This window comes from Protopterus annectens, chromosome 5.part1, assembly GCF_019279795.1.
Source record: "Protopterus annectens isolate FY-2018-M chromosome 5.part1, PAN1.0, whole genome shotgun sequence".
In the NCBI taxonomy this organism is placed as follows: Eukaryota; Metazoa; Chordata; order Ceratodontiformes; family Protopteridae; genus Protopterus; species Protopterus annectens.
The window spans coordinates 1,139,518-1,211,606 of record NC_056736.1 but is presented as its reverse complement, the minus strand read 5'-3'; positions in this window follow the sequence as shown (position 1 = coordinate 1,211,606).

The following is a 72,089-nucleotide window of genomic DNA, read 5'->3' as shown; positions in this document are numbered from 1 at the left end:
TAACACCTTCAAATACCAGTACATATGCTGTACATTTCTAATAGCTACAGATATATACACACTACTGTTCTAACTACAGTTTCCTATATGATAACTATTTCAACTTGGTGATAGGACTGTTACTGCAACATCAATATACATTTTATTGTTCTTCATACACATTCATATCTAGCTTTGTTCAGCTACATCATCCTGTTACATTTGCTTTATATAGCTGCAGACAAGTGTGGATGTTTGGTATATCAGACAATCATCCTATCTGCATATTGCAGACTGAGAGCAACATATCCAGATTTTGGTATACACATTCCAGATGCAGCAACACTTTGAACAGATTCCGCTGTTTGGTTTTGATTCTCACATGCATTTCATTCTGTCTTGACTGCAGTGTACTTTATTCAGGGGTTATTACTACTGTATTGCTGGATTCATGACACTTTCTCGCACTCTCTCACTTGCTTTCATTTTACTATTCAGGATGGTACTTACTTCTAGGCTTTATTGACATGTTTTACCTGTAGTTATTACAATCCTTTCCAGCAGTCTCACTTCTGTCATGTTTCAGTATTTAAACAGGGATATATTTCACACATGTGATTTCATCAACTTCTGCAGCTATACTTTTCAGCCTGCTGCAGGTTGTGTACTATTTTCTTACAGGTGGGGCATTTTTATTTCAGAATTTATGTCAGACATTTTCATTTTTCTGTTTGACTTACAGGCTGCAACACACTTTTGTAATCAAGCAATACTTGCAGACACTTTCACACTGTTACTTGCACATTTTATTCCTTAGTGACTACACTACACTCTTTTGCTGACTGTCATACTTTTATATTTCTTTACAGTTACTGGTAGTGGATTACTGACCTGCCTGGTGGCGCAACCGCACCAGCCTATCGTCATAGGCTCTGCGGTGCGCAGAACAGACACCTGCAGCTGTACTATAAATGAAGTAATATTGGAATAAACATCTCCATAATATCAGCTAGTTTAATTTCTTACATACATAATTCAATGTAACTTACTCAGTAGTGGGGCATTGGGCATTTGCCAGGCCTCCTGGATCCAAAGGTTCAGTTGGTCCTGCTTGCATCTCTTCAGGTTCGCATGGTGGTGATGAACCTGCTCACCAGTCCTTGGAATCCCTGTGGCACTGGTGAGATCTTGAGCCAACCGGTCCCATGCCTCAGCCCTGTATGCTCCCCAGAGGACCTGGCCGTGCATGAGTTGGGCCTCATGATTGTGGACTAGGAGCCAGACCATGTACCTGGACTCCTCAATGCCCCACCTCTGTGCTCGAAAGCAACTACCCTCTCCTACACCTGTCATTCTGCCTGCAGTTCAGTTCTACAATCGTTTATGCTGTGTATTCCCACCTATGGGGTTTATATAGTCCATTTTCCCCCCACATATCTGTGATTGGCCATTTTGGAATTGTATCAACTTCAGTAAACCTGCATTGTCATGCTCCAGTTTGCATTCATTCCTATATATTAGCTATTATTGTATTTATAGATACTGCTGTCATGGCTTAGTGGTTTGGTACCTTGACTATGGTGTATAGTATCCTGGGTTTGAACGTGATCACTACTTTTTATTTTTTATGACTGTCTAGACATGCTGAGGGGTGTGTCTGTGTAAAGGCAATTTTGATACGGCTTGCTCAACGTTGCCCATCGGTTACCTTGTTTGCACGGTGCGCAGCTCCGCGCAAACAGGGTACGCTGGTTTAAGCCTCATTTGGCTATCAGCACGCATATTACGCTCAGCTCAGTTAGGGGCACATAGCTTTAGCGTGTTAAACCACTGCTCAGCTATGGGCACTCATTTTGCACCAGTTAAACCACTGCTCACCTACGGGCAGATGCACTCACCCTGTTAAACTGTAGCTCAGCTATGGGCACATCTGGCATTTTTTATTGTTTTGTTACCTCACATTTCTTCAATATAAATGGGTTATTTCATTACATTTTACATAAAATGTGATTTTGTATGTACATATTTGTCAGGGACTTGTTTCGTGCTTATTTTGCTAAAAAATAAAAATTGGTGTTGTGGGGGCTCAAACCATGAATGCCTGCTTTCCAGCCAACATCTCTACTGCTATGCTATTGCTTCTTCGCTTACTTTGCATATTTAGTTCTTATATGCTTTCCCACTGACTGCTAACTGTAGCTGCGCTATGGGCACGCCCGCGCAAACGAGCGCACTCACGGTTAAACATCTTTACAATTTAAAAAAAATTATGAGATGTTCATTTGTACATTTTATGTTCGTAGTCTGTGGGGGCATGTGTTGTGTTGTGTTTATTCACATTTCCATGGACTCTGTCGTGGGTGTTTACTTTGGGCACTTTTCCTCTTCTGGGGGTGTGTCCGCTTACAGGGCTCGGCCTACGGACACGCCCCCTACTGTCTTACACGGACCGTGTTAGCCTTAGGTGTGATTCAGCATGCTCTCATGAATATGCAGAGCATGCTGACATCACTCCGTTTAACTGCAGCCTCCATGTATGAGTTATAACTCTTACACGGAGGCTTCGTGAATCCTGCCCAATATAAGAAGAACTAATCAATATCAGGAACATTTTGGCAAACATAGAAAAAACTTTTGCAATATCAGGGAAGCTTAGACAATCTCAGTAAAGCTTAGACAATATCAGAATAGTGTAGATCATTGTAGAAACCAGTATTTTTACAAGCAGAGTATTAATTATATGCAAGTGCAAAAATAAAATAAAATCATCATCTTCTTTCAGCTGTTCCCGTTAGGGGTCACCACAGCAGATCACCTGTTTCCATTTCTTCCTGTCCTCTGCATCTTGCTCTGTCACACCAACCACCTGCATGTCCTCTCTCACCACATCCATAAACCTTATCTTAGGCCTTCCTCTTTTCCTATTACCTGGTAGCTTCATCCATAGCATCTTTTTCCCAATATACTCAGCATCCCTCCTCAGCACATGTCCAAACCAACATAGTCTTGCCTCTCTGGCTTTGTCTCCAAACCTTCCAACCTGGGCTGACCCTCTAATATACTTATTCCTAATCCTGTCCATCCCTGTCACACCCAGTGCAAATCTTAACATATTTAACTCTGCCACATCCAGCTCAAACTCCTGCCTTTTTGTCAGTGCCACTTTCTCCAACCCATATAACATAGCTGGTGTCACTACCCTCTTGTAGACCTTCCCTTTCACTCTTACAGGTACTCGTCTGTCACAAATCACTCCTGACACTCTTCTCCACCCACTTAATAAAATAAAATAATGCAGTAAATGCAGCACACTTCTTTGATAATGTAATGTAATAAATTAAAGATGGTGCAAAAAATACTTATATTCATTTATTTGACCAAGAATGGATTCAGATGCAAGCCAAATCACTCCAAATCTTCTCTGCCATCCATGCCACACAGGGAAGCTCTGGATAATTGAACACAGATTTACACAGACATGAGACTTTTATATCAGCAGAGAAAAAGAACTTCTAAACAGACAAGCCCTGGGACCAATCAGATAAGCACATGGTAAGCTTCCCACCAGCAGTTCCTGGCTCATATTGGTTGCAACAGCCATTTTCTATCACAAAAGAGCAGAATAAAATTGTCCTAATATAAAATTACTGATTTAGAGTCTAAGTGTAAAAAAATGCTAAACAATATAAGCAGAAATAAAGCACCATCAGGAAAACTATGAACACAGAAAAATGTTTGCAATATCAGGGATGCTTAGGCAGTCTCAGTAAAGCTTAGGCAACATCAGAGCAGTGTAGGTCAATGCAGAAACCAGTATTTTTACAAGCAGAGTGTTGATTATATGCAGGTGCAGAAAAAATACAGCATGCAATAAATGCAACACAGTTCCTTGAGAATGCAATGTAATATATTAAAGGAAGTGAAAGGTAATACTTAACATTTGTTTCTTTGACCAAGGATTGATTCAGATGCAAGCCATATCTCTCTAAATCTCTGATGCCCATGCCAAACACAGATGCACTCTGGATAATTGCACAATTTCAATGAGATAGAAATTCTGAGCAGTAACAAGTGATAAACTTTCAATAACTAAATATATCTTTAATACTTTGACATTTGATAGTAACAATTACTGCTTCATGTTCAGATCTGAAGTACTTCAAAAGTGTGTCTTTGTGGGGGCAGAGCCTAGATGGCCAACTGATAGCAGCATATTTTTAGAGCTCGTAAAACAATCCTGAAAACAGGAAAAAAATAATTTCTTCGAATAGAATCAGCAAAACTTTATCAAGGAACTTCAGAACTACAACCCTGTCAAATTTCAAGAAACTCTGTTGAGTTTTTCCTGTCAAAATATATTGGAGATCTTTACAAATGTATGGAAATGGCCAGCTCAAAGAACTCTCACACAGAAACTACTTTGAAGAAGAGATCCAACTGATGTCTTCCACACTACATGAACTGTCCTTAAAAATGGGTAGATTTACAGATAATTTGGAAAACCTCAAGGAAAATTGTCAAAAACAAACTGATGTCCTAAAGGAAATACTACAGCAACAACAAAATAAAATCCTTCACATGGAGACTTCACTGAATGGCATAGATGGGAGACTGAAGAAAGAGGAAAATCAGACTGAATTCTTACTACATCAAAATAACTGGCTAATCAATAAAATGGATGATCTGGAGAACAGGGAAAGGAGAACAAACATAAGAATCACTGGTCTTCCAGAAAAAAAATGAAGAAGAGGACATCATTACCTTTCTAAACTCCTGGTTACCTGAAGTACTTGATTTAAACAAGGGACTATCAAATGGAATAGAGAGAGCTCACAGAGCCATAGGAAAACCTGTTCCCACTTTATCTAAAGCATGTCCAAGATCAATTGTGGTAAAATTCCTGTCTTTCCTGGATAAAGAACTTATACTAAAATCAGCCTAGAGAAAAAGTCCCATAACATATAAACAAAGTCAGATTAGATTTGACAATGACTATTCTGCAAGAGTACTAGAATTAAAGAACAAAACAAGGCCATTGGTGAAACTCCTCAAACAAAATAAAATAAAAGCGCAAATGGTCTACCCTGCTAAAATCAGAATTTTCTATTCAAATGACATTAGAACTTTAATAACTTCAAAGAAGCATCTTCTTTTATCAAAAAAAATATCATCACAATTCCTGAAGAAATGGACTGGTCTATAACAACCAATTTGAAAAGATCCCCAGAGAAAAACACTTGGTCTGATATAAGGAAAAAGAAACAAAGAACTAAGCCATACACACTTTCAAATCTTTCAAAGATTCAACAAAGGTGTGAACTTCTGGATCTTACAACAAAAAGTATGTATTTTATCTTATTTCATTGTCCATAATATATTGTGATATTCTTGCATTTCATTGATCTATTTACAAGATTACTTAACACAAGCTCAGTCTCTACATCTATTAATGAAAGGTGTTTTTTGAAATCAAAATGAAAACTAGAGCATTAGTTCCATAACAAAAAGAAAATAAAAAGTTTAAATGTCACTTTGCAGTTTACTCAGTAATAAATGAATGGTACACAAATTGACTGCTTCTGCATAATTATTTTTATTAACCAGTATACTGGCTAACACACTTGCTTGCAGGGTGACAGTAATCAGAAATTATTTAAACATAAATAGCTTTGTTGGCTTTTTGTCTTTAACACAATATAACTTCATTTATAATAGTTAGAAACAATGGCTTCCATACTTTAAAATATAAACAAACAGTTTTGTATCAGTTTAAATAGATTTCCATTACAGCACATTGACAATTTTCTGTCGGACAACGAAAAAAGGCCAAACTGAAGTAAAATGATGCAAGCAGGCTACAGGAACACTCCAACACACACTTTATTCCAATAAAGTAAGCACTTCCATTGGAGAAAATACTCCAACTACTTCAGACTAAAAATACATGAAACACTGCATTGTATTTAAATACATACTGTTAGACCAGGCAGCCAATGTAAATAAATGCAGTGTTTCATGTATTTTTAGTATGAAGAAGTTGGAGTATTTTCTTCAACGAAAGTGCTTACTTTATTGGAATAAAGTGTGTGTTGGAGTGTTCCTGTAGCCTGCTTGCATCATTTTACTTCAATTTTCTGTCTGAAATATTCTCATGCATTCTTAAGCATCTCTTTTCAAAAAAAAAAAAAAAAAACCTTAACTTGAACATCTTTCATATACTTGACTTCAAAGTACTTTACTTAGAACATGCTGCCTAGTGGCTAATGTGAGGTCTACATGGTGAATTGAAAGGGAAAAAAAGGGGAAAAGAGAAAAAAAAAGAAACAAAACAAAACAGTTTTAGTTTTAATTAAATGCTGGCTGCCTACATTGCATCTTCGCTAAATACTCATTTGAGTCACAAATGTCAGGGGCTGTGAATTATGATGTGGTCCTTTTTTTTTTGATTATCTGCACTTTCCTGGTTAGGATATATTGGAAACTAGATTGTATTGTTATATAAGTAGCTAGCAAACCACCTAAAGACATGGGAAAGCATACTAATGCATTTATGCACCTTTTCCTTCCTAATAGTACTTCCTTGTTAGATGAGAAGAAATTAAGGTGGCATCTGTTGGCAACAGAAGTACACAGTTAGACGGATACAAATAATGGCAATAGTGAATCATAAAACTAGCTTCAGAAGCTAGTATTTTTTTAAAGAATATCTTACCATTACTGCGCATCCCCATAAATGGAAAATGTGAATGGAAAACGTAACCTTTCCATAACACTCCTTTAATGTATTCTCCTGTATCTTATGAGCTGTAATGTGGGCACTTTGATTGCATTTTGTTTGCAAGACCAAAAAAAAAAAAAAAATACAAAAAAAATCTACAGAGCTGTAGAAGATAAAATTGAAATAGATTGTTCTTTGTAATACTGTTTATATGTTATTAAACATACAAAAGTAATATAACATAAACAAACATAGGACTTTTTTTCCACAGAAACAGACTAAGTAAATGTTATTAGGACAAGGCAGAATACCAGTTCACTCAAATGCTGTACACTAGTATCCTCACAACGGATGAGATTTGTCCATATGTGTATGCAGCTTTCTACAGGTTTAATGTTCAAATTTGAACAGGTAGAAGGAAATTGAAGTTAAGTAATACATAATCCATTGTATTTGACCTATATGGAAATGGAGGCTAATAAATTTAATTTTTTTATTATAAGGAATTTTATGGTTTATCTATTAAAAAAAGAGGGAGGAGAGAGAGATTATATAACTTAATGCTATATCACGAGTATTTTTATAAAACAGATTTATTTGATCCATGTGGGCATAAATGTATATAGAAATCACATAAACATAAGAAATAAGAATGAATGTCTGTACACTAATAGATAACATACTGATGTGCTAGATTCTATTGCTTAATGTTTATGAAGTTTGATTGGATAACTGGTTATGTCCATAATTAGAACAATACATCAAGAACTAACCCAAAGTACACTGAGAAGAAATGCATATATGCATAAGACTACCATTTCTTGTACATGGTTTCACTGGTTAAAAGACAGCATGCAACGTATACAGAAAGTTGTCTAGAAATTGTCTAGCACACTGTTGATTAATTGTATTCATTATAAGAAATTTAAAGATTTAAAAGGGAAGTGTGTCTCTCTCTTACAATTTATAAACTAACAAATTTCTGATATATTGTACTGAATGATATTGTCTGAACAATGTACTACTGCAGATGTTTTTTTTTAAATTAAGATACATGGTCAAAGCTATGCTAGGCACATTGAAGCTGCTAAAAACTCTGAGGAACCTGGGGTGTTCATGATATGGAGACTTTCACGAATATAAATGTATACTTATAAATATGAATTTTATCCTAACCACAGATTGTTAAAAGAAGACTCTTTCATTAAAACTATTACTGAATTAATTAGTAAGAAACCTATAGTTCCCTAAGAAAAGAGGAATGTACTTACAAATTAATATAAAAACCATGATACTGTGTATTCTGTTCATATTTAACTTGGTAATAGAGAGACAACTAGATACATAAAAACTGAGGCTCAGATAGAGATCAGCCCTCTTTTAATAACCAAATATTTTTTTAATAAAGTAAAAATTGACATGATCATATTACTATTATGTCAAACTAAATTTGACTCATGTTTGATCTGTAGCTAACTTACAACTACAGATTCACTTTGATTCACTTTGATTCATAGTTTTATTATGCATAATTCATTAGAAAATGGAAATAGAAAACAAGAACTACAAACGAAGGAATTAAACTGCATATTCACATATTGTTTGATTCACTTTTGTGTTATTTAAAACTTCATACTAGTCCATTATTGTATTGTTAATAATAACAAATGAATTCCTTCACTTTGTCTATGCTTGATTGATATTATTTTATATATTAGAAATGACAAATTTTCACACACAAGATGCAAAAAATACCTGATAAATGACTTTCAGATAACCTCATAGAGTTGTTACACTTGTACATATCACAACATTTGTTAAGATATGGTTAGGGTTTCTTCTTACGAATGTTTAATTTTTCATAAAAAGATTGTTATATGCTGAAAAGAAAGCCTAATCTAAATTTAAACTGTATTACAAAGGTAATAGTTCATGTTAAATACTATTTTAGAAAATACATAATTATATATGTATATATATAATTTCTATACTTTGTGTGCATTTAACTTTAAATTAAAAAAAAAAAAAAATATATATATATATATATATATATATATATATATATATATATATATATATATTTATATAAAATTGATTTTTTTAATTTGATTTTAACAAATATCCAGTTGAAAAAAAAAAAGATAAATTGGAGCTCAAACGGGGCAATTTCTTTTTATTTTTACTTCTTGGAAGTCAATCTGATGGATTTCTTTTCATCTATTGGATTGGAAGTGTATATCACTTTATGTATATCAGAAGGCTTATCAAAATGTTTGTTTACTTGTTATTATTCATCTAATCTTGCAATTTTCATTTTTTTCTTTTTTTAATTGACCTGAACTAAGTTATAATTTATGTTTTTTATCTAAAAATGACAATCTGATCACAGTGAGCAATATCAACAGAGAAGTTACACAACCTATATATTATAAGGCATTGCAAATATATTTTATAACACAGATACAATATAAAGGTAATTAATAGGAATGGACTTGACTATACTATCCTTAAACACCAATGGTTTAAATAATCCAAGGAAAAGATCAAACTTATTAAGATACATGAAATTAAACAAAGCACAAATGGTATTCCTTTAAGAAACCCACTTTAAAACAAATAACACTTACATATGGAACCCTAATGAATACATACTTTTATTTCAATCTATCTTCATATAAGAAAAAGACTGGGGGAGCTTTAATTTTATGGAAAAAATGTCACCATGCCTCAAATCATTTATAAATATGAAGACAATGAAGGACTTCTGGCTATTGTAATAGTAAAATACAACAACAGAGTTTGGACATTAGTAAATGTATACTGGTTTCCAGGTATTGCGGTTGGGACAGTTAGAAAACAGTTAGACCTAATTACTAGAGTCTATAAGGGAAATCTGATATTAGGAGGGAACTACAACTGCATTTTAGACTATTTAGAGACCACTAACAAAAGAAGCTTACATATTAATTCTACAGAGAAAGCTCTTAAAAAATGTTGTGAAAGCTTAAATCAAATTGACACATACAGATATAAAGAGAATAACTCATTATTATTTTCTCATCAAAATCATAGATTCAGTACCCAAACAAGAATTGATAAAATATTCATATCTCAAGGACTAAACTCAAAAATAACAAATTTCTCCATAGTTCCATGCCCCTTCTCAGATCATAACTCATTAATCCTTAAAATGCATGCAGATTATAAGAAGTTAATCTTTATGACTAGAATTGCAGTCTATATCACAAAATTAAAACAATTTAAACCTTAGCTAGATTCAGAAATACAACTCTTCTTAGATATAAATTATACTACTGAAACAAATATAATAAACATATAGGATACTTGAAAGGTTATTTAAATGGAAAAATCCTTTCATGGTACAAAAACAAAACAAAGGAATGAGAACCAGAATTACACAACATCCAAAACAAATCACAGAACTCAATATTAATGAATCTATTAACAAAAAAAAAAAAAGATGTAATGAAATTCTAACTCACAAAACTAATCTAGCAGTAGAAAAATTCAAACTTAACTCCTATGCTGTATCACCAAACATATGCACAATTTAGCAGTTAGAATTAAAAGACAATCTATTGAAAACAATATCACAAATATCATACATGAAGGGAAAACAAAAAACAAAAAAAGTTTCAGATATAAGTGACATATTAGATGCCTTTAAATACCACTTCACTGATCATTACAATGATAACTCACATCAACCTATTCTTTCAAACTTGGAGCTAAATATAGCAAAAGTAAAAGCAATACCAGAAAATTTAAAATTGGATATTCAAAAACAAATATCTTTAAAAGAAATCACTGAAAAAAATAAGGAAAGCAAAAGTAATAAGGCACTGGGAACTGATGGAATAATTAATGAGCTATATAAGATATTTCTATCTTCAGTAATATCATTATTACATAAAACTTTAAATGAAATTCAGTCACAAAACACAATACCACCCTCATGGAGGTACTCCCTAATTACACCCAACAAAAAAGAAAATACAGATCCTTTACAATGTAATTCTTATAGGCCAATTTCATTACTTAACAATGATTATAAAATATTAATGTCAATATTAGTTAGTAGAATTAAAAAAATCACTGAGACATATTATAAATGAGGACCAAACAAGATCCATATATAACAGACACATACATGACAATATACAGAGAATATTAACACTTATTGATTTCTTAAACAGAGATAACCAGAAGCCCTTATAATAGCATTGGACATAAAAAAAGCCTTTGACACTTTTAGATGGGACTATCTTTTTAAGGCTTTAGAATTATTTGAATTCCCCCAATTTCATTACATTAATAAAAAAATATATATATAAGGACAACCTTGCATATGTAAAACTTGGGCCATTGACTTCAGAAGCCACTGAAATAATTAAAGGCACAACACAAAGCTGTCCGATGTCACCTATTCTATTTGCATTGGCAATTGAATTGTTCACATCATTAATACATAACAATCCCAAAATAATAGGTATATGTATATGGTCAACAATTGAAAAATTATGTTATTTGCTGAAGATGTTCTACTCACATTATCTGTTTCAGAGAAATCTTTACAAGAACTAGATGAGATAGTAGAAAGATTCTGTCTTATTTCTGGACTCTCTTTTAATAAAACACAATCTAATTACATGTGTTTAAATAAAAAGAGGGATTTCCCATCAAACACAAACCACATAATAGGTAAACAAGTTATCACAATAAAATATCTAGGAGTAACACTAAGTGATACTATGGAATCGACATTAGCCATAAGCTATAACAATATATCAAATAATATAAAAATGATAATAGCAAAATGGAATAAAATGTATTTGAAATTTGAAGACAGACTGCAAATAATAAAAATGATATTACTTCCAAAAATAAATTACATTGCACATGCTATCCCTATAATACCAAACAAAAAAAATTTAAAAGAAGTAAATAAAATCCTATTAAATTTCCTCTGGTTTCCAAAAAGAAATAGGATAGCTTACACACATCACATCAGATCTTGGGAAATGGGTGGAATCAGCTTTCCCGATATAGAAACATACATAAAAGCTTCCATCTTCAGAACTATTATTAATTGGATAGACCCTAATTACTCCTCAACGTGGAAAACTTTGCATACTGTTATTTTCCTAAATGAAAACAAAATAACTAAAAATCTTATGTTAAATAAAATAGGCTGTGGCATATATTAATAGTCACTGTTCAATATAATATAACAACATAAACTAATCCAAACTACATAAATAACATTTACAATTTATTTAGAAGATTTATATATACCAACACAGACATAAAGATTTGGATGATCTTATTAATACCCTTTAGTTCTACAAAAAACTGTTTTAACAAAATTCGTAAAGATACTCTAACTGGGAGAAGAAAAACTTTACTTGCTGGCAACACTGTATAAAGAATCAAGAAGTACAAGACATTCAACTAATCCAAGATATATTTGATATATCAAAGGCAGTTTGGTTGGTACTTCAAAGCATATTATCACATGCTCAAGATCTAAACAGAAAAAACATTAATTCTTCCTATAAGACTAGTCCTAACCTTATAAGTCTTATGTATGAAGTTATATACAACAACTATATTTGGACAAATCTAATCATAAAAATATACAAAATTTTGATAAACTATAAAACTAGCCCAAATTTACGATATTGGAATTTCATAACAAGAGGATATCAAAACAATCTATCAATTGAAAGTCAATCTAATCTTCTGTTTTCTATTAATTTAACATTCAACTTACAAGTGTGGAAAGTTTATACCTAGAAATATATTCATAGGGCATTTATCACTGCTGATAAATTAGCCAAATTCAACTCTCTCGATAACATCATTTGTTGGAGATGCTCTTTAACATGTAAAGCAGACTGGACACATGTTTTTTATGATTGTATTAATAGTACAAATTTTTGGGAAGAAATCACAAAATTTCTCCAAGCTATCTTCACAGATTATTTTGTTTTAACTAAATCTCTAGTTTTTCTGAATGTTAATGACACTACTGAAATGAAAAAAAAAAGACTTATGCCTACTTTGGTCCATACTAGCTCTGGCAAGAAAATGTATAACAAGGGGTCTATATGACTTGGTCGACAGTTCATATGATCGACTGTTTATTTGGTCGACAGTTCATTTGATTCACCCCCCTAACTATATATATCAACTCCAGGGTCACACAACATTGGAGAAGGGGGCAAATGCTTGTCGATCAAATGAACTGTCGACCAAATAAACAGTCGATCATATGAACTGTCGACCAAGTCATATAGACCCATAACAAGAAAGTGAAAGTCATCACAAGAACCCAATCTGGAAGAATTCTTGAGATTGATGGAGGAAGCAGCATTACTAAAAATCAAGGTGAAAAAAGTGAGGATTTTCCCTAAAACTTGGAATAACAATCCTTGGGTAAAAATTTTTGCTCTTATTGAGACACAAAAAATGAACTCAAATTGACTTAATGTGTAACTTTTACATTTTATTGATTGAATATTACATTTTTTCTCTTTCTTTTCTTACTACACTGCTACTTGTTCAGGTCAACTGTACATAGTGTATAGAAAGGGATATACCATTTGTTCAGATTTATGACTGTAATGCTAAATATTATTATACATAGAAAATAATAAAAAAATTGAGAAAAAAGTGTGTCTTTGTAATACTGCATTTTCTTTATTATGACTGAATAACTGTATACACTTCTGTAATGAAATTCCATAAACTTTCTGCAATTATTTACTTTTAGCTCCAGTTTTTTTTCAACACATCACAACTACTCCATTTTGTGCCACGACTGAGTAACTATATGAATTGCCTTAATGGAATTTCATAACCCTCAATAAATCTGTGTTTACTAACCACATACATTAGCTGTAAGTATGACAGAAATCTGTGGTTAAATAATTATTTAATTTCATTTTATTTTTATTTTACTTCTAGGTTTTAATTTCCTTCAGACCATTTAACCAGTCTTAAGGGACAGGAAGATGGGACTGGGAAACCATCTTGCCTCTACTGATATATCTCATGGATACCTCATACTCTTCTGTAGCTGTTACAATATGAGAAAGTAAGACAAAAATGTATGGGTTAGTCTGTGTGTGTGTGTGTGTGTGTGTGTGTGTGTGTGTGTGTGTGTGTGTGTGTGTGTGTGTGTGTGTGTGTCCGTGCGTGCGTGTGTGTGTGTGTGTGTGTGTGTGTGTGTGTGTGCGTCCGTGCGTGCGTGTGTGTGTGTGTGTGTGTGTGTGTGTGTGTGTGTATGTGTGCATCTCTACATACATATATTATCTATCTAAATGTATTTATTTGCATATCTCTCTCTCTCTCTTTCCATATTTCTAGCCTTCACGAATATTGTTCTTTCACACCTGTCGATCATCTGCTTTGTGGAGCAGAGTGTGTTGACCAAATAGATGTTGACATTCGGCAGTTTTCACCAAAGTTACCATTCCCACATGTCTATATATCAATCAATGTAGTACCTTAATACTGAAGGAAAGTAGTCCTTACTGTAGAACTCTGGCTTCATCAGCTGCACATCTTAACCAGAACACAGCATGCTGACCCCGCTACCTCTGCAGGTCATCATTCCTGCACCTGCACTGTTGTTCATAGTGGTAGACACCCATCAATATAGGGAGATGATCCTCCAACTCCTTCTAGATGCCAGTCTTTTTCTATGTGACACAAATAATAGCATACAAACTTTATCAGATATAATGCATTAAACAAGTGAAGGAGAATTTTAGCTTTCGTCTGTGTCCAGCTGGGGACATAAATCCGGGATTTAGTAGATGCATCTTATCTCTGCCAAGTTCAGATGAGAGTGAATTGGTAAGTATGAAACTAACACTACTTGAGTATGGCCCATACCCTCTAGGGTGTAACATCACTCAGTCTTTCCCATCATACATTGTGTGCGCTCCCACTGAGAGCAGAAAAAGACAGGCATTCCCAGACTATGTCCACATGCACCTGCCTTGCATCATTAAGCTGAGTCTCAAACATTATGCATGCAGATGCATAAGCACTTTGCAGATCACACATAGTGGAAGGAACTGAACTACACCAATAAAAGCACTTACATATGTACAGTTTGATGCAATTCATAGGTCTAAGCATGGCAATGCCTACTTTGCATAAATACTTCTTAAACTGGACCAGAATTACCATAACTGAAGGAGTAAATAACTAAGGAATTACTTCTCATTCAGTTTGCCCTACCCTTCTATCCAAACTTCATAGACCTACATTTTTTGTGTACATAGGTGTAAACATAACATAGGTGACACATTATAAGACAGAGAACACTAAAAAAGTAGAGAAAGTCATTTGAGCAGAGGAAAAAAGTAAAACTGTCATGTAATACTTGACTCTGTTCTGTTTTTATTTCCTTCATGAAATGCATGCTACAGAACTAACTGCACTCTAATAGGATAGGAATCTGTAATTATTTGAAAACCTGTTTTTGTTGGTGAAATGGTCAGTTCTGATGAAAAAATACATATATTTGTGGTTAGACTACTAATGTGTGGAAACAAAGCAGTCAGAGAGATCTAAGGTATTTAATCAGGTTTAGGCTGACATAAATGCTATAGGGGAAAGGAACCACACCTTTGCACAGTGCAGGAAAAGAGCTAATGGCATGGTGGACCATGCAAGGGCAAAGGTCAGGTAGAATGCAATTGCCCATACCAGTACTGGTGGTGGGCCTTCTACTGTCTAACATTTAATAACACCTGACGAGGAGGACCGACTTTGATGCATAGGAGGCTGGAGCAGAAATCATTCAAGGTGCTGTTGGCATCAGTACTTTCATTCACCTCTAACAACAACATACAGTCAGTGCAGAAGGTTAGAATCGGGCTGGCATCGCTAATTTGCACTTTAATGCAATTCATAGATCTAAGCATGACGATGCCTGCTTTGTATAAAAACTTCTTAAACTGGACTAGAATTTTGTGAACCTTCTTACAGTTCACCATTTAGAAAGTTCACATTAAATACAAAGATTTCAAAAAGGCACAGTTAAGTTAAAATTACTGAAAACAGGCAGTTATCAGTGGGTTTCAGAGTGACATCTTCAAGGATTAGGCTATGAATTACTGATAAGGCAGGACATCTTGCAACAGTATTGTAGTTCTAGCTGCCATTGTTTTCTTGAAGTATAAAGTGTCATATTCTATGCTGTCTTCATTACCTTAAAATGTATAAAGTTGGTTACTGCAGATACTACTCTCTGTTGATGGACATGCTCAGGACCAAAGTGCAGGCTACATTACAATGACTGAAGGAATAAATTAGTGATGAATATATACATTCGTAAATGTTTCCTCATCAGGTACTCCATCAGTTTCAACTGTAACACTACTTCTGTAGACAATGCATGATAACAGTGGGCAGCATACTTTTATTACAAACTCGTATATATGCCACAGGTCACATTAGCAACATCATTACACATTTCTGAACAGAATCAATAGTGGAAAAAAAAATCACATAATGTGCTGCAGTACAACAGTTTGATGCTGACAGCAGTATGGCTGTCAACAGTGATGGCATTACTCTCATTCTCATGACACAGTTTCAGGAGTGTGGCACATAATCACAAAGTGTACTGCCAGGCCACTCTACTGTACAGCAGGTCGATAACAAAACTGGCAGTGACACAAGCTCGCACACACGCTTAGCATAATGAGGAAACAACATTACAACAAGGGAGGAAACACACTGTAGCTCATTACCTGTTTCTCGTGCATAGCATTAACCCCTTGATGAAGACAGAACCCTTTCTGAAGTAGCAGTACCCACTGTTTTGCTTGTATAGAGAGATGTTAGGCAAAGATATATTTCACAGTTAGATACAGAGAGACACAAGGTCTTGTCTGCACAGAAGCAGATGTGTTATAGTTCAGGCCCAGGCTGCCGCCTCTGAGAGTCAGGTACAGATGTTTAGATTGCTTCATGTAATTAGTGAGAAAATGTATTATTTATTATTGTATTTACCAGGAAAGTCTGACTTGGAACAAAGCCAATTTTCAGCAGCAGCCTGGGGAGAAACGCTCTAGATGTATGTCTTTGTAACATGGGAGGAAACCAGAGCACCCAGAGGAAACCCTCATAAATACAGGGAGGACATGCACACTCCACACAGAGGGCACCCCAGCCAAAAATTGAACCAAAAAAACTCTTGTGAGGTGCCAATGCAACCGCTGCACCACTGCACAGTCCACAAAATTCACCAGTACAAGCATACAAATATTTGAAGCACAAACAATAATGCCATTCTAGCCTGCCAATATAACAAAACAGTTGTTCCCATAATAAGTGTCCAGGCTGTTCTTAAAAGTATCAAAACTAATGCTTGCTTTAATGTAATTTGGTAGTCTGTTCCATTCATCAGCTACACTTTCAGAGAACCAATTAGTGCACTTTTCATTCCTATAGAATTTTCTACAGTATTTAGGTTGTCTGATGATTCTCTACTACTTTTTGATAACCCCAAACATTCCCAGAGGTAGTTGTCTCTAAATGCCCTATTCACCTGAATAAGGTCTCCACTTAAGTATCTATATGAGACACTGTACAAGTTCAGAAATTTTAGTCTTTCAGAATAACTTAAATTTTCACACCCATGGATGCCTTTGGTATATTTACACTGTACTCTTTACAGTTTGCACGTCTTTTTTTTTTTATATAAAGTTTCCATATTATTATTCCACACTCAAGTCTGGGTATAATGTAGCTAACAAACAATGACTTCATCATTTAGACTTTATAAATCTTTTAATACACCCTGTAATTCTATAACTATCATTAATCCATCAGTTGATATGATTAAAAAATAGTAAATGTTCAAAACTGAGGAATAACTAGCCTTCAAAGCAATAACCAATAATCAAAAATAAAGTCCAAGGCTTTAGGAAGTACCCCACTGAAACGAAAGGCAATAAAAACACTCTTTATTTTCCCCAGTTTCACACAGAAGACATTAACGTTCACAATGGCACATACGTTTTCATCTGTAAAAAGACTTCATCAGATAAGCTTCCTGTGTTCCCTCCCTCAATTTATCCAAGCAGCAATTAAAAAGCTACCAATAAAATGCTTGGAGTGAAAAACAAAGATTGCTAGTTGCTTAGTACTGCTGTTTAAAACCTTGTTCTCACACTGAAACAATAGCCAAAACCACTTTTTTAAAAACTTACTTATACATTAAAATATTGACAAATAAAACTATCAGTAAAAACATTGAAAAGTGCATTATGACCATAGAATGTTTGTATGTATAAAAGATGTTTAAATATATGTACAAGAATACATAAAAATATACATATTTAATTTTATAATAAAATGTCTCCCTCAAGTGGTTAAAATAGAAAGTGCACCCTTAATTCCAAAAATTGAGGAAAAGTTGTGTAGGCTCACATTAGTGTGATAATCTTTCCAGAACGATTCTAAAGTATGGTAAAAGCACACCGGGAAATTATTAAAAACTATAAAAATAGGAAGATAGGAACAAAGGTGGGTCTATAGTTTAGCAGCCCTTAGTTTTAACAATGGGGCAAAAGAAATATTCTCATTTAAACCAGGGGCTTTAGCAGCATCCAAGGTCACCTGCCAAAACAGCTCACGATATTAAAGCCTGGGTTCCCATGGACCCCCCCTCTAGCAATGGGAAGAACAGTCTCAAGAACAAAGAAAGAAAAACTTGCATGTTCACACCTTTAACTATGTTTATACAAACCATTCTTATCATTCCTTGTCCTAATGTCATACAAATGCTTGTAAGTATCCCCGGGATTCATGAAGCTCGGCGCAAGGCCGGTGTAAGGCCTGCGCCGGCGGTGCAGTGAATAGTCGGCATAGTAGCGCCATATGCATAGTAATGAGAGCGCGCCGCAACCACAGACACGTGCGTAGTGTACGTGAGCGAGCCCAAGTAGGATGCGTCCGGAGGCGTGGCTAAGCTGGCAGGCAATGAGCAACCTAATGTGCTGACTGCCACGGTCCGCCCATAATAGTAATGGCAGCAGCCAGGGCCCGTGCAGAATGAAACGCACGTAGAGTATGCAACATAGTACCCGTCCCAACAAAACGGAGAAGCAAATACAACCCACGAAGCCCTAAGTGTACCCGTCCAAGGAACAAAGGATACGCCAGAACACCGTGTTTGTCCCGCAATGCACCGCCAGTGGGCATACCCAGAGAAGGTGTACGCAGCATGTCAGCGCAGCACCGACATAGGAGTAGCGACTAAGGTTACCACCTGTCCCACTTTGCGAGGGGCAGTCCCTCCATGGGCAGTTGTGTTCCAATAAAAAAATTAAAACGGCAAATGTGCTAAGATTGTAGGACATAATGATATCCCGTATTTAATGTAATGGTTGCATGAAATGGTTATTTCCGTAACTGAAATACCTAAATGTCACAAGAAACAGAATAAGCAACCAAACTGCTACAACAATAAGCTTTTATTTAGGCAAACAAGTGAAGTTCTATGCTATATAGTGACCGTGGGTATGTGTCGGCCTGTAAAATCTGATGTGAGTCCCGAAAATGTCCCACCTTGGCCACTGGAAAAGGTGGCAACCCCAGTAGCGACATGGGCATGGTCACCAGGGTTACCAGCTGTCCCACTTTGCTATGGACAGTCCCTCATTGGACAGTTGTGTCCCGCCAAAACTCGAAAAATGGCAAATGACCTGAGATTTCCTGCCAAAAATATTCCCGCAATATACCTGTAATAGTAGCATAAAACATATATTTTGTATATGAAACACATACATGGCATAAGAAACTGAATAAGGAACCCAAATGCTAACAGAATAAGCGTATATTATGGCAAACAAGTGAAGTTCTGTCAACTCCACTTGCTGTGGGTATGTGTTGTCCTGCAAAATCCGATGTTTCCACAAAAGATGTCCCACTATGGGCATTGGAAAAGGTGTCAACCATAATGGTCACAAGCAGTAGTGAGAGTACACAGCCGGGTAGCTGTGTCGACATAACAACAGGAAGGAACCAAGATACCCTAAACACAGGCAAACATGTGCATAGCAACATGTCCCACACCCAGCAACGTGTTTGTCGATACACAGGACGGCGATGTCTAAGTGTAATATCCAGAAGCAGAACCCATGCATGCAGATGTAATACACAATAGCCCCATTGTAGCATGTAAGTCCCACCCATGTACGCCTGTGCACCCAAACCAGCTAGCATCCTTGTGCAGCTACACACCTACACACAATGGGCATACCTGAAATGTGGTAAGAAGTATTGTGTTAGGCAGTGCTACGCGGGCAAATATGTACCCCACATGTCACCAACCCACCTCAGGTACAGATATGGAAATGGCTGCATGTGAATGTGTCTGCAGAATGTGTACATCCCGCATGTGGTATGTACCCGCCCAAACCATATAGGTTTGCACACGCCACGGTGCACATAACTGTACACATGTGGACAAGTCGGGTTGTTGAACCACCGCATCGATGATTAGCTATGCAGAGAAGTCAAACACATATAGCGGAACATGTGCCTACCAAACAGGACGTCCTAACAGGGTGCCACAGGCACAGAAGGGGAAGGTGGGACATCACATGTGGAGAGTAGCATTCCCGGACGGCCAAATACACACGGTCAAGGTAAAGGACGGAACAACATGCATATGGCCGGATGGATGTTGTTAGAAAAATATATATAGAAACACATATGAAGTGCCAGTTTAGAAGCAAAATACTATATAATGCATTGAATTGTACCGTATAATATGGCAGTAGAAATGATCATGCATGTAATTGGTGAAGCGTAGCTGCAGTGTGATCGAACTCTGACCCTGGCAGTAACCAGTACAGCAGGCCCATGTCTCTCAGCATTAATTATCTGCTGGGTTACAGAAAAATAAATGTATGTACATGCATAACATCCTCCCTTCCCTGAGGAGGATGGTTTTGTGAGCTCTATCGAAGATAGAGTACAACTCCTTACCAGAGAGACAAAGGAACGATTAAGAAATGAACTGACTATTGTATCGAACAGTCCAGGGTCCTTGAAACACCTACAATCACAGAAGGACACTGTAATTGACCAGGTGCCTTGCAAGGCTGTGTTATTCTCATGGGAAAACATTTTAAAAGCATGACCGCAGCACCCACGTATGTATAGAACATTGCGGACCATAGTGATGGAAATGCCCTGTGACCGACCACGTCAGTAAGGTGGGCAAAAGCTGATTGTAAACACTATATAAAGAAATTGCTTACTGTATAGAGTCAGACAAAACTCTCATACTTGGACTGTATATTATTTTGCCTACCTGTGTACACTACTAAAACGCTAGAACCTAAGCTTCCTGTGTTATTGACTGTCACTTAGAAAAGCCTACTGATTTCTACAGTCTGGTTTTAACAACTTATTTGACATTGTGGTCTTTCTTAGCCGGAATTCCCTTGGTAAGCTACAGGTCAGAGTGCATGGGTGGTTAGACATCTGCGCAGGAGAATTTGCCTAAATGGTTCTTCTTGAGTGAAAAGACCTCCGACTGAATTGTTGTGTGTAAAGAGGCTGTCCACTGTCTGATCTGTGGCTGAAAAGCGGAAAACTGGATCCCAAGAAGAAAACGTGCAGTCATAAACAGGAGGCTCAGGTAAGGAGGGTTTGCCTCTTTGTCTCTATTGTAGATCAGGGACCAGACTACATTGTGTTTCTGTTAACAGTTGTGATAGCAGGTCAAGACCAATCCAAGTAGTTTTAAATCTGGACATAGATCAGGGGAACACAGAGTAGAGTAAATAGTCATTGTAGACACTACAGTGGATACAGGGAAGGAGATACCACGTGGTACGAGAGAAGGGTTACGAACAGTCGTGTAGAGGATATGGGAGATTAGTGCACAAACAGATCATGTGATCCGCTTGACGGGTGACGGAAGTATATGCAATTGCAGAGAGCACATAATGTGAGATATTCTGCAAAATGGGGTAATAAATATGACATTGATGGTATATTAGACAAAATATCGTTACTGAAACATTGGAATCACTGAAAATGTGATGCAGATGTTCTAGGGTAACCACCTGTCCCACTTTGTGAGGGACAGTCCCTCTTGGCCAGTTGTGTCCTGCAAACAAACTGAACAAATGGCAAATGTCCTGATATCTTAGGACAAAGATTTCTCAGATATCTTCTTAAATGGTAGCATAAAACAGTAATTTTGTATCTGAAACACCAAAATATCATAATAAACAGAATAAGCAACTCAAATGCTACAAGAATAGGTTGCTCTCCTGGCAAAAAGTGAATTGCTGTCCTTAGTACTGGCCGTGGGTATGTTTTGCCCTGCCAAATTACACGTTCCTAACACTAATGTCCCACTTTCTGCATTTGAAAAGGTGGCAACCCTAAGATGTGCAGGCGAAAAACAGCGACAATTGGGTATCCGCAAGCACATAGGTGGATTGAGGTAGTGAACCAAGGGAACAGAACACTAGAAATGCGAAAGCATCATACGTACACAAAGAAGATAATAATACAGTAGTAGCGACAGACCCCCCCACCCCCCTACCACCTCCGATACCACATCCAGGATATGAAGCGGGAGGGCAGGCTAGTCCCCCACGCTATCCTGTGGCAACAGAGGTATCACAACGACCAAATGTAAGAGAAGCTATTGAAACCACATCCCTAACTCAGAACATACCTAGGGACACTCAAGTAAGAAGACAGTCACTAGAACAGAGTGAGGATATCTGTCAATTAATTGAAGTACCGAACCCTCATGCAGGACAGGAAGGCCAGGACCCAACTCCTTTAGTGTATAGACCGTGGACACCAGAAGATATCTGTAAAGTCACAGAGGGAATTCCCATCTACAAAGTAATCACTATTCACCATGCAATACCCCTGTATCTTCTGATAGAAAAGCAAAGGGGGAATGGCGGATGGTACAGGATTTACAAGCTGTAAATCATGTAATAATACCTAGGGTACCGATGGTGCCAGACCCACACACTATATTGAATGCTATGAACCCGCCACAGAAGTATCTTACCGTGGTACATATAAGCTATGCTTCCCTCTCAATACCTATACATCCAGATAGTCCGTATTGTTTTGCATGTACATTCAGGGTAACAGATACAGCCATACCCGCTATCGCAGGGATACTGTGAAAGTACAACGATATTCGCACAGGAGATGGCTAGCAACATTCCGTGTTTACTCCACCCGGGCCAGTCAAGTTCTACTTTATGTGGATGATATTCTGCTTGCGGCCCCTACCCAGCAGCAATGTAGGGAAGATACAATAGCATTATTGAAATATTCAGCAGAACAGGGACATAAATTAAGCAAGCATAAATTGCAACTACAGAGAATACAGGTCAAGTACCTGGGATATGTGGTATCCAAGGAGGGTAGAACATTACATGACGATAGGAAGGCAGCAATTTCACAAGCACCCAAGCCAACTACCAAGAAGGGAATGATGTCCTTCCTGGGCCGACTAACATTTGTCAAAGCTGGTTACCAAACAATGCTTTGGAATCTGCTCTATTGTCTGCTTTAATCTTTAATACACCTATGGCAGCACAACATATACTACACTGGATTCCAGTAGCAGAAACAGCTTTCTGCAGACTAAAACGATTGATAGCTTCAACATCTGTATTAGGTCTCCAGAATAATCATAACAGATGTTGCCAGACTGTAGATTGTAAGCAGGGATATATGACGCCAGACTTGATGCAACAGCATGGAAGTAAGCAACGCCCATAGCTTACTACTCATCGCAGTTGGACACTGTGGCATGGTCAGTGCCACATTGTGTACAGGCAGTTGTTGCAGCACCCATGGCAGTACAGGCCTCGGCCTTAATGTTATTATTCCACCCTCTCACTGTGAGAGTGTCTCATGCAGTTGCGATCATTCTGCTGCAAGAGAAAATAGCATTCCTGACCCGTGCTAGACATCTGTCTTGTTTGACCATACCCCTGAGTCAACCTCATATGGTGATTGAACGCTGTACAACATTAAACCTATCAACGTCACGTCCGACACCTGTGTATGGCACACCACACAGTTGCCTATATGAAATGGAGGAAATAACTCCACACAGACAGGATATCACTGATATACTCTTAGATGATGCAGAGGTGACAGTTTATGTGTACGGATCATGTAGAAAGAGTCCTACAGGAAAGAATCAAGTAGGTTATGCAGTAGTTATTGATAATGAGATTGTAGAAGCCCAACCCCTGCAGCATAAGGTGTCTGCTCAAGCAGCAGAATCGATAGCTTTAACACGTGCTTGTACTCTAGCGAAAAACTGATGTGTGGACATTTATACCGATAGTCAGTATGTTGTCTGTACAGTGCATGTTTATGAGCAGCAGTGGAAGAATAGGGAATGATAACATCCACCGGTAAACCGATCAATCATGCAATTGATCTTGAATGCATTAGATTCCATTCAGTTACCCACTAAAGTAGCTAATTGTAAATGTGCAGCTCATACAAAGCAACAGGATAACAGTAGGAAAGGTAAGGCACGAGCCGATGCAGCTGCAAAACAAGCAGCCTCACAGTTGGAAAGTGTCTATTTGAATGAGGAATGACAATCCTCAGACATTCTAGATGTAGAAATGTTACAAACAATGCAAACATCAACTACGAAAGCAGAAAAGCAGACGTGGGTATGACGAGGAGCAATCCTTGAAGACGGACTGTACATATCCACAGTGAGAAAGCCAATATTAACGCCTAATGTATTCAGATATAGTGGCTGTGTTGAGCCATGGGTAGAGCCATGTCTCAACAGGGGGGATGGTACAGTTGGTTAACAGAATATCCCTAACATACGGAATTAGGAACCACATACAAACATCATGAGCAGCGTGTCATATTTGCAGTAAACATCATGCACAGGGAGCATTTAAACCGAAGGGAGTGGGTTTACCTACACCACCATAACCGTATTTGTATGGAGTTTATACAGCTGAATAAATGTGAAGGGAAGAAATACTGTTTAGTGATTATAGATATATTATCAAAATGGGTAGAAGCATTCCCAACCAGGAATCCTGATGCAGCAGCAGTGGCAAAGGTCCCAGTAAAATAAAGTATCCCTAGATCTGGCATACTGTAAAGAAGCTACAGTGACAATAGAACACATTTTGTGAACCAGACAATCCAGCAACCTGGGGATTATTTGGCATTTCCATGAATATAAATTGCATGTACAACCCACAGTCAGCATGACTGGTGGCGCGTACAATGGGATCCCGAGAAATAAGTTGAGGAGGTTGGTGGGTGACACCCAGACGAGTTGCATTTGCTGTCTACCTCTAGCATTGCTGAGCATGACAACAGTTCCAAATGTAAAGTGTTTGACCCCTTCAAGTAGTATTTGGAATGGCATATCATGTGCCAGAGTGGAAAGCTGTCATGCCTGCAGAGCTGGAGGTCGATGGCTCATTAGCAGGTGACATGAGAGGATTGTTAACCAATAACACTGTTTTGCAGTTAAAGTCTTTACAGATAAAGAGCAAGCGAAGCCGGACGATAGCTGACTCCAGTATCCTGTGTGTATTTCACTGTTATCCAAATAAGATAATTTCCGAGTCCAACGTGTGAAGGTCTGTACCAGGTACTGTTGGCAACGCCTACTGCAGTAAAGTTTGTGGAGAGGTCGCCCTGGGTTCACCTCACATTTTTCAAACCGTAAAGGATATCAAGTCTGATTTACATCTTGTAGCTGATATACCATAGAGACTGAATCACCCGGCCAGACTGTATAACAATACAAAGCAACCCCAAAGACATTTGGTTTACTGTCCTACTGATCATACACCTATTAACCATGTTTGTGTTGACTTTACATTTGCTGGGACCTTACCTGCATATAACTACACAGATACAAATAGTGATACGTGATGAACTGGCCACAGAGTGGCATCCAAACTTCAACACATACCTAGGCATGACGCTGTGCATGTACAGACTATGAACATTTTAAATTGCTGTGTTTGTACTGCCATACCTACATCATATGGAGGACTTCCGATGTATGTTGTCCCCTTGGGGATAGATTGAGACTTGTGAATATTTACACTTTGATACAGGTTCTGTGAGATCACAGGACAAAGTGGCACTGTACTTACCTGTTACACAAAAAGGAATTGTTTGTTTTCATAAACATGATACAGTTCAAGTTGGTGGGAGTATTTGTAACATAACTGTGTCTTACAAATGTCATATAACAGCCAAAGATCACAGTACTAGTTGTAGCACCATTCATGATTTGTATTGAAGCTTCATGAGAACAACGTGGAAAGATGTGCAGAAACATCCTGAATTGTATAAACAGTCCTCTGTTATAGACAGGAAAATGTTACATGCAGAGTTAACCCGCATCAGTAGTAAAGTAGAATATTGTTATTTTGTTTGTGGGAAAAAGCATATCAATGGTTACCTGAGAATTGGTCCGCAGTTGTTTTTGGGTTATCTGGCTCCAGTCACATGACATACTGCACAATTGCCTCTGGGTACCTAAACGAACTATAAGACATATAGCTCAAAGAACTGGGAACACAGTCGAGAAACCTACTAATCCAGTGGGTGACATGGAAGCTGTTCTGAAAATCCATTCTTCTGCAAGAGATAAAGGAATATTGACTCATATGGACTTGAGTGACAGCGTTATATCCTGGGCTGGAACACTCCCAGCTTGTGGAGTAGTGAAATCAATCAGGGAACAGAGGAAGTTGTCAAAACCTGTCGGAGGAATGAGCAATGTGACATTTCGTCCTTGAACTTGTGACTGATGAACTGGATGCAATGAGAACTGTTGTGTCACAAAATGTAATAGCGCACGACTGCACCCTGGCGGCGTAGAATTGGTACGCGCTTATCAAAGAAGACCGCTGTGCCTAAGTACCACATAACATGAACAATATCAACGCCCACCTAGAGGTAATACAGCAGGTGTCATCCATGGCGGAACCAGGCCCAAACCCACTGACGAACCATTTCCACAAACCATTTGGTGGATGGGGTTCAGTCATACTGAATATCTTGATTGCCATTTGTGTTGTTCTGCTCATATTGGGAGCATGTGTCTGTTATGGATACTTTGCATGTAAGTATTAGTCAGGACTCTGTCGACGATCTGTAACCGAGACTATGTATCAAGACCTGTAGTGGTATTTGTTAATACAAAATGAAATCCTTTCTGAAATGTACAACAAATGACTTGCCTAGTTAAACGCTCCAGAGAGGAAGAGGCTAGGGAATGAAATAATGTTGTATATGTTTCTGGATAGAATAGAAGCAATCAAAGGAGGGAGAATGTTAGCAAAATATATATTTAAACATATATATGACGTGCTAGTTTAGAAGCAAATAGTGTATAATGCATATTATTCTATTTTACAATATGGCAGTAGAGCTTATCATGCATGTAATTGCCTGTAGTGTAGCTGCAGTGTGATTGAACCCTGACCCTGGCAGTAACCAGTGCAGCAGGTGTATGTCATTCAGCATTAGTCATCTGCTGGGTTAGAGAATAATAAATGTATGTACAGGTATATCTGTCATCCTTCCACTGAGGAGGATGGCCTTGTGAGCTCTATCTAAGACAGAGTACAGCTGCTCACCAGAGAGACAAAGGAACCTAGTAGGAAAGGAAGTGACGACGGATCTGAACAGTCTTGGAACCTTGACAGAGCAGAATTTACCAAGGACATTCTAATTGACTATGTGGCTCGCAAGGCTGTGCTATCCTCATGGGAAAACATTTAATAAGCATTACCTTAGCACTGTTGTAGGAATACAATATTGTGGACTATAGTGATGTAAATGCCCTGTGACTGACCACATCATTAAGGTGTGCAAAAGATGATTGCAAACACAATACTCATACAGCTGTTACCTGTATAGAGTAAGACAAAACTCTAAACTTGTACTGCATAGTTATTTGCCTCCTGGTGCACAGTAGTAAAACGTTGTTAATCTGAGCTTCCTGTGTTATTGACTGTCATTTTGAAAAGACGAATGAGTGTTACAGTTTGATTTAAACAACTAATTGACAGATGTGTATGTTCTAGCATGGGAATAGGTCAAGCCAAACACCACAATCACCATGTGTACCACATACAAACAGCCAGTAACACGCAGTAGTAGTGCATGAAGGCATACACGACTGTGGGAATAGTACAGGACATATGGCACGTGCCAAGTGCAGATGCATGACACAAACCCCAGGATGGGTGTCCCTGCAAAGAGGAACATGTGCCAACCACACCTCCCACAGATGTACCGCAATAAAACACATGCCAAACACACAGAAACACTACCGTCCAACACACGACTGCAATGGAGGCTGGTCAAACACCAACATGAAGCATGCACAAACAGGGACTTGTGTAATTGTTGCCTTAACACCCCCATAGGCCAAAGAAGAATAGAATGGACATATGCATGTAATGTTGTGAAGGATGTGTGGTAGTCCTCAGTATCACAGTGTTAGGGACACAGATACACTGTCATCAACTGTGACGTATGTGCACTGTAGACAGCATACCTGCAAGTAATACAGAGGACAATCATGTGCCACAGAAATATACACTTGAGAAAGAGGATAGGGATAGACAAGTGTAAATGGGACAAACTATGAATATAGGTTCATACGTCCATAGGTACAGGGTAGGCCATCGACCCAGGTTCAGCCATAACCCTACACCATAGTTAGGATTACTTTGCCAACCTTCTGTGCCGGAGATAAAATACTTATGATATTGCTGTACCTCTGTCAAGCAGTGATAATGATGTAATCCCCGCCTATATCTGCAATTCCCCATCCAATGGACAACATACCCGAACAAGGCTAGGAAGGATCTCTGTCTCACATGTACTGCGATGTAGATCCACAGCATTGTGAGTGTCCCGGTGTCATATGTGTCACCCCCACACATCCCATTAATGACCGTGACAAGGTTCATGTCACCTGCCCTTGTGGTTCTGAGGGATGCAGATACAGTAGGTGAAGCATAGACATGACATATGGGTTGACATGGCCTCGTATGTCAGGCACAGGTCAACACTAAACAACAGGTATGTGACTGAATGGGGCAGGGTCCTACAAGTGGGGCAGCATTACACAAATCCATGTCACCCTGCATCTGTATGACAATTAACCTATGAGGCCTTCCCAGCTGCTGTAGGTGTTGGGTCAGATACCCTCAATGGGGCAATGTAGTAAATCATAGGTGTAACACGAATGGGTACAAGGAGACAATGACCTACCCTGATGTAGATGTGAATCCCTGCACAAACAGGTGGGCAATGTAGAAGTCCCACCGAACCACGATAGCAACGTGTGTGTTGAACGAATGGTGACCGACAAACTCTGTCCCCTGATCCCTGGTAATCACCCCTGCGCCAGTGGACAGCCACCTATATGCTGGACAGGGGTGACCTAGTACTCCTCGACAGGTATGATGTTGCATTACTTAGCATTTAGCTGTGGGACATGTCCCTGACAGCAGATATGCATATCTGGGAGGCCCCTTTGAAGGATATCTGTGTCAGATGTCCGTCCCACTATGGCACCTGTTTCGCAGTCATCTACAAACAATGTTGCCCATAACACCCCTGTGTGTGCCTGTACTGTGGAAATGTAGATGTATGAGAGGAGTGGACCCAGGAAGGGCCCCATGGGACACCGCTATGACAGGCAGTAGGTCTGACATGCTGCCAGCAACTATGACCGCGGGTTGTGTTACACAGACAGTTTACAACACATCCTGTGATGTACGTGTTCACATCCCAGCCAATGGGTTTATCAACGATACCTGAGGGGGTAATGTGTTGAAGGCCTTTGCCAGGTCGAGGTAGGCTGTATGGACTGCAAGACCCCATCAATGGCCTCGTGACTGTCCCAAAATGTCAACCATGCTTTAAAGGCATGAACCGCCCTGAACAAGCCAAACCGTGTTGGATGCAAAGTATGCATGTCCCCTATGCCTTCATCTACGAGCCGCAGTATGATCCCTCCCCATGTCTTTGCAGATAGGTCTCCTCATGGTAATGGGACAGTAATAACCAGGGTCAGTGGAGGCATTGGCCCTGTGACGCGGGACTACAGTTGCCGTGCGACACAACCTGGGTACGTTACCTGAGGTGAGGCTACAAAGAAATAGCTGTCCTAACTGTGGGTCTAATTCCTCAATGAGATAGTGGAGTACACAGTCGGGTCACCAGCTGGTCTCATGGATGCTATGTCCACTACCCTGGAGAGAGCATGTCCCACCCGTGTGTCACAGAACATTTGGGGACCACAAACCGCTGGTACAGACATCTCCTCATGTGGGGGGGAGGGTGTGGAGATGTCCTCACCGAACTTGTCAGGCCGTATTTTGGCAATGTGTGTATGTTGAGTAAACTCCACATCTTCGTGAACCCAGTCAGAGCATATGTGGGAGTGACCTCCCAGGTGTCGAAAGCATAGCAAATGAAGGTGGTATGATTGTCAGCCAGGTCCATGTAGGTATATCTGTGGAACGTGCCCTGACCATGTCATGACAGCGCAGTAGCTCTACACATATGATGACCAAGGGTGTCATACCTCACAAGGTGTCTGCTCCGCCTTGTAGTAGCCACCTCCTCTTGTTGTACAGCCTGTGTATGGCTGGGGTACACCACACTGGATGCTTGGCATTGGTACAATGAACCACAGTTGGGTAAGGGAATGCCTGGTTCATGCAGTCCTGTAGGTACTGGTAGACGGCATATGTGAGTGATGCAGTGGCTGCAGTACTGTCGACCACTGGCTCAGGGTCCTTAAAGGAGACCACAGTAGTGTGCAGAATTGGGAAGTCTGCCTCTGAGCAAGCAATGTGTATGGTAACCGGCAACACTCACAGCAACGGATGCCAATAGCCAAAGCCATTGTCCAAATAACATAGATTACCTTCAGCATGACAATATGTATTATTATACATGTATTGACACGTGTCTGCTAATTACAATTGCAAATGGCCGGTAAGACCGGGCTAAAGTTCCCGTGATGTACCTAGTCTGGAGGTGTTGTTCCGACAATAAAGTGGCGATACCTCCCAACCGTGACCTCTGGGGATTAATTAAAGCGGTTGTTAACCTGCAACATTGGATGTACACCATTGGGTTCTGGTCTCGGAAACATGGTTCCTGTAGCACTACACAGTATGGGTAGTCAAGCAGACATCCGCGATTGTTGAACACACAGCATCAGTCAAACCCACTGGCCACAAGGACACAGTCCGACAAGCTCTACACTTTACATATGCACAGTGGTGTCCATTGTAGGACCCAAAAATTTACTAAAGGAAGGCGTGCCCGCTTCCATCATCACCTACGTGAACTCATTGTCGTGACCACGTCACAGCCACACATATGCACCGCAAGCGTGTTTAATGTTGATGATAGCTGTCCATGAAATGCAGCACATATGCACAGAAATACCCAGGGTACCGGGTCCATAGAAGTGCGTCCACATCACAGTCCCGCACACATGAAGGATGTGTAATGGGTACTGTCGACTGTTGCAGTCAAGGGATCCTGGGTATGTAGAAACTGGGCTCGGTGTTGTTTCGCAGGTAATCCTTTGTCCCGCCCCGTGGGAGGGATGTGTGCGTAGCACCTGCCTTACTCTCCACTAATAATGCAAACCATCCACCGGAGAATGCTAAATGCAGGTGTGAAATGTGTACAGCCCTATACTAGTGTCCAGTAGGCAATTCTCATGGATGGACAAGCGCACGCCAAGATGGCACCCACAACTGCAAACCCGGGGAAATTACACAGCCGCAGTAAGGCATAACACAGGAAATATACATAGGGAGTACAGTTGACATTCCACATACAAAGTTGGACCGCCGTACAACACCGGCATACACAGCACTCAATCTGCCAGCAACAGAATGAGGAGCACCCGCTACCATACAGCGGAACAGATGTGCGACCTGTGGAACACATACTAATGGCACACCCACAACGTCAAGTAGGATATGTAAACTATGGCGCTCCCACCTATGAAGACAACATGGTTAAATGAATACATAGGTGATCAACATGTTCCAGTGGTGTTATGTTGAAAATACAGTGACGGATATGTCCTATTGGGATGTCTGAGGTTTATTTGAAGCAGTTGCTAACCAGCATCTTTGGATGTATAACATTTGTTCACAGTACTAAATCACCTGGTTACGTAGCACCACGTAGAATGGGTAGTCAAACAGACATCCGCGATTGGGGAACATACAGCAGCAGTGAAAAGCACTGGCCAGTTGGACATAGTCCAGCAACATCTAACTTGACATATGCACATTGGTGTCCATTGAAGGACCCAAAAATACATTCTCACAGAACCCACTCCAGCCGTGTCCGAACAACAGACGATGATATAGCCGTGACTACGTTAGACATATGCACCACCAGCGTGTTTAAGGTTGCTGACAAGAGTCCATGAAATGCAGGACATATGAACAGAAATACCCAGATCGACGTGTCCATACATGTGCGTCCACATCCCAGTCCCGCACGCATGGAGGATGTGTAATGGGTACTGTCGAGGGTTGCAGCCATGGGATTTTGGGTATGCAGAAATGGGGCTCTGTGTTGTCTGGCTGATAATCCGTTGTCCCGCCCCGTGAGGGATGTGGGCGTAGTACCTGCCTTACTCCCTACTAATAATGCAAAGCATCCACCGGAGAATGCTAAATGCAGGCGTGAAATGTGTACAGCCCTATACCAGTGTCCAGTAGGCAATTCACATGGATGGACAAGCGATGAACAAGAATGCGCCCCTAACTGCAAACCCAGTGGAATTACACTGCCGCAGTAAGGCATTACACAGGTAATACACATAGGGACTACACTTGACATTCCCCATACAAATAACACAGAGACCCAGATGAGAAAGTCCAAAGCAAAAATGAGGTACTGTAGAAACGGCCGGTGACCACTCAGAGCCCACCAGGAATTAAATGCAGTCACCATAGTTTATTGCAGCGCTTTTCGTCTGCTTCATAAGCAGACTTCTTCAGAATACATACAATGCAGTTCAATTCACTACATTTAACACCCTTAATTGGGCAGTAAATAAGATGTGCTAAGTATTAATTAAATGCCTTAAAGGCAAACAAGCTAAAAAGTCTACTCGGGTTACAGATTGCACACAGTGAGTAAAGCAGACATTGCTTCAACATGTACATTCTTCCGCGAAAATAATACTATATGTATTAATATGAAAGAAGACCCAACATAATGTTTTCCAAGTGTCTGAGTGTATACGCTACATATATATGTTCTAGGATTGTGCCAATATATTAATAGAAGTAGAGACACCTAGTAATATAAATGAACCCTAATATATAGAGATAAACACTATGATTATGACTAATGTAAAATATATCAATGGAATGTAAAGATTAAAAATGTGGCAAAGTAAATATTCATTTACAAGGTTAGTTGAATAAAGCAATTCAGACATCCTTGTCAAAATACTAAAACAAGGCCAGCCAGGTGCTCTGTCTCACATGTACTGGGATGTTGTTCCACAGCATAGTGAGTGTCTGGGTGATGAATGTGTCCCACCAGCACGTTCTATTAATGACAGTGCCAAGGTGTACGGCACCTGCCCTTGTGATTCTGAGGGATCTAGATTCTTTAGGTGAAGCATAGTCATCAAACTGGTTCGACCTGGCCTTGGATGCCAGGCACAGGTCACCTCTGGGCAAGTGGTATGCGACGGAATAGGGATGGAACCCTTTCAGTTGGTCAGCATAACACATATTCCTGAGACCCTGCATCCGCTTGTGGATGAACTGTCGGGCCTTTCCAGCTGCTGCAGGTGTCGGGTCACAGACATTCTGAACGGGCATTGTACTCAATCATAGGTGTAATGAGTGATGAGTACAAGGGGACAATGACCTCCCTGATGTAGATGTGAATGCCTTCATGATCAGGTGGCCAATGTAGAAGGTCTATCTAACTACGTTAGCAATGTGTGTGTCGAACAAACGGTTACCGACAACACGGGTCCCCAGATCCCTGGTAACTCCCTCTGTGCTCAGTGGATTGCCACCTATATGGTAGCTAGGGTAACCTCGCTCTTCCCGAAGGGTATGACTATGCATTTCCGGCATTTAGCTGTAGGCCATGTCTCTGGCACCAGTTATCCATAGCTGTGAGGCCCTTCTGAAGGATATCTGTGTCAGATGTGTGTCCGACTATGGCACCCGGTTTGCAGTCATCTGCAAACATTGTCAGCCATAACCCCTGTGTTTGCTTGTACTTTTGAAATGTAGATGTGGAAAAATAGTGGACCCAGGACTGAGCCCCGTGGGACAACACCTGTGACTGGCTGTGAGTATGACATGGCGCCAGCAACTATGACCGTGTGGGTTCTGTCACTTAGCCAGTTTGCAACCTCTGGCTAAGTATGTATTTACATTCAAGCAGACGGGTTTATCAATGATACCTGAGGGTGGTATTGTGTTGAAGGCCTTTGCTAGGTCTAGGTAGGCTGTATGGACTGCTTTGCCCTCATCAATGGCCTTGGTGACTGATCCTAAAAAGTCAGACACGCTTAAAAGGCATGATCTGTATTTGACCAAGCAAAACTGGGTTGGATCCAAAGTATGCAAGTCCCCTATGTCATTATGTATGACTTCCATCATGATCCTTCTCCATGGCTTTGCAGATAAGGCTTGTCAAGCTAATGGGATGGTAATTACCAGGGTCAGTGAATGCACCATCCTTGTGAAGTGGGACTACAGTTGCCTTGTGCCACTACTTGGGTACGAGTCCTGAGGTGAGGCTACGGTTAAACAGCTGTCCTAACTGTGGGTTTAATTCCCCAATGGGTTCATGGAGTACACAGCTGGGACACCATCTGGTCCCATGGATGCTGTGTTTACTGCCTTGGAGAGAGCATTTCACACCTGTGTGTCACAGAAGTTCCAGGATCTACAATCCTCTGGTATAGATATCTCTCCATGTGGGGTGAGGGGGGGGAGAAGTTAGCACCGAACCTGTCATCCATTATGTTGGCAATGTGTGTAGGTTCAGTCATCCTCACATCATTCTGAACCCAGTGTGAGCATATCTGGGAGTGTCCTCCCAGGTGTTCAACATAGCTAAAGAAGGCCTTATGATTGTCTGTCGAGTTCTTGTTGATTCCTCTGTTGAATTTCCCCTGGATGATTTCCTGACAGCCTGTAGGTTTTCACATACAATGAGCAAGGGTGTCTTACCTTACAAGTATTCCACTCTATCTTGTAGTAGCTACCTCCAGTCGTTCTAGAGCTTGTTCATGGCTGGGGTCCACCAGACTGGATGCTTGGCTTTGGTACAAAGAGTCTCAGTTTTGTATGGGATTGCCTGACTCATGCAGTCCTGTAGGTGCTGGTGGAAGGCATATGTACGTAATTCAGCGGTTTGAGTAATGTTTACCACTGGCTCAGGGGCCTCAAAGGAGACCACAGTAGTGTTCAGAAGTGTAAATTCGGCTTTTGAGAAAGGTATATGTATGGTAACCAGCACCACACACAGCATTGCATGCCAATAGCAGAAGCTATTGTAGGTTGTCCAAACACAGGTGTGGAACATCATAGCAATAAACCACGCCTGGATGTGGGTAATGCTAGATATACTCACGGCAGAGGTGGTGCTCCCGAGTCCGACGCCGAGGGACCACACACATATGCGGCCTTATGCATAGGGCAACTAGGCAGCCTCCTAGGGCGCCGCCTACCGGGCACCTTTCAAGCCTTTATTTTGTGTAGGTAGACCAGGACGGGTTAGCGGGTGATGTGGCGGTGGCATCATGGAGTACTTCTGCCTAGGGCACCACGTGACCTAAGGCCACTCTTGCCGTGGGTAAATACAGCAGTACCCACACCCAGACGCTGGTCATTGCTAGTATGCCATATCATCTATGGAAAGAAACCATATATTCCCAGACATAATGGCACAGCATAATGCCTGTCCGCCGCCAAACGCAGACATACGGCACCATGGCGGTGCGGACGCATCGCGCGAGATGTCCGCTACTAATGTCGACACTGTCTCGCCTGTGAAACAAAGTCAACATAGCGATTCAATACTAAACAGCGACGGAGAGCCCGATGTCCCCGCTGTTGAGTTGTTCAACCTGTTCCGCCATGTTAAATGTGTGTAGCAGAGCGGACTGGCCTAAACTAAGCAACGGACATGTCCGTGGCTCAGTGAAAGCCGCCACGCAATGTTAAACCCATGTAATATAGCGAGACAGGTTATAAATACCGAGGGTTAGTAATGGAAATAGGTCCGCTCGACCAGACCGTGTGCAATTACTATAACAAGATCTACAATGGGTACGCCGCCAAGCAGCGCACACGGTTAGGAATAATGGGGACATGGTATCATAGACACGGACAAACCGCGCCCATGTGACTCATCTAACATTCAGACACGGTCAGGGCAGTTCCGCACACTGGGCGGACAAGACCAAACCCAAAGCACCACAGGAACACCCTGACAATTCAAGGCCTGTATGCGTAGGGGATATAAGCCCCTGTGATCTGCACATCCCTGCGCTCATGACACATGCATCCTGGGCCATGAGCGGAGGGAATAAGGAATGTTTAGCATGTAGTACCGCACCTTTCCCAGCAGGAGAATGGATGCCTGTGACGGCGTGAGTGCGGGGGTGGGGTGGGGGATATGTAAATGTAGCTAAGTACCATGGGTATGCATATTAATGAGACCGAACAGCTAACGGTAGTGGTCACAGTAACCGCAAACGTGAATGCAGTCCCGCTTGAATTACGACTATAGAACATATAAATGTGAACGCAGTAATGCACGCGCCCATGCTGCAAAGACTGTTACATGTATAAAGGTGTAAGTGCGTTCTGCACACGTCCGTCAGTCGGATCAGAGATATGTTACCCGTAGAGTCACAACTAACACAGACCTCCTAACAACACAGACCCACTAAACATATGTAAACAGAATACGGATATGCATAGCGCCTGCGCCAGAACCCACAATTAGGAAATGCAAGTGTGCGTGTGTGATCCACTCAAGCAGGGAAGGTTAAGGTTGTGTCCTCCACGCCAACCAGACATGTCTCATAAATGTCAGCCTCTGAAAGTATGGAATCGGGCAATGCCATGTAAAGTACCGTTAGAAATAGTGAGAAACACACGCTATGTGATGAGACAAACATAGAATGTGGATAGAATAACGTATGTGTCAGTAGTATGGATTGATGACGGTTATGCATCAGTAACCCGACCCACTTGTCAGAAGGTGCCCCGCATCGAATTGGCGCTCAGTTGGCTCACACTTGTTGAGGCGGCTAGGCTAGCTGGATATATGTCCAGTGTCAGCAGAGGCCCGTGGAGAAATGCTCCACACACAATAATAGCACAACATACCAAAGTACTCATATATGTAACCAAAGAAGAACAACAATAGAAAGTGTCCTGAAAGGACTGGTTACACACAGATCCCAGACGACAGACAGATATATGGCCAGTGGAAGCATCGCCACAATTATGGGATCAGGTCCCTAAAGTAGCAAGAAGGTCACACATGACACGCCAGCGAATTGCCAGATAGACACTGGTCAATGTAACACACAGCAAGATTAAGGGCCAACTAGCGCATACACCATGCCAGAACCTGTACAGTGGAAAGGTATGGCATGGTAATTGATGTGTGTACACAGGTAATCCACAGACAGTAACAAAGAAAGGTATGAAACGAGGGGTTCACATGTATATATCTACACACAGCAGTCCGACGGCCCGTATATATGACGATGGACATAGATTTGTCACTTGAAAACAAGATGTAAACAACTACAGTTTATTCCATTTCATATTGATATAGTTATAATACAGTCATATTCATATGTAACATTGTGACTCATTTACATTCCTATTTATACAAAATATGCTTTAATTGTACTTATTGATTCCATGCTTTGGAATCGTAATGCAACAATTATACACATTGATATACAATATCATGATCAACACACTACATTCTAAGGTTTACTCACAACAATTATCAACTATGTTTCAATATACTGATTGTATTGACCAATATTGTAGTTATATTAACACATTGTTGTTGTATTATTGTTTCCATTAAGTAATGTATGCAACACTGATTTGTATATGTCAAGTTATCATCAAGACTTGGAGCACTGTCCACTTAACTATGAGCAGGTTTATTGATTAATTGACTTTAAACTGACTCTGAAGGAAGTGTATAAGGGACGACTATCTAATGTATTTCAGACTCACGATGCCCCATGTTAGTGGGTGAAAGAGCTCAGTATCTTTTGACTGTGGAGTGTATCGCTTTTGTCATTGTCTGTTTTGGCCTGATATATGTTCAATAATGTCTTTTATGAAGATGACCAGGACTCAAGGTTTGCTGTATTTCCGCTTACTGGCACGTGGATATAGATAGGCCAAGTAATACATAATATGGGTAGTCAAACAGACATCCGCGATTGGGGAACATACAGCAGCAGTCAAAACCACTGGCCAGATGGTGACAGTCCAACACGTTCTACACTTTACATATGCACATCGGTGTCCATTGTAGGACTCCAAAGATTGATCCATTCGCAATATCAACCAGCTGCGATCGACCCAGACGAAGTGACAGCCGTGACTACGTAGACATATGCACCACCAGCGTGTTTAAGGTTGATGACAACTGTCCATGAAATGCAGGACATATGAACAGAAATCCCCAGATTGTCGTGGTCATAGAAGTGCGTCCACATCCCAGTCCCGCACACATGAAGGATGTGTAATGGGTACCGTGGAGGGTTGCAGCCATGGGATCCTGGGTATGCAAAAATGGGGCTCGGTGTTGTTTGGCAGATAATCCGTTGTCCCGCCCCGTGGGAGGGATGTGGGTATAGCACGTGCCTTACTCCCCACTAATGATGCAAAGCATCCACCGGATAATGCTAAAAGCAGGTGTGAAATGTGTACAGCCCTATATCAGTGTCCAGTAGGCAATTCCCATGGATGGACAAGTGTACGACCAAGATGGCACCTATAACTGGAAACCTGGTGGAATTACACAGCTGCAGTAAGGCATAACACAGGAAATACAGATAGGGACTACAGTAGACACTCCCCATACAAAGTCAGACCGCCGCGAATACCGCGCATACAGCACTCGATCTGCCAGCAACAACATGGGGATCACTCGCTTCCATACTGCGGAACAAATGGGCGACCTGTGGAACACATACTAATGGCACACTAACAACTTCAACTAGGAAGGTCATAGGATGTTTCAACACTGGCGCTCCCGCATATAAAGAACATCCTTCAATGAATAAATAGGGTATACATGTTCTGGCTGTGTTATATTGACAATACAGTGGCGTATATGTCCTACTGGGCCTTCTGAGGATTACTTAAAGCAGTTGCCAACCTGCAGCATTACATCAATACCATTTGGGTTAATCGTAGTAGAACATGGGTTTCATAGCACAACATAATATGTGTAGTCAAACACACATCCGCGATTGGGGAACATACAGCAGCGGTCACAACCACTGGCCAGATGGACACAGTCCAACATGTTCTACATTTTACATATGCACATTTGTGTCCATTGTAGGACCCAAAAATTTATCCATTTGCAATGCCAACCGCTGCGATCGGGAGACCCAGATGAAACTACAGCCGTGACTACGCACAGCTACATATATGCACCACCAGCGTGTTCAAGGTTGATGACAAATGTCCATGAAATGCGGGACATATGCACAGAAATCCCCAGATTGTCAAGTCCATAGATGTGCGTCCACATCCCATTCCCGCACACATGGAGGATTTGCAATGGGTACTGTCGAGGGTTGCAGCCATGGGATCGTGGGTATGCAGAAATGGGTGTCGGAGATGATTGGCAGATGATCCATTGTCCCGCCCCGTGGGAGGGATGTGGGTACAGAACATGCCTTACCCCCCACCAATAATGACAATCATCCACCGGAGAATGCTACATGCAGCTGTGAAATGGGTACAGCCCTACACCAGTGTCCAGTAGGCATTTCCCAAGGATGGACAAACGTACGGCCAAGATGGCACCCATAACAGCAAACCTGGTGGAATCACACAGCTGTAGTAAGGCATAACACAGGGAATACAGATAGGGACTACAGTAGACACTCCACATACAAAGTCAGACCGCCGCGAATACCGCGCACACAGCACTCAATCTGCCAGCGACAGAATGGTGATCACTCGCCCATACCGCTGAACAAATGGGCGACCTGCGGAACACATACTAATGGCACACCAACAACGTAAACTAGTAAGGTTATAGGATGTTTAAGCTTATGGCGCATACACATATAAAGAACATCCTTCAATGAATCAATAGGATCTACATGGTTTCTTCGTGTTAATGTGACAATACAGAGGCGGAATGTCCCAATGGGATATCTGCGGATTAGTTAAAGCAATTGTTAGCCTGCATCATTGGAATTACACCATTTGGGTTCTGTGGCGGAAACCCGGTTTACGTAGCACTACATAATATGGGTACTGGACATCCGTGATTGCTGGACATACAGCGCAGTCAAACACACTGGCCAGATGGACACAGTCCAATATGTTCTACACTTTACATATGCACACTGGTGTCCATTGTAGGACCCAAAGATTTATCTGTACGCAATGTCAACCTGCTACAAGCGGGAGACCCAGATGAAGTGACAGCCGTGACTACGGCACAGCTACATATATGCACCACCAGCGTGTTCAAGGTTGATGACAACTGTCCATGAAATGCAGGTGATATGCACAGGAATCCCCAGATTGACCAGTACATAGAAGTGCGCCCACATCCCATTCCCGCACACATGGAGGATGTGCAATGTGTACTGTCGAGGGTTGCAGCCATGGGATCGTGGGTATGCAGAAACGTGGCTCGGTGTTGTTTGGCAGATAATACGCTGTCCCGCACCGTGGGAGGGATGTGGGAGTAGCACGTGCCTTACTCCCCACTGATAGTGCAAAGCATCCACCGCCTAATGCTGAATGCAGGTGTGAAATGTGTACTGCTCCATACCTGTGTACAGTAGACAATCGCTAGGGATGGACAAGCGAGGACCAAGATGGCACCCATAACCGCGAACCTGGTGTAACCACACAGCTGCAGTGAGGCATAACTCAGGAAATACAGATAGGGACAACAGTAGACACACCCCATACAAAGCCAGACCGCTGTGCGAATACCGCGCATACAGCACTCAATCTGCCAGCACCGAAAGGGGATCACACGCCCCATACCGCAGAACAAATGGGTGACCTGTGGAACACATACCAATGGCACAATATCAACGCCAGCTAGGAAAGCCATACGATGGTCAAACTATGGCGTTCCCACCAATGAAGAACATCCTTCAGTGAATTGATAGGATTAATGTCAATTGACCATGGAATACACCTAATCAACATCAAAGACCCGCTGGCACCTTATGGCACACAAACCAAGACACACATAGGTAGATGAAACAGTCAACGTAGACATTTTGTCCACGATAGGTCACATGTGGTATCCAAAGGCTACTCCATAGACATGTAAGCATTATCACCCGTAGGCGCCGTGAGACTTACACATAACATAGAGGTGTCCAGGCTTTATATATCCCCCCTTACACTTCCATGTGTTACTTTCTGTGCAAACAATGAACAGGTAACCACAGCATAGAAAGCACAGACGCAATGTTAACCACACACACATATGTTAACATCTCAGAAGGCATCCTATTAACACATGTATCATATGATATTGTACTATGCCGAATACTCATCAATCGAAGATTTAACACTGTATATGGAAGATATGCATAGCATATCACTGTAATACAGCGGTACAGAACTGAAAGAGTGGACAAATGTGTGCTAACCCTACATCTGTACCTGAACTACATTCCCGCTACGGGGGCTTGCTCCACCTGCCTCTCAAAAGAGGCCTCATCAGTGTTCCATCGGTCAGCCCTGGTGTGTGGCCAACCCTCCACCTACTAATCCAACTAGATCCGCATTCTATAGCATAGCTGATGAGGTCCCTCTGGTATTATAACCTGGACGTCGTACAACACCGAATGTAGACGTATGCCTTGTGATGTGCCCATATCCGGCCGTAGGCATACGGCAATCCTGCGGCTGCCCAGGGCGCCGCACTAGTGGGGCCACCTGTCTAGTAGGTGTGTCATGTGGATATACCAAGATGGGGGCACCATGTGCTGTGGTGGTGAGCGCCATGGGGCCCTACAGCCTAGGGCAGCAGTCGATCTAAGTCCGCTGCCGTAGGAGGGGTAGTACAGTCTGCAGGTATGTGCAGACGTGTACATGAAACAGCGGTCCACAAGGATTACCCATAGTGGCGACACCTGCACAGATGGCTGTAGCGGGCACACACACGGCCATGCATACAGCACAGGTAGACATACACACACCATAACTAGGCAAGTACACACGAGGTGTATGGCGGTACAGGTACACTGTCAGGTCAGCAAGGATAGCTGTCTGCCACGATATCCAGCAGATGTCCTTACGGTGTTCTGGAATACGGACAGTGCATGGACAATGAGTGGATATGCAACGCACCACAGTTATATGTGTCAGCCGTGCAAATATGCGATACATGGGAAGACAGCCGTCCATGCTAGAGCAGCAGTACGGGCACAACATAGGTACATAGATATACAATGTCAGAGATACAGACGGACACATGTGGCAGGCCCGGGAGTGTAATGTACACAGCATCACCCCACCACACCATAGCATGGTGCACGTGGAGAACACGCTACGGCGGTCGCCGACCACAACAGGCACACATGCAGTACACGAAGGCGCATCACCATCCACAAACACAGGGATGGCGGCAGGATATGAGTGTTCGGTATAAACACAAGGCAATACCGTATGAACCCATGCATCTGGGAGCATGGACACACACACACATGTGGCAGGCATGGTGATTGACCACACCCCCACATACCCAAACGCACAAACGTACGACACAGGTATGGAATGCGCTACGGGCCACCGAGCACACCACCATCAGAGGCACATGTACAGGTGGGTGACAACATCCGTAAAGGAATGGCCGCTGATAGTCAAGGTTTGTGTTGCGGCGTCTAAAGCCTGATCATCTGCAGAGGCAGCTGGAAACACACACACACACAGGGAAGGGCCAGGAGTCGAACCTACGCCTATCTACATGAACTCACTACAGCATGAAGCATTTACAGAATGCGCTACCGAGTTTACTGAGCACAGCGCTGTCAGAGGCATACTTCTAGGCAGCTGACATCACCCGTAAGAGAATAGCTGGCAATAGCCAAGGTATGTGTTGCGGAGCGTCTAAAAGCATGTTCATCTGCAGAAGCAGCTGGAAACACACACACACACACACACACAGGAAGGGCCGGAGTCGAACCTACGCCTATCTACATGAACTCACTACAGCATGAAGCATTTACAGAACGCGCTACCGAGTTTACTGAGCACAGCGCTGTCAGAGGCATACTTCTAGGCGGGTGACATCACTTGTAAGACAATAGCCGGCAATAGCCGAGGTATGTGTTGCGAGCGCCTAAAGCTAGTTCATCTGCAGAGGCAGCTGGAAACACACACACACACACACACACAAACGGAAGGGCCGAGAGTCGAACCTACGCCTATCTACATGATTTCACTACAGTATGAAGCATTTACAGAACGCTACCGAGTTTACTGAGCACAGTGCTGTCAGAGGCATACTTCTAGGCGGGTGACATCACTCGTAAGACAATAGCCGGCAATAGCCGATGTATGTGTTGCGGAGCATCTAAAAGCTAGTTCATCTGCAGAGGCAGCTGGAAACACACACACACACACACACACACACGGAAGGGCCAGGAGTCGAACCTACGCCTATCTACATGATTTCACTACAGTATGAAGCATTTACAGAACGCGCTACCGAGTTTACTGAGCACAGCGCTGTCAGAGGCATACTTCTAGGCGGGTGACATCACTCGTAAGACAATAGCCGGCAATAGCCGATGTATGTGTTGCGGCGCGTCTAAAAGCTAGTTCATCTGCAGAGGCAGCTGGAAACACACACACACACACACACACACACGGAAGGGCCGGGAGTCGAACCTACGCCTATCTACATGATTTCACTACAGTATGAAGCATTTACAGAACGTGCTACCGAGTTTACTGAGCACAGCGCTGTCAGAGGCATACTTCTAGGCGGGTGACATCACTCGTAAGACAATAGCCGGCAATAGCCGATGTATGTGTTGCGGAGCGCCTAAAAGCTAGTTCATCTGCAGAGGCAGCTGGAAACACACACACACACACACACACATGCAAGGGCCGGGTGTCGAACCTATGCCTATCTACCTGATTTCACTACAGTATGAAGCATTTACAGAACGCTACCGAGTTTACTGAGCACAGCGCTGTCAGAGGCATACTTCTAGGCGGGTGACATCACTTGTAAGACAATAGCTGGCAATAGCCGATGTATGTGTTGCGAGCCGCCTAAAGCTAGTTCATCTGCAGAGGCAGCTGGAAACACACACACACACACACACACACACACACACACACACACACAAGGGCCGAGAGTCGAACCTACGCCTACCTACATGAACTCACTACAGCATGAAGCATTTACAGAACGCGCTAACGGGATTACTGAGCACAGCACTGTCAGGAGGCATACCCCTAGGTGGGTGGTATCATCTGCAGAGGCAATGCGTCCGATAGGGAATGAAGACAGAGTGCGCAGTCACGCAGCCTGTTACCATCCCAAGGTGGCCGTACAGTAACACGTTAGTGCTGCAGTCAGGAATACCAAATAACTAGTGATCAGTACATCACGACAGGAATACGGGATGCACCACATGACACTTTACCCTATGGGAGGGCATCCGTCGTGCAGGATGTAGGCAGCCAATGTGGCATGACAGCCACATATGTGTCACCTGGATGGTCACCATGGCTATACAGGATGCCATTGGCCATGGCTACACGCCCAGTTGCAGACATCGGTGATGACTGTCGTGTGTACCCCCGGCGGGTGTACTGGCCATGCCTCCCACACCTAGCGGTTGCGAAGGGGAGACAGACATGCTCACGGGGTATCAACGCAGTCGGGCGGTGTGCACTGTCCTGTGTGTCAATCTACACAGCTGCTTACTGGGCATGCTCAGACACTTAGACTCGGCACAGAGCAGACATGCATACACATGGAGCAACAGCATGGGTGGCAGAATGTGGACCATCGTGTGTGTCCAGCCACACAACAGCAACCCAGCCATGGCACAGACGTGGCCGTTGCGAAGGGGATACAGGCATGCACCTGGGGTATTACTGCAGTCGGGCGGTGTGCACTGTACTGTGTGTCCATCTACACAACTGCTTACTGGGCATGCTCAGACACTTAGACTCGGCACAGAGCACACATGCATACACATGGTGCGACAGCATGGGTGGCAGAATGTGGACCGTCGTGTGTGCCCAGCCACACAACAGCAACCCGGCCATGCCACAGACGTATCCAGGTGCAATTAACCATGGGTAGGACCGCCCTACAGTTTGTTGCATGCTACAGACCACCCTCCCAACTCCAGGATACCTGCACAGCCGTCCTGAGGACACTGGTGAGTGTGCATGCTCTCACAACAGCACCGTATTGGGTGACGTCAAGCACCCATACATAGACTGGGAACATTACCCATGACACAACACCCTACGCCACAGGTCCCGGGTGTTCATACACGTGACCGCTGTGAAACAGCCATGAACCATACCCACTAGGGGGGGATGTATACCAGTTCTGCCCATCACACATGGGGAGGAAATGCTCCACACAGGATGTACATCCCTCAATGGTGATGTCAGACCATATAGTGTATCCACTGGTAATCCACATCCTGCACCCAACACTGGCATGGGAGACCTAAGTGAGGACCTCTTCACAGCAAACCACAGACATCATACGACCGGTGTGGTACCCTACAAGTCCACCATGCCAGTGGTGAACACAGGCCGCACTGCCAACTCCCATACGAATGCCTTCTCTGAGCACACACAGGGATGTCTGCACCAAGTGATCATGATAACATCAGGACCTTGTCCACCAAAGGTAATCACATGGTCTGGTGGACCACAGCCACTGACAAACCGTACATCAGCAGTTGGAGCTAATACATGACGGAGCATTATCAGTACCAGGGAAGCCATCACCCATTCATACCAGCGTCAACATACGGCCACACATACAATCATCCAAGGCCGCTTGTGGTAGTGGTACTGCAGAGGGCACATGAGACAACCATAGGGCCTTCCTCAACTGTGGTAGGGACATGGGTGGGAGCGCACAGACATGGCCAGAAATGATCCAGAATGGTACAATGGTCACTGCACCCACAGACATTGTCAACAAACCAGCGGACATGTCCCATGCATACATCCACCCCCCACCCCAAGAGGGGACATATCCATCCCACCAGAGTCTAGCCTCGAAACATCTCATATGCCCTGGAGTAATCTGATATCTGTTAGATGGTTAACACAGCACCAATGGGCCCCGATGGTGTCCCTGGCTGTGTGCTACCCAACCTCATTGAGGCCCTCACCCCACACATAAGGCCACTGTCTCATGTTAGCCTTACTACGGGCTAGGTCCCCGCTGGATGGCATATGGCATCTGTGGTCCCACTATGCCAGGGTAGTGCTGTTATGGACTGCAGACATTACCGCCCTATCAGCTTGACAAGCCTTGTCTGCAAAGCTGCGGGAGGGCCATACAGGTGCCCATGAATACAAACAGTGGTGTACAGCCAATACCAGAACATACCCACAACAACTTAGTCAAGGGCAGATGCTGCCTCCCAAACCTGCTCGTCCTGTCTGGAGCAGTCACCAAGGCCATTGATGGGGGTAGGTTGGTTTGCACACACTACCATGCCCTGGTGGGAGCATTCAGAACGCACTCCACGTGGGTCTCATGGAAAGGCTCACCAGCGTACATGTGGGGACATAAGTCACACGATGGTTCTCAGAATGGTTGGAGGTCACACCACACAGGGTGTGTGTTCCTGGTGCCGTGTCAGACTAAAAGCTGGTCTCGGGTGGAGGCCCACAGGGCTCTGTCCTGGGCCCCCTGCCATTCGGCATTCGACCTTACAATGTGCATGCCAACATAGGGGGATTGTGGCAGACAAGGTATGCAGATGACTGCACACCGGCCACCATACCCAACACCCCATCTGACACGGACATCCACCTAGGGAGTCATACACATGGATAACTGGTGCAAGAGCCATGGCCTGTTGCTACATGCCAGAGAAGGTGCAGACCTACCCAGTGTGAAGGACATGTTTGCCCCAATGTAACATGTAGGTGGTGATCCATTCAACATGGTGGACGTGTTCATGGAAATGGGTACCACACCTGTCAGTAACCTCTGTCAACACACACAATGCCAATGTGGGTGGGAAGACATTCCACTGTGGCCACCTGGTCTGGAAGGAATCACATCCACATCACGGGTGTTCATTGTACCCCTGTACACATCACACACCACAGCAATGATTGCGTACAATGGCACATATGGGCTGTACCTAACCTGACACCTGCAGCACTCGGAAGGACCACAAACATTCCACGAGGCGGGGATAAAGGTGCTGGGACATGTGTCTCACACTGCCCGACCAAGGGGACTCCGGCTGTATACCTTCCCAGCACGTTTGCTCTGTGGTGATCTGTGCCTGACATACACAGCCATGTCCAACCTGGGTGACATGGACAAGTTCCACCTCCTAAGCTCCGGGCAAACACGGCCACAGAAGCAACTTACACACACCTCACCACAAAGATGACTAGGACGTGCTGGGGGAACAGGGTCAACGCCCAGAGACCCCCTACAACACGGAGAGGATTGCCAGCCCATGTGAAGCAGAGGCCCTGACTGCCTTTGTGCAGGAGTAATCATGACGTGTGGATGTGTGATCATGAGTATGCACCAGGCATCATCTCTGTGTCAGTGCTGGACGGGGACAGGAGACTGATGGATGTGGTACCCTCATCCTAAGGGGTGTTAGCAGCCACACACAGTCTTGCTAGGTTTACACATGCCGTAGGGCACATAGCCTGGTATGTACATGTGCCTATGTACCTATGTAGGGGTCCATGCCGGTTGCGGGTACCTGTGCTATGCTGCTATTGCCAGATGTGCCTGTGGGTACCCCACGACTACACATGGGGAACTGATAACAGTGCTCCCAGTGGGCACATGCAAGTACACCATAAGTGGCATACGGGTTAACTGAACCAATATGGTGCTACACATGTAACCAACACGCATACTGTGTACACAGAACAATGAATGCTGCACCTGCACTACATGGTATATCTGCTGCATGATGTCAGTGCACAAACCACATCACATATGCACCTGTCACCTGCCATACACAGCCACCACAACATACACATCACATACTATGCAGACACAGGTATCACATACACCTCTCACTATGTTGTCCACCCTGTGCATCAGAATATGTTTGCATAACCGTGCACCAATGGTGTAGCTCACGATTATGTGGCAGAGACTTCATCATATGCACAGGGTGATATGTGTGCCACAGGCATAGGCTGTACCAATGGATGACATCATGTGTGTGCATAAGGGCCTGTGCATTTACTGGGCATGACTGTGCAGAATGCATGTGGATGTGGTGGAGCCCTACAGTTGTGTTTGCTGTGTGTGGGTATGTGTGTACACAGTTCAGTCATCTGTGATGCCTACACGGGGTATACTTGACAGCCCCAGACTGTACAGTGCAGGTGGTACGGCTCACTGTGTCGGCCTGCGGCGACGTGACCCGTGCCTGCCTGGGGTCGCACGGGCACTACCGGGTGGAGGTATAGAGTGGCCACTCTCCGATGACACATGTCCGCTGGAAACGTGTCCATGCCGGGGCCGTCCAGGGCCACGTCCACGTGGCCTGCTGTGTCCTGGTGTGGTCGGTGTAGTAGCAGCTGCACTGCTGCTGCTACCAGCACTGTGTGGGTGGGCATGGGTGGTGGCACGCACACGTTGACCTGTACTTGGTGGTGTTACTAGCCCACGGCCACGTGCCCTATGCCTCACCCCTACCAGGTGTTCCTGCACGGACAGCTCACGCACGGATGGCCATGCCTCGGTCGAGGATCCCAGCCATCTCACCCAATCTCCTATCCAGAACATCGGCAAGATGCTGTTGGGCATTCGCCAATGACTGGATGTTCTCATTTAAGGAACGGATTGCGGACCTCTGCAGCCTCTGCCCTTCCTGGTTCTGCCGTTCGGCATGTGCCTGCGCCGCCATCACAGTCTGGAACATGCGTCTGGTTATACCAGCTGCTGCACCCTGTACGGCAGGTGTATGTCTAGCAGTTCTCCTCCTACGAGCAGCACCTGCCACATGCCTGTGTGGCACTCCACCAGTCATTACACTGGCAATGTCGTGTGTACCCGCACCTTCTGCAGCCACCACACATTCCTGCTCAGTGCCAACAGACGCTGACTGTCCGTCATCTATGGGCAATGGTGTTGCGGTATGTGTCGGCATCTGAACCGTGTGCGGGGATGAAAGGGACGAATGTGTGATGTTCTCCAATGGCACAGTGTCTGCCTGTGACGACCCTGCCTGTGCCTCATGCACATGGTCATCACCACTAGCATCAGATGGACCGCAGGAGGGGAATGCACCTACAGCACCTGTCAATACAGAGACATACCGTAAGTTACATTACAGACATGCTGACACACACACAGCCACACACACACACACACACACATGCAGACACACACACGCTGACACACACACGTGGACACACACACATGCAGACACATCATGCATGTGATATTGCATGTGGCATGCAGCATTCCCACACCACAGCCCAGTGAATGCAGCCCAGACATTAATAGTGGCAGTATGCATACTGCCCTGGAGTGCACACTACAACAGACAGGTGTCTGTTAGTAGGCATGCAGTACACACATTCATGGTAGTTTGCATGCATCACCGTGATACACCGTGTGGCCACGGGCGAGTTAACTGTACACATGGCTGCCGTCACTATGTCATGTACACCGCAAACATGTGCGGTATCATATGGACATGTGTCAATGGTGTCCCACCACATGCACCACATCACAACGGATGTCACAGTGCAGTGTTATGTGTACAGTCTACAAATACAATGCATCTGTAACAAGGATGTCTGTGCATGTGTGGTTGGTGTGAGCTGTGTACATAGCTGTGCAGTGTGGAGTACGGGCACTGTGCCACTGCACGGTAGCAGGACACCGGTATGTTTCTGTGCGATGCGTGACCTGGACGCATTACATTGCCATGTCTGAAAACCAGTTCAGCTGCTCAGCAGCATGTATATGGTGGACATTGATGGCACCTCTATTGGCTGGGGACAGTCATTCCATTTCACTGGTGTACCACATCGGATGTCCAGGGGGTCCACTACAGTGATGAGCCCACTATGTGTGGACAGGGTGCAACGGTGACTACCCACTGCGGATGTACTGTGTGGCAACATGCCTGTAGGTATCACCCATGGCCTTGTTTGTCTGGGTCATCGACAATTGTGTGTGATGGACCTCGTGCACACGGCCCTGTGGTGGCACATGTGACATACAACCGTACTAGTCTGAAGTGTCACATTCCCTACGGCTATGCAGACATTGTGGATGTCTGCTATGTTGTGCATAGGTCATGTCATGGTGTGACAATGTTGCAGACAGACATCCACGTGCATGGGACATGTCATGTGCCATGTCACAACATGTGCACCCAATGCAGGGGCATAGGTCACAGTGGTAACACCTGTGCTCTGGCCAGATCACAGCTCACTATGTGGTACTGTGTTCATACTGCAGAGGCATACCAATGCATACTACACATGCAGCCATTGTGGAACACCTTCACCATTGTATGCATAGCTGACTGCACATAACACACCAATGGGTTATGTGGTGTCATGCCACTCTATACTAACGGTTGGATCTACTGTACATGGGTGGTGTGTGTGTCGGATGGTGCAACCTGTATACCGTGACTGGGGCACACCCAGGTGTGCATGTCATACCTGGACACATGGGGAATATCAATACACCGTATCATGCCTTTTACTAGCAACAGACTTACCTGTGACAGACCCTTGTCTTTGCAACACGCCAGACGTACCTGTATAGGGATGACACAAAGGTATGCACATTATCCATTACTATCGCCACAGTAAGCATTCTGCATGTCACATCATGCACCTGCGTGATCGCATGTGCTCTGCACATGTGTGCATACACAACATAGCATACTGTAGTATGCATCCTGTGTGGCCATATACCTGGCATGTGTTGCTATATTATGTATTGTACTATGACACCCACTCCTACGTCACTTGTCGTACAAACATGCAACACTGACTTACCAGGCAGCTCCGAGCTCATTGTTTGGGAGACACCCACCTCCACGATGGACGCGAGGGTTTCAGCGTGTTGTTCCATGGGTGTCCCCAGACCGGCCAGGAGCTCCTCCGTGGCTGTGAGTGGGGGCTGGGTTGGTGGCCCACCACCTGTCCCACCTTGTTGTCTGGCGATTGCAGCGGCACGCTGTCTCGCATGCCGGATTAGGTCTGTGCAGTGCCTGCGTATCTGTTGATATGTGCGGTTGTGGCCGCCCAGGCTGTTCACCCTCCTGCGCATATCCTGCCACATCTCCTCCCGTTGTTGTGCCTGCAGTGGCACATGGCTAAATAAGATGTCATAATTATCATGTAGCAATGGTATGATCACCTCGTCTTCTTGTCGGCTAAAGGCAGGCAGCCAGGAACGTGGCATTATCTGTAAGACATAACGATGGTGGCAGGTCACATTTACACTGCTGTTCTGGCATACTGCTGGGAATACATTGCTATACATGTACAACATCTGCACAGTAATCTCTGCAAGGCATCATGGCAGTGATACAGCCAATGTGTTGCCGTCACACCATTGAGCAGTGGGTGTCATTTCATATCTGTGTGTCACCTCATCACACTGTACACGCACCATGTTGATGTTAGCCTGCTGTGGACATGTGTACCTGTCTACACCTGTGTCCATATCAGTTGGCACGGGTCCCCTTGTGACAACAGTTCTACTGTTCACCTGGATGCTGTCTATATGTCAATAGACATCACGTACGTGGCCATTATGAACATCAGCAGTGGCACTGTACACATACACATGGACACCTGCACATGCATGTGTTGTGCCATGTACATCCACACAGCACTGTATGGGTGTTGGCCAACTTTCCACGGCTCACCTGTGTTGCACATGTGATACACATGGGACAGTGTGTAACCATGCCACATTAGCAGGGAAGGTCATGCATAGCATGTACACATGCACATTGTCCACAGCAGCACACAGCACCTGTAACACCACAGGGTGCATCACCGTAACATTACTGCTGTGTATGGTTGATAGTGACAGTGCCTTTTGGCCATCGCACCATGTAGGACTGTGATAGCACATGCAGCCTTGCTGGGCAGGGCTGCATGGTATGGCAAGGTATGCCACATACATGGCACTGGGATGTGATCCACCTGGGGGGTAATGATATTGGCAGGGTGGCTGTCCATTCCATATGTCATTGCTATGTGTATTTGGACATTACACATGTCAATCACCATGGTGTGGACACTGGCCTTATGCAAGGTAGGCTGCACGCTGCTTGGTGGGGTGTGTCTGGTGCATGCAGGTATCACACACCCATGCATACACTGTAACCCTGACAGGTGCTATGTGCTGCAATATTGATCTACACAGTGCTGTATGTGGCCACACACTGCTATCCCGTGCACATGGATGGTTACCTGGACTGACGTGGGTACCACATATGTCTACATCCAGTGCCTGCTGCCACCCCCATGTCTGCTGGTGCACTACACACCGCCATCCCTCCCTCTGGAAACGTGATGTTGGGCACAGCATAGGTATCCATGTATGGGGACAGGGATGTTCACATAGCAGGGGCACTGATGGTATCGTCGATCTGACCATACACATATGACGCACCCATCACACATACAACCCATTCATTATGTTGTGAAGAACAGTGAGCAGGGTGAATGAAGCAGTCATGCATATGTGCACACAAGCCACATTGCTTAGCCTGGCCTTCTGTTTACCTACACAGACTAGACACACACCATGCTGTAGAACATAGGTCCTGTGCACATCCCACAGGGACACACTGTGGCACTGGTCATGTGATAGCTCCCTTGCTGATAGGGTGACACATACACATGGGACCACCACAACAGCAGTACTGTGTAGACATGCAGTTGACATCCACCTTTGCTGTCTAGTGGACAGTACCATGGGGGGGTGGCACGACTGTGTACATTGCACATGTGTTTACACATGGACCTGCCAGACATCATTGTTGCACACATTGCACCTGCTACAGATAGCTTGGACATGGTTACTTGATGTTCCTTCCATTTTGGGTGGCTATTCTGCTACTGCTCTGTCCCATATCTGCAGGCCATACATATCCTGTTAATGTACATAACACTAGGCCATACGTCCATCATGCATGCTATGCCTGTGATACTGTGTATAATGTCTGAACGTATCCATCATGATAGCTTTACATTATACATACTTGACATGGTCACCCCTACTGCGAGGCATACGTCGTGCACACATTACGTATGACATCGACAATATCTGCCCATACACATGTGTGCTGTGACACTATACATACATGTCCTATCCCCTGCTGTGGCACTTCATTGTTGGACATCCACTGCCAGCATCAGCATGGGTGGTGGCATTGTTCTGTGTTTTAAATCACGATGGCACCCCTTGACCTATCCCAGCTGTGTACATGATGTCCCACTGCTGTGCACACGGTGTCCACAGTGGTTGGTATACTCAGCAGGTTAACACTACATAACCACCTTTCACCACTCTCTCCTTTATGGACAGGTATCTTTACTGACAAACACCGTTCACATACAGTGCCGATTCGTCATACATATCATGCGTTACACACCAGTACATCTCATGGGTTCTACATACCTTTCCTGTATTGCTTTCCGTATTCCGTTTGTGTCTCGCTACTGACAAGTGATCGGCTCTTGTAGGAATAACGTCTTTGTTCGGTATGAACATACAGTTTGACTATCCTGGGAGTCTTCCTTATATCCATCGTCACCTGCGGCATGTGGGTTCATCACACCAATAGCTGTTCCTCGGTGTGTACTTATGCGCATATCACCTGTGCATCTCCTCCATTCGTACGGTACTCGTCGGAACTAGGCCATAGTTCATTCATCGTCTGGGCGTTGGTTATCTGCACTACCTTCGTGGGGATGGTATGTATTGTGTTATATTATGTGTGACTACAACCGCTATGTGTCGCGTCAGGTACATTTGGCTGTGGTGTTAGCCTTGGATTGTGTGTGTTGGGTATGGTATTATGTTCCACATGTGGGTGTCCGTGTCCTGCCAGCGTCTGTCGATGGCGTTTTGCATTCTGATGTGTAACATAGCTCTTGTATTCCTGTACACAACGGATGCAGGTATGCATCTGCTGCTGATAGTGGTTCCCACGCGGGATGTTGCGGGTATGCCGCTGTCATTAACTGCCTGTATGTTTTTGCTGCTATTTCGGATTGTATCCCTTTGATATGTGCGATGGGGTATATCGGCGGCTGTGGGTGACGGGTACGGGTTGTGGGCCTTGCATTTGTACATACACGGTATGCTTCTGTGTGTGCTCCATCCCTGCCTGGGGAGGTACAAGTTACCTGTCTGTTGTTCTAGGAGTGTAGGTTTTGTTGATGTCGTCTGCTGTCGGTACCGCTTGCTTGTGTGCTTCCTGCATGTATTCCTCCGTCACATCGGTAGTATATCTGCAGCTGTTCGTAGGTGCCGAGTATCCCTTGGCATTTTGTCACGGATATTTACGGTCATTGTGGTCCTGTAGTTGGGACGGCCTGTATGCTACCGGTTGCCACCTACTCGGGTGGCGATTGCTTGTTTAACACTCGTAGAACACACAGCGGTGTTTACGGGACGATACAAGTCCACGATCGGTGCCGGGGTAGCACATGTGTATTTCCGCGGTACATAACTATTGCTCCGTAACGTTGCCGATATATCGTATTGGAATTAACATGTCGGCGCCATACATCCGGTGATGGTTTGTACATGCGTCCTTTGCATGTCATGTTGGCTATACTCCTGTGGTACATTCTGGGACATTTTCGATTTGCATCGTTTTACGTCACCACGCGCCTAGCCAGTGAGGAGCTCTCAGTACTACTTTGTGGGTACTGCTATACATACGCCTGTGGTTCCTATACTGTATGCCTACACATGTTATTCCACTCCGCCTGTCACATGCCACCTACATACACATTTTATAGTGTCACACACATTACACTGGCACAGCGGAACACACGACACCCTCACCTCACACATAGACATACTGCCGCTTTTGCAGGGACGGTTGCACACAGTACCTACGTTGACCACATCGCCGGCGGTGGTGTCTACCTCCGCCCTCATATCCTGAGAATATTACACGCACATGTCCTGTTACTGTATCGTGGCCTGGCGATCATCCCGAATGGCGAATATGCATTTAGGTGGGTTGACCTTTCCATGGGTGGCGTTCCCTGCTCTGTCCACCCTCCCGGATAGTCGGGTTGTCGTTCAGTATGTTTACTATGTTGAGAGTTCGCATCTTACTGCATCTGTAACCTTGCATCCCTGTGATTCCCTGTTTAACTTGTTGTACTTTATATCTGTGTATGTGTACATATATTTCTACGTGTGTAATGATATTTATATCCATATTTGTGTATGCACATATGTAGACACCTTGCGCCGAACGTGGCAGCATACGGCTACGCCGTCTGCTGTCGGACCCGCGTGCGGTTGAGGTGTTGGCGTTCCATGCTCCGCTGGCTGTTGGTTGTGCAGTGTTTGGGTGCTACCTATGTTGGAGTCACACATGGGACCGCCCATACAGTACACATTATGGGCGGACATGTTTGTGTGCCGTCCATTTCACTGTGTGTGTGCAGGTAGGGAGGTGTCAGTCCATGGGGCCTACGCTGTCAGAGTATGTGCTATACGTTCCCTCTTTGCCAAGGCATAGGCATATTGGGTACGCCTCCATCTGCCTACTGGGGCTGGCACAGTGTGTTCATGGCGCTGAACGCCCTGTGCCTGTGCTTGCCTTGCCAGTTGTGGCGGGCTTGGTGGCCCTACACCATTATGTCCCTGCGGCAGCTGTTTCCGCAGGATCATATTATGTAGCATAGCACATACTATGAATATGTGGGCACATGTGCCTGGAGAGTACTGCAAGGCTCCACCAGATGTATCCAAGCACCGGAACCGTGATTTCAACATCCCAAACACACGCTCTATGATTATTCTGGTTTGTGCGTGTGCCTCATTATGGCGTTCTTGCATGTGTGTGTGTGCATTTCTGATGGGTGTGATCATCCACGGCTCCAATGCGTAGCCAGCATCCCCCACAAGGTGACCTTGTGTGATGTCCCCCCTGGCGAATACCTGATACAGCTGTGAGGCATGCCAGATATGGGAGTCGTGGTAGCTTCCGGGGCTGCCAGCACACACATCCATGATAATGCCCTGCGCATTGCACACGACCTGGCAATTGATGGAGGGGAATCCCTTGTGGTTTATGTAGCATCTACCCTGCTCACCGGGTGGTGACTTGATTTCTATGTGCGTACAGTCTATCGTACCCAGTACCTCCGGGTATTGTGCCACACGGTGGAAGTGGCGCATATTGCTAGCCAACTCCTCCTGAGATCTGGGGAAGTATATATACTCATGGGCATGTCGTAACATGGCATCCAGAGACTGGTGTAGTACCCTGGATGCTGATGCCTGTGAGATGCCCATTATATCCCCGGTTGGCTTTTGAAAGGTACCTGTTGCCAGTATTCGCAAGCTTACACATACCTTTGTGTCCACTGGGATGGGCTCCCCTCTGTTGTCTCTTGTTCTCAGGCTTGGCCGGCACAGCTCCTCTATTTGCTGTAACGTGTCCCTGTCCACCCTGTAATGCTCTACTATCTCCAGGTCTTGCAGCCCCTGGTATGTCACCCTTGGTCTGAACACTCTCCTTCTCCTCTGAGGCCTCCGGTAGTTGTTGGCACCCTCCTCCACAACTCCGTCTGTCTCTAACACATGCTGATGCATCACGGCCACGGCAGCACCCAACATATACATTTTAAAAGTTCCCCGTGTGTTTACACCATAAGGCGCAGCGTTTGGGAATTCGCACTGTGTGTTGTGTGCATTCCCACTTTATAGTGTTCTGCTGTACACCCGGTGATGTCATTGGGTGTGTCTCTGCTGCCATATCTGTGGGTGTTCCCTCTAGGCAACTCCTCGGTGTTTTACCGCTGCGCCGTTTGGTGCAGCCTTACGCCGGCGGGGATTTTGCGATTCAGTATTATTTGCCTCATTTGCATGGCATTGACTATTAATACATGGTTATGGCGCCAGACACCGACGCCACTCCTTGGCAACCCTTGGGCTGTGGTTGCGGCTTTCCATTCATACTATGGTGTATTGTGGCTGTGATGCTGATGTGTCTTATACTGCTCTTTTATGGCATTGTCATATTACTTCATTGTTCCTCACCTTCCGCGGACATGTCCTGGGGTTCTGCTGTCGTTTCTGCGTACATGACATTTATGTCGTTATTTACATTTTCTGCAGGTTTTCCTTTGACATTCTCGATTTCTTTCCACATTGCCATGTTGCACCACTATGACACATGACGTTGGCAGCCTTCCGTTACTCCTATGTCATGTTTGGATATATGTAAACCGTTTTTTTTGGTTTACATTGCCGTGCTGTTATGCTACGCCCGCGCCACTTCGTGAATCGCTACTTGCCTTCATTTGCATGGTGCAACACCGCACATGGGGTATTTAACATACCTATGCCGGAGGCGGCGCAACTCCGGCGTACGCCACTGATGCACGTGGGTTTGGATCGTACCTGAATCGCTTGGCGGCCATGTCTGGCGTTGTGGCGCCTATGCCATGCGTGCGCCTGGCGCAAGGTTCATGAATCCCGGGGTATGTTTTTTTTTTTTTTTTAATTTTTGTTCAGTCTTGCCCACGTAAAAGGCTCCACAGAGCCCACAGGTCATTATGTATACCAAACCACTAGTGTTACAATTACAGCAACTAGTTCAGTAGATCACCTTGTTCCTACTAGGAATTGGTATATGATCAGTGTCTGTAATGTAGACACATTGTGAGCATGCTCCACATCTATATGTTTCTTTCTTATTAACATTAATTCCTCTTATATCCGACTTACAACCTTCAATAAAATCTTTCAGGTTCTTCCCCTTTTTTAAAAATAATTTTCATGGATTCCTTAGCCAAACCTTTCAAGTCAGTAAGGGTGGTGAATCGGCTCCATTCTCTCCTCAGAATCTCTTCTACTTTCCGAGAATCTGAAATATATTCAATAATAAGTGCCCTATTGTATTGGTCTCCACCCAGATCGATGTACTGAATCCCAGTAACCAAAGTGCCCTTACCTAACAGAGGGAAATATTTTTCTGCACGTGAACTCTTGATTTCAGATTTAGTGTCTTTCAATAAATCAGCAATTAGCCCCTTTCACTAAACAAACCTTCCAAAAATTCACATTCCTCACCAAGATCCTCATCCACGGAGGTCATCCTGCTAGCTCTAAATAGTTGCCCTTTAAATATACTTTTTTTTCTGATGAGGAAGGGTGCTCCCAAAATGCAAATAGGAGTTGGAAAAGGTTTCGTTGTGAAACACTTTGTAATTAATACCCTGGGATGTCTTTATTGTGCTTACATCCAAAAAATCCATCTTGTTATAAGTAACTGTAATGTTAAAGTGAAGAAATGCAGCAGTAGTTTCTAAATAATGTAAAAATCTATGTAGTTTGCTCTCTGTGTCCCTCCAAAAAATCCAAATGTCATCCAAAAATCGCTTATAGTGTGACTAACTGGGACTAAATCTGGAATTTAGAATATAGTTCTTTTCCCACCAGGACAGTACAATATTTGCATAAGTGGGGGCGCAATTGGCCCCCATGGTGACTCCCTTAATCTGGTGGAAAAATCTGCCACCAAAATACATGAAATTATTTTTAAACACTAATTCCATTAGTTGTAGTACCACATGCAAGGTGTCAGTAGAAATATTAGATTTTTCCACAAGGGCTTCTTCTAGCCAGTCTAAACGAATAGAGCATGGGATAACAGAAAACAGATCTTTAATGTCCACTGTTACAAAAATGATGTTATCAAAAGACTGGTTAATATCAATTCCCTTCAAAAACTCCCAGGAATCTTTTAAAATTTCAGTCTTAGTACCCCACAAACTCTTTAGTTTAGTATCCACAAATTTGGCTCAGGGTGCCATCCTGGAGCCCTCAGCCTACACAATAGGCTTAAGTGAGGATCCCCCTGGTCTTTGTGGACCTTGGGGATACTAAAAATGGTAGATATCCTGGGTCTGGCTATGGACAAATATTTAAAGCTATCATAGTCAATCAAACCTTCCAAAAGGAGGTCATATATGGCAAGGTTAATTTTTCTATATGTCACGTTAATTTCATTCCTGGAGACCCTGGAATACGTACCAGTGTCCCCCAGGATTTGCGTCATCTTTCCTTTATAAATAATATCGTTAATCAGAACTGACCCCCCCCCCACCCCCACCCTTGTCAGGTTTCATAACCCTGACATTTCTGTCTTTCCTAAGATCTTGTAGGATTTTCCTTTCATCTTGATTCAACCTTGGTCTGAAACCTTTGGTATGAAAATTTAATTTTAGAATGTCATTCTCTACCAAAAGCTCAACATTTTTTATCTGGGGGGTGAAGTGGGGGGTTAGATGTACTTTTGCATCTAATGGCACCTGGAGTATGGTTTCTGTCTTCACCTTGAAACAAAAGCCCTAGATTTACCTTCCTAGTGAATAATTTTAATTCCAGAATAAGGTTGGTAAGGTCACATCTCTGGCTGCAAATACATTTAAAACCCCTGGACAACAAATCAAAATGTTCCACAGTGTGATCAATATTACTGTAGTTGAAAATATTAATGTTTTTGTAAGTGTACTTATTACCAGTCTGTGCGATACTATCAGATGTGGGTGTTAGAATCTCCCCCTCCCTCATTGTCCCCCTTGTCTTGTTCCCCAACTGGTGGGCAGATAGTATTGAGGGGCCCTCTGGTTCTGTAACCTCTCTGAACGGTGGAGGGGGGATTCTCTAAAAGGGTCAAGGTGGTTCTCACAAAGAGATCCATCATCACCACCAAAATTAACATTAGAACTGTTCCCATGTTTGTGTTCATCAGGGAAATAGTCTTTTCTGTTCCCCTTTGGGGTGGGGTAACATTGCTTCTCCCTGTATTCAGCAATGACTATCTCTAATTTTTTAATCTTCCTATTAAAATTCACAGTACATTTTTCATCTATCTTATCTAAAATAGCAAAATATTTACATTTCTCAGTTTCCACAGTGTGCATAAGGTCATTAGTTATTTGGGAGTTAAGATGTTCAATAGTTTTTGTTTAATGACTAAAAAAATACTAAAGCTCGAGCTACCCATATACCTAGGTTCTTAAATGAATCTACAGTTTCAGTTATTGTGTACTGTATTATTCAGTTTATGTCTGCCAAATATCATACACTTAGTTGTTGATATTTATCAGTATATTATTCTCTTGTGCTCAAATAGTCACTTTAGTCAAGATGTTTTGTAGGCATGCCCTATCTGTTATACATGTAATCAGTTCACCCATTTTCAAGCCATCTGCATGCAGTCTATAGAACATGTCAGATGAAGTTTGGCCTCCAAGGCCAAGGACAACCACAAAGCATTCTTTAGATATGTCTGTAACCTCAGAGGCAATACACAACTGTGTGCAGAGCTCATTGTAAATGGAGCCACCTATACTGAGCCAGAAGATATAGCAAACCTCCTGGTTGATAAATTCAGCTCCATCTTTACCCTCTCTCCCCTTCAACCTTCCCTCAGGAAATATTATCAAATATAACTCCCCGTACTATTACTAGGGAACAGGTCCTTAATGCTCTCTCTAAGACCAAGAACACTGCATCAATGGGCCCAGACAATATCCCAGGATACTTTCTATATAGCATGAACCATGACCTATCAAGGCCTCTGGAATTATTATTTAACTGTAGCCTCCAAATAGGTTTCATGCCTCATGAATAGAGAAAGGCAACAGTCATCCCTCTCCACAGAGGTGAGCCATCTACAGACCCTGGAAACTACAGACCCATAAGCCTCACTAGTCTTATATGTAAAGCCATGGAAAGAATTATCATGGAGATGATCAATAGAGATATAGTAAACCTTCGGACACTGGACCCAACTAAGTTTGGTTTCATCAAGGGCAGATCATGTCTATTCAACCTGGTGGACTTCTTTGAGAATGTCACCAAAGCAATGGATGAGGGCAAAATCGTTCACACTGCCTACCTTGACCTGGCCAAGGCATTTGACACAATACCCTACTCGGGCATTGTTGTCAAGCTTAAGAGGTTAGATACAAACCTGTATGTCACCTAGTGGATAGCCAACTGGCTTACAGACAAGACACAGGAAATTAGAATTCTGGAGTTCACCTCTACAGAGAGGCCAGTCACATGTGGAGTCCCTCAGGGATCAATCCTTGCACCACTCCTTTTTGGCATTTACTTCTCAGAAGTCAAGGCCAATATCAGTCATCTCTGGATGACTAAATTTGCAGATGATTGCAAATTAGAAGATGTCATTGAATCTCACACTGACACAAATGTTCTCCAGGGGGGGCTGACACAGACAGGCAACTGGTTTCAGAGCCATGGACTAAAACTAAATGCCAAAAAATGCATAATAGTATCCCTTGGAAAGTCATTCATCCCTGGTAACTATCATACTGACAACACACACCTTAGAGATGACCCAGTGGTCAGGGACTTAGGAACACACATAGATAGTAATCTAGCCTTTAACCATCACATGTCTACAGTGGTGAGGAAATCATTCTATGTTGCATAGCTTATAAACAAAGGCATGGCATCTAAGTTCAAGGAAGTCATCATTCCACTGTATTCAGCATTTGTCAGGCCTATGATTGAGTACAATGCCCCCTTTAGCATGTACCTAACCAGGCATATCCAGCAACTGGAACGTCAACAGAGGTTCCTCATGAAAAGAATACAGAACATAAGAAAAATGTCCTATGCAGACCCCCTCAAGGCCCTATCACTTTATTCTGTCTCCTACAGGCGTTTGAGGGGAGATCTATGCTTGGCAAACAAGGCATTGTCAGACCACACTTTGATGGACCTCCTGCATATCCATAAAACAAGCAGCACTAGAATTATCCATTCTAAAGACTTAAACCTTGCTTGTGATATACATAGGACCTGCTGGAGAGATAGGTATGTATCTCAGAAACGACCCCATCTATAGAACAGGCTCCCTATCCGTGTGAAGCAGAGTTGCTCCCTAAAAAAAATTAAGTGCAACTTGGACAATTGGATGGGAAACCAGAAATTCATCCCTGGTTGGAAGCTTTGTCTCTAATGGATACAGGTAACCTGTAAATGGTTCATCTCCCAGGCCCATGCTTGCACTTATCAAATGTATCAGAGCTTGTCAGAGATTTGGAATGCTTAAAAAGGCCCTTGTGGTTGTTAGCCTAGTAAACACCTATGAAACTATGAACCTATGAAAAAGATGGATGGAAAAGACAATCTGAACAGGTATGGGCCCAGGATACAGCCCTGTTGGACACCTTTGAATGTAATCTCAAATTTCACATGTCCACTTGCTGTATGATGCTTGCCATGCCCTATTTGTAAATCAAGCAACTATCCGTCTTATCAAGAGTGTATCAGTATTAGTTGTTCTAATTTACTGACCACTGTTTTGTGTACGAACTTATCAAATGCTGAAGTTAAATCTATATAAATTACCTTATAGCACAATTTTTCATTCATAGCTGTTATTATGTTGTTATAGAGCATTATGTTACAGGCGATAATAGATCCATTTACAGCATATACATGCTGCATATGGTTTTAAGTACCAAATGTTCCAGTTCTGAAAATAATTTATCCAATATAACCATCTGCATTATTTTTCTACAATATGAAAGCAAACTTTTGGGTCTGTGGTCTGTATCCATCTGAATTTGTCCTACTCCACTTTCCTTTAAAGACAGGTTTAGAAAGTGCACATCTCCAGTCTTGAGGAATCTACCCATATTTGCATGACCTAGTAAATAAAAGATATAATGATACTGTAAGTTCATTCTAAAGTATTCTAAGGTCATTATTACAAATTCTGTCTCCTCCCTGTGCTTTATTTAAATCCAATTTGCATCATTCTTTATCAATATTATCTAACTTGATTTCAGTATCTGAAGTTACCTGGATGCCACTAGGACCATTTATCACCCTCTTTGTGGAGCCAATCTGCTTCGCATAAGATTTTGTAAATATATCTATACTGTTATATCTGGGAATACATTTTAGGACCTACACACAGTTTATTAATTTATATGTCTTTACTCCTACCACAGCTTATGTATCTATAAAATAGTTTCCTATTATACTCAATATATTTATATAAATTTTCTTCAAAATTTTCTTGATCTCATGTCACTTCATGTTCAATTTATCTGTCCTGCTTGTTTATTTTAGTTTTCAAAGTCATAGTTCAAACTCTTTTCCATTTTTTATTTTTTTTCCTCTCATCTTAATAAGTATTTTTTTCTTGTAGAAATGCATCCTCCTGAAGTTGTTGCCTAGATCCTGATGTTAAACATTTTTTCATTCAATTAATTTCTCTTTCAAAACTTTTAAAATTTCTGCTAGAGTTTTTCCACTGAATGCATCAATTCAATTACTTTTACATGCTGACTGTTTTGCTTCCATATAAACTGTTATTAACCTTCTTTGCATTGGTTTAGATTTCAGTTTGGAAGAATTATATAGCAATAAATTAACCATTATAAACCCATGATCACTGTACATCAATGATAATAAAACATGACAAGCCAACTTCCATCCATATATTAGTAAGGATGTACCAGGCACACAATGGGGACACAGCCGAATGTGGACAAGTGAGTGTCTACATGCATGCTGGGCAAACAGGCTGGATACCATATGTCCCAAGAAAGTGTTGCAGGAATCCATGCGGTTTCCCCTGACAAGAAGGCAGTCAGGCTTCATCAGAATTCCATAGCACATCTTAGATCTCTGGCATCATCATCAATACTATCTTTAGGGGATAATGTGTATGACACACTCCAAATATGAATAAAACTTTGACTAGCAGTTATATACATGTCAATCTCAGGAAGAGTTCACTTCACTTATAAAGAATCTTTATGATAATTCATTAGCCTACATAAAAATAGGATCCTATGTATCACAATCAATTTAGATAACTAAAGGAACAAAACAAGGTTGCCCATTGTCCCCTTTATTATTCATGCTGGTTATAAACTTTTAGTGAATTATATAAGATCAAACAAACAAATAGTAGGTATAAAGTACTTCTATTTGCCAATGGCATCTTATTAACCATGAAAGATTAAAACTAGCTTAATTGCCTTTTCAAAATTATCAAAAAATTTCAATCTAAATTGGGCCTTTCATTTAATGAGGACAAAACAAAAATCTTATGTATAAATACGAATGTTTCTGACGTGTCAAAAAACTTTTCCAAATATAGTCAAAGATAACAAAATAAGTTATCTCAGAATTATGTTAACTAAAAGCGTAAAAGATATCATTAATATAAACTACACCTCTTGCTTTACAAGATTAATCTAATCAACAGTTGGAATACATTTATAATTACAATGGAAGAAAGATATGTAATAATAAATATGATACTATTACCAAAAATACTATATATTATACAGTCATTGGCTCTACTCATTCCAAAACAGTATACAAAATAATTCAATGAATTAATGCTTACATTTTTTTGGCATCCCTACAAACCTAGACTGGCACTTAATCATCATTTAAGATCTTGGTCATATGGGGGAATAGATTTACCTAACATAGAATGATACTCAATCCCAAGTATTATAAAGACTATTATTTATTGGACAAATAAGAACTATTTTGCTAAATGGAAAGATATACATGAACAGTAACCATACAAAATATGAATGTCACAACAAATTAATCAACAACAACTTCCTTTGGATTCTAAAGGACTTTATTTTAGAACATCAAAATATAGTGATAAATTCAAGCTTCATTCTTACAACAATGAGTAATTTCAGAAACATTATTTACAAAGATCCAGAATACAAAGCTTGGTTATTTTTGACATTTCCTATAGCTTACAAACAAAATAATATTAACACATTTAATACATCTGCAATGAATGCTTTCAAAGAAAAACAGTTGATATACTAGTATCAATTTATGAAGAAAAAATAAATACCTTAGATTAAATTTTGAATGAATTTAACATGAATAATGAAATACGGTTAGATGTACAAAATTGTAGGCTACACATAGAGAAAAAAAAATGTGATGCATATATCAACTAAAGAAGAGATACCTAAATTTATAGAACTTTTAATATCCTTGATACACCAGGATGTCAAAGATAAAGGACTACTATCTAAAATATACAAAATTAATAAGTTAAAGACAAATGATTATAAAGATAAGTATTGGGACTATTTAGAACTGTTAATAATTGCCATCCCAGTAATAGTGAGAAAACTATAATCACCTCATCTTCAGCACAAACCACAATGTCTTTGAATTGGAAACTATTTTCCTGGAAATTTCTGCATAAAACATTCATCACCCCACACAAAACTGAACTCATGTTTAACAAGAAAACCAAATGTTGGAGGTGTGGTTTGGATCTTAAAGCCAATTGGCAGCATATGATCTGTGATTGTAATATAATTAAACTATTTTCGATGGATGTTATTCTCTTGCTACAAGCATTATTCATCGGTAATTTTATATTAAACAATTACTTCATTCTTTTTAATGTGCCAGTTCCTTCATGTGTCAAAAAAAATATATTATTCTCTTCTTTGGATTTTCATCACCATCAGTAAAGGAGTTTCTGAATATTGCAACCAAAACCTGTCACCTAGAGATAATATCAGTTAAAAGAGGACCCTCTAAAGAAACTTCAATGCTTAATTCATGGATCAAACTCAAGAATTTATTAAAGAAACTGCAAACAATCACTAAAGATTCATAAACTGAGATGATAATTAATACAGTGCAGATTACTGACATCTTTATTATTCATGTAGACACCTTGTAAATAGTTAATGTTACTGTTTTGTGTTGTTAATGAAATATTTATTTTATTTTTATTGATGTAAAGTTCATTCATATAGTTATTATTACTATGTTATTGAATTCACATTTTTCAACAAAACATTTTTTGAGAAAAAAAAAATTGTGACATCTGGTTCAACCAAACACCGATGTTGTCTGATGCTATTGGCATCGGTTGTACAGGAGAAATAGTGCAGGCATCTCTGTGATGCTGGAGGTGGTACCATAATGATCTTTTTCAACACTGGGAAACATAAAAACATAAATTTGGGTGATGAAGCCAGAGATCTACCATAATTATAAACATTTATCTCTTTTTCTCTCTCTCTCTCTCTGTCTGTCTATAACGATATGAATATATCATCATATATCAAATGCTTCAAAGAGTGAACAAAAAACAGTGATCATTTTAGAGTAAATCTAAAATAATCAAAAAGTACAAAAATATACATTTTTTGCAGGAGTCAAGCCCCCTACATAGGTTCATAGGTGTTTACTAGGCTAATGGCCACATGGGCCTTTTTAAGTCTAACCATGCATCCCAAATCTCTGACAAGTTCTGGTACCTTTGATAAGTGTAAGCAGGAGCTTGGAAGATGAAACACTTGCAAGCAGGGACCTAAGAGATGAACCACTTACATGCTTCCAGTGTCCATTAGAGACATTGTTGCCAAACCAGGGATGGATTTCCTGTTCCCATCCAATTGTTCAAATTACAACTGAACTGGGTAGGGAGGAACTCTGCTTCACATGGATGGGGAGCCTGTTCCAGTGAAGGGGTAGACTTTGGTATACATGAATGTCTCTCCATCAGGTCCTTTTTATATCACATGTAAGATTTAAGTCTTTAGAATGGATAATCCTGGTGTTGTTTGTTTTGTGGATATGCAGGAGGTCCATCAGAGTGTGGCCTGACAATGCTTTGTATGCCAGGCATAGATTTCCCCTCAACAGCCTGTAGGAGACAGAATACAGGGATAGGGCTTTGAGGGGGTCTACATAGGACATGTTACTTACACCCTGTATTCTTTTGTTGAGGAACCTCTGTGGATGTTCCAATTCTTGGATATGCTTGGTTACGTACAAATCAAAGGGGCATTATACTCAGTGATATGTCAGATGACTGCCCAATACAGATGAACAATGACTTCCTTGGGCGAGATGCCATACATTTGTTTATAAGTTGCACAACATAGAATGACTTCCTCAATACTGTAGATGGTCAAAGGCTAGTTTAATGTCTATGTGTATCCCCAAGTCCCTGACTACTGGGTCAACTCTTAGTGGTGTGTTGTCGATATGATAGTTACCAAGGTGGATGACTTCCTGAAGGATACTATTATGTATTTCTTAGCATTTAGTTTTAGTCCATGGCTCTGACACCATTTGTTTGTCTGTCAGTCCTTTTTGCAGAACATCTGTGTTAGTGGGTGATTCAATGACAGCTCCTAATTTGGGATCATCTGCAAATTTAGTCAGCCAGAGGCCATTGACATTGGCCTTGACTTCAGAGAAGTAAATGCCAAAAAGAAGAAGTAAATAAAATGGCTGAGGCACAGGAACCAATCAAGACCACTTTATTAAAACAAAAATAAGCAGTCAAGTGCTTTGGTCTTCCACCCAAGATTTCTTCAGAACTGCTATTCACATCAAATCATTTCATTAAACAGTACACATTCTCACTACATGTGATTAAAACCAGCCAATAGAACAGTACTAACATTTAATTAATCTAATTAATACATCAAACCCTAACAGTTTTAAAATCTATAATATAAACACCTAACTACACATCAAAATAAAAAAATAAAAATGTTTACACTATTTATACATCAGCCTTCAAGACTTTTTTCATTTTAAAATGGGAATTAATGAACAAGAATTATTAAGGCCAGTGAAGGCATCACAACTCAAAATCCAGACTAACTCCTTTTTGTTCAGATGTTCATCTATGAAGTATCCCTTAGGATCACTTTCAACACAATCCAACATCACAAATTTAAAATTATGGTCTGGTGTTTGTGAAATGTGCCCGTATAGAGCATCTGTCATTTTTTGTTTGTCAACTTCATTCATATACTTATAAATTCTACCTTTTAACCTACAACGGGTTTTGCCTATATAGAATGTACTACACCACTGACATAGAGCCCCATAAACCACCCCCTTGGAATAACAATTAAAATGTTTTTTACAACCAATTTCCTCCTATTAATCATAAGAGACTCACAAACCAGAATAGGCTGACATTGACTACAATGGTTGCATTTAAACATATCCTTAGGTAAAATTTCACTATTCCCATTAAAATTAATTTCCAACAAATTCTTAAAAGTTCTACCTTTCCTAAATACAACCATTGGCCTATCACCAAATTTCTTATTACCACCATCCATGTTAGTAATAACCGGCCAAAATTTGTTAATAAATTCCACAATGTCATAAATATTAGTGGAAAAAGTTACAATCAAAGAGTTTTCATATGAATCACTCTTTGTAATCACAGTGTTATTAGCTGACATATTAGTCACTACCCTCTGAGCCTCATTATTAGGTATTGGTAACAATGGCAAATATACCCCCTACTTCTTTTGTCACACACTTCATCTTTCACCGAATCCAACAAATCAGATGGATAACCACGTTTTAAAAACATGTCCATCAATATGTCAACTTCAAGTTGAAATGTATCCTCTCTCGAGATCATGCGAGCTAGCCTGACCAGCTGACCTTTAATAACAGCTCTCTTTGGAAACGTGGGGTGCCAACTGTCAAAATGGAGATATGAATTGGAAAAAGTACTTTTTCAGTAAATGTTGTAGCAAAAACATGCATTATTGTAATCCTTGGTAACCACTATAAATAGGCCAACTTATATTTATCCATCACATGGGTAAATCTTAAAAAAGAGGTACTTGCATTATAAATTCCAAAAATTCAATTAATTTAACCTCTGTCTCAACACAAACTAGAAAAATATTGTCCAAAAATCTAGTGTAAAAACTCCAACAACTAGCAAAGGTACTGTTAAAGACAAAATGCTTTTCCCCGTAAGCCATAACTAGGTTGGCAAAACTGGGGGCACAAGATGCCCCCCATTGCCACACCACTAAGTTGCTTAAATAGTTGTCCTTCAAAATAAAGAAAATTGTTTGTCAATACCATCTCCATCAATGTAACTACCATATTGACATCATTAGTTTCTAATAAACCTACATCAGACAAAGTTTTATCTAACCAGTCTAACCCCTCCCTATGCGGAATAACCGAATATAAATTTTGCATGTCAATCTCACCAAAAACAGTCTTTAGAGAACTTAGGTGTGGCCAGTCTGGATAAAACATCCAATGAGTCCCTACAAACCTGCTCAATAGCATTAACTGACTGTTTTAATAAACTATCAACACATTTTAAAAAGTTTTACTCCTTCCAGCATCCACTATAGGTCTCAAAGCTGGATTAGAGATGCCTTTATGTATTTTTGGTATTCCGAAAATACCCACAACAAGGGTTAGCATTGCAAACGTAATTGTGCACCTCTACGTTAATTTGGCCCTGTATGAGCATGTCATAAAGGCAGGCATCAATCTTAGAATAAGCAATATTAAGCTTATTTTTAGAAATTTGATCGTAGGTATCAATAAAAAGTAGTTTGCATATTTGATTGTTCTAGTGTTCTATATCCATAATAAAAATCCCCCCACACTTATCTGGCTTCATTACTCTAATATTTTTATTCAAAACTGTTCCTCCTCTTTAGAAAGATTATTGGTACCTGCTTTCTTAGTGGTGCCCTTATTAATCATCCATATATCTCTTTCACATAATTTCTCAAATAGAATAAGGCAGTTATTGAGTGGTGGGTAAAAAGTACTAGCTTTTTAAAAGACTAATACTATTACTAGACATCTGATCTACTTTATCAGAATTAAACCATAAAGCTGAATTTAATTTCCTCATATATAGTTTCAGATCAATCAAAACTTCAGCTAAATTTGCTTTTCTATCTGGCACAAAACTTAAACCTTTGCATAAAACTTCAGCATAATCAACAGAAAAAATGGTAATTAGAATAGTTGTAAATGGTAAAATCTTTGTCAGAATTTTGAATACAAACAGGCACATCATCACATCACCAGCTAACTCATTTACATCAGCCTCAAAAGTACATTCAGACATACTAATAATCCTTCTTCCTTCCTTCAAACTTGAATTTATCATACCATTAATAAAGAAACAAACATTTGTACTGTTACCATGAATTATTTGGTCAAATTTCAGCTCACAAATAGCACTATTGTCTTCATAAGGGAATATATATCCACTAACAATATTATCCTAATAAAGCAATGCATTTTCACTAATAACATCAAGTGCACAAACACCATCTATTAGTGATTCGCTTTTAGCAAAATCACAATCTATTAAACAAGAAATGTCAGCTGAAAATGTCTCATCAACTATGTCCAAGTTTAATGAGTTCACCTCACAAACCGAGGCTTCCAGTATTGATTGGCCAGTCACATTAACATTCACTTTCATAGAGGGATAAGCTGTTTCACTTGCCAAAGAACCTAAAAGTTTTTCTTCCACAAGGCTTTCCTACCCTTTGAGTTTTTTTGCCAAGACCAACTTTTTTTAAGCCCATTATTGCTCCGATGCAAAGATTTCGGGCGAGCACCCAGACACTCAAAATTAGGATTAATTTATCCAATCCTGAAGTCTTCCCTTGTAAATCTGAACTGTTAGTATCATTATCCTTTCAAGAAAGTCTCTCAGAGCATCTGACCTGCTGCTCGCCTGTAGATTCCTCCATCTGAAAGCCTGCGTCTCTAATCTCATGAGTATTTGTAGACTCATACTGCCCATCACTAAAACGGTGTGTTCCAATACGCTGATGAAAGGTTTGAGCAGTTGGCAATGGATGAGCTTTCCCGTTTGAAAATGCTTCCATATCCCTACTTAGTTTTTTTTTATTTTCCTGTTTTTTAACGATTAACAAATGTCATCAACTTTTTAAAACAAATTAGTAAAATTAGTTGGTAAAATAATGATCAAAGAGACCATCGCTCATTAAACTAATGTTTAAAACATTCAGGTCTCTAGACAACTTGTCCAACAATACTTCATTATTGTGAATTATTAAATGCATAATGTCTGAACCTGCCTAACACATTAAGCAAAGCTTTGTGAAAATCAGAGTTTAATTCAACTCCATTTGGGAACTTCCATAGATGCAGTCCTTTTGAGACCAACCCTTTCTTTAAGTTTTCATTCAAACAGGCATTCTTGAGTTGTAGTTTCTTGTAGGAAAGCAACTTGTGTTAAAACAATTTAAGTTGGTCAGAAAAGGAATGCTCACCAACCACATCCTGATTAACACTGGTTTGACTTAGATTAGTCATGGAAAATTCGAACACATCAGCTTTCCAAGTCTCAAAATCCATCAGTTCACGATTGTTACAGCCCCTTGTAGACTCAAAACCAGTTGGCTGGAACACTGGCATGGTAAAAGTACCTGAGCTTTGCTCAGATTGTGAATTTCTGGCACTGGTGAAACCATTTCCTCTATGGAGCTGCTGGTTCACTTGTTCCAACAATAAGGTAAGGATACCAATTCCAGTACAGCTTTGTGATACTAGGTCCATGTCAGGTAACACTGAGTCTCCTCCAGTAGCCATATACTTCCAACACAGTAAAACCAAAAAAAAAACACAAAAACAAATGGTTGAGACACAGGAACCAACCAAGACCACTTTATTAAAAGAAAAATAACCAGTCAAGTGC